The 54,900-nt window shown below is 37.8% G+C and overlaps 2 protein-coding genes across 4 annotated transcripts; both read left to right on the top strand.

The window, feature by feature from the left end:
- Window positions 1–26,532: 26,532 nt before the first annotated feature.
- Window positions 26,533–35,721, top strand: LOC113328810 (TPR and ankyrin repeat-containing protein 1-like). Of its 3 annotated transcripts, none has more exons than XM_026575815.1 (12): window positions 26,533–26,749; window positions 27,771–28,328; window positions 28,661–29,854; window positions 29,933–30,260; window positions 30,543–30,801; window positions 30,925–31,141; window positions 31,226–31,578; window positions 31,768–32,304; window positions 32,401–33,610; window positions 33,728–34,078; window positions 34,460–34,697; window positions 35,191–35,721. In XM_026575815.1, exons 3-12 carry the CDS (start codon window positions 29,549–29,551, stop codon window positions 35,694–35,696), a joined length of 4,305 nt encoding a protein of 1,434 aa, XP_026431600.1. In that variant the 5' UTR covers window positions 26,533–26,749; window positions 27,771–28,328; window positions 28,661–29,548; the 3' UTR covers window positions 35,697–35,721. The 3 variants fall into 3 exon arrangements, with proteins under 3 accessions (XP_026431600.1, XP_026431602.1, XP_026431601.1); XM_026575817.1 differs by having other exon boundaries at window positions 28,642–29,854; XM_026575816.1 differs by lacking the exon at window positions 26,533–26,749 and adding an exon at window positions 27,281–27,509.
- Window positions 35,722–36,402: 681 nt separating this feature from the next.
- LOC113328812 lies at window positions 36,403–38,961 on the top strand. The gene is made up of 3 exons (XM_026575818.1): window positions 36,403–37,816; window positions 37,904–38,019; window positions 38,255–38,961. The coding sequence occupies exons 1-3, from the start codon at window positions 36,440–36,442 to the stop codon at window positions 38,454–38,456; spliced, it is 1,695 nt and encodes a 564-aa protein (XP_026431603.1). The 5' UTR covers window positions 36,403–36,439; the 3' UTR covers window positions 38,457–38,961.
- The last annotated feature ends 15,939 nt before the right edge of the window (window positions 38,962–54,900 follow it).

The following is a 54,900-nucleotide window of genomic DNA, read 5'->3' as shown; positions in this document are numbered from 1 at the left end:
CAATAACTTTTGCTTATTTGATTTTTTCTTTATTTTAATTATTGCACCCAACAATCTTAAGACATTATAGTTTGTAATAATCGAAAATGGTTGGTTTGTGAATCATGGATGTTAATTGTGGAGTGAAAAACAAAAACAATTTTTTGGTCATCTGTAGATTTTCGAGATTATCTCTTAACCTAGAAGGAATTTCGATGAACCCTTTTGACACAACGTAGTAGATATCCTGATAGTTACCCACGTAAAATTTCAGAATTTTTGGAGTTGTAAAAGTATTTTTTTGATATTTTACAAAACAGACAAATGTTCCTGAAAAATTCTGACGGGCAAACTTTTGTTGTTAACTAAAGTATTTTTATGGGGTAATCATGAGTTTTTTGATATGGTGGTTCAAACGAAGTTTGTAAGTCTAGATATTATCTTCAAAACTCATATTTTATCTTCCGTTTTGGAACTAAGGTTTGTGAGATGTGGTGTATTAGGTGATTGGGAAATTACCGTGTCCGTGGTCAGAGTATAAACGAAGATTGTGACATGAAATTGAAAAGGAACATGGATACCAGGCGCATGTGGATGAACACAAGTCTTCCAAAGCTGACAAAGGAGGGAATATCAAACACAACTCTAACCGTAGTATTCATAAGAAAGGTATGTTTCGTAAAACTGAATCCGGCGTTACTTTAATTAAGGGTGATTGTTATGTTTGTAAAATTCCGGGCCATACGGTAGTAAAGTGTAGACAACATAAAACCTTAATAAGTAGAAAGTTAATGCTAATTTAGTTGAAACAAATTATAACGAGTTCATTGACATGATGTCGGAAGTTATTTTAACAACCAATGTGAGAGACCAGAAGGTGGACTCTGGAGCCACCAAGAATGTTTGTTGAAACAGAGACCTGTTCACCTCCTATCAGAGGATAGGGGATGTCGAGAAACTCTTTTTGAGTAACTCATCTGCAATAGAGGTTGCATAAAAGGAAAAGGTCGAGCAGAAGCTCATATCTGTAATATTCTCACATTGAATGAAGTTTTCATGTTCCAAGCATATAAACTAAAAGAAGGTGTATATTTCCTTGATTCTTATTCACATGTGACGATATTTACTTACGTTGAGATGCTAATTGTTATTGATGTCATAAACAAATTAGAGATACATAAGATGGATGTTAAGATAACTTTTCTAAAATCGTGAATTAGATAAAGAAATTTACATAGACCAACCTGAGGACTTTGTAGTGAAAGGTTATGATGACAAAGTTTGTAAGTTGAACAAAATTTTGCATGGTTTATAAAATAAGCACGTAAACAGTGACATGGAAAATTTGATCATGTGATAATGTACAGTGGATTTAAGTTAATGAATATGACAAGTATATTTACAAGTAACTTGTTAAGGATGCCTGTGTGATTGTATGCTTGTATGTTGATGATATGCTTATACTTGATACAAACTTAGATGTGATTAATTCCACTAAAAAAAAACATGCGCTGAATGAGAACGTTGACTTGAAAGACTTAGGCCATGTTGATGTAATCTTAGGGATGAGGATTAGAAGATAATCTAGCATTTATAGTCTTAGTCGTTCTCATTATGTTGAATTTTGTGCTTAAGAGATACAATCAGTGTGATTGTAAGCCTGCTTGTACTCCGTACGATTATTCTTGTAGACTCAAGAAAATTAAGGATAGTGGAGTATGTTAACTTGAATACTCAAGAGTTATAGGATGTCTGATGAATTTAATGAACTGTAAGTGTCCAGACATTGCCTGTAGTGTGAGTAAGTTAAGTAGATATACTTGTTGTCCAGATCAAGAGCATTGGGATGCACTTAGTAGAGTATTACGGTACCTAAAATACTCTATTACTTTTTGTTTGGTTTATGAAAGGTATCTTGCTGTCCTTGAGAGACTTTGTGATGCAAACTGCATAGTTAACTCAGAGGAGTCTTAAGTATACGAGTGGATATGTTTTCACTCTAGCAGGAAGGTTTGTTTTGGAAGATTTCCAAACATACATATATTTCTCAATTCATTATGGAATCTGAGAGTATTGCGATAGATAAAGCACGAGAGGGGGCTGAGTGCCTAAGATGCTTTTTAGAAGACATTCTTCTATGGCATAGGCCTGTGCCAGCTATATCTATATACTGTGTTAGCCAAGCTATAATAGCTAAAGCTAAAAATAACTAATCTCAATTGGCGTTATTTCCATTGATTGGATAAAGTCCAAGGAGAATATCGCGCAACCTTTGACGAAAGGTTCATCCAAAGAGATTGTTAGAAACACATCGAAGAGGATGGGGATTAAGCTCATAAATTAAACTTGCCATGAAGGATACTCAACCTTGCTGACTGGAGATCCCAATATCAAGGTTTCGAATGAGACAACTAATTTGTGGTGGGTAAAGGTAAAAACTATCAGAGAATTTTATTCTCTGTCCCTTCCCTATGGTGTAGACGTGATAGTGTGACTGCATGTGAATGATGACTTTTTAAGAAGTCTTAATGAGTTCTATAGTTTCAATTTAAGATTGAAGTGGGGTGTAGCAGTAACACTCTTTATGGAAACTCACCTATCTGAATGAGGAAGTGGGCCGCTTCCTATGAGAATATGAGCTTTGATTCTCTAGAGCATTCTGAGAAACAGGATATGTCCAGGGCCAAATTGGACAAAACGGCACGAGCTTGGCAGCAATCTTGGAGATATCACCCGTGGTTGTTATCGCGAATTACATCAAATGCTAGCAGTTCAAGACATAGTTCACTGTCTCTAGCAAGTAATTCCGGTAATATCTCACTAAGCAAAGGTTCAAGACCTCATGGACACCTCTGCCTAAAATGGTATTTCCTGCGCTTTTTATGTGATTTTCGTTTTAATGGTTTTGGTATTACTGGAACTTAGGACCTAAAGGTCACTAAGGATTCACTAGTTCATGCTTTTTCACTTTGGTGAAAGATACCTATAGTCTCACCATGTGAGAACTACAGATGAAAGCTCTCAATATTATTATGATTTATGCAATCCATAGTATGACTCTGGGGTCAACACACTTTTGTGTGAGGGAGAGGACGTCGAAATGACTAGTATGATTTCAACACTTGCACGATCAGTCTGTTTGGATCGTGAGGGTGGGATGATGATTTACCAAGATCTATCTGTGTTTTCATGTTTTATTGAGTTTTCATTCATGTGGGGATTGTTGGAAAACGATTAATAAAAAATAATTTTTTAAAATTGTAATAAAAAATTATAATTTGTTTTCTTTTGTGAATGAAACTTTTTAGTCTCACATTGTGGAGTTTCCAATTTTTAGTAGTTTTAAGAAACTATATAAACTTATTAGTTCCACATTGTGGAGTTTCCACTTCTTAAATTGTTTTACTCCATTATATAAAGAAATTCACTATTTTTGTAAAATCTATGGGAAAGGGGTTGCTCTATATTTTAGAGGGACCCCTAAGGGAAAATATTTTATAGCGTTTCTTAAGACTTCGCGATTTTCCTTAACGGTTTTTTCGGAGTTGCCAAGCTCAAGTTGAGCATCTACTACATATGCTAGTAGTAGGTGTAGTAGGGTGTTTTATCATGGAGATATCCGTCCTGTGAGGGGTATAGCATCACTCTTGAGTGTAGCCGGGCGCTAATGTCTTAAGGGCAACGTGTTGAACACGTGACTCACTCTGTTTTTCCAAAGTTTTGCCTTGTTGCTGTTGTGGAGATATGAGAAGCTCGTTCGTTTCGTCAATCGATCAATTCCATTATAAAGAATTTTTTTGCTTATTTTAATTATTGCACCCAACATCTCTATCCCATTTCGTTTAGGGATCTTAGAGCAACTGCAGTGGACGAGCAAACCTATAATTATGGTCCAGGGACGAGACGCAACGGGACGGAGTAAAGACTAAAATCTGGACCAAAACCAAATTCCAGACCATATTTGGTCTGGGACCAAGACCAAAACTATATATAGTGGAGCGGAGGTATAATCACCGTTTGGCATCGGGCATGTATATAATCTACGCCTGTTGTGAAACGTACGTAAAGTCACCGCCCCATAAAGAGGCGCGTATATAAGTTACGCCCGGTTCAGGCGTTGATAAAATGTTCGCCCGTTGGGACGTTGCTAAAGTTTACGCCCCACGTCAGGCGTTCATAAAATTAACGCCCCATTCAGACGAAGATTATACAAACGCCCCAGCCCGGCGTTGATATTCTTAACGCCCCACGCCAGGCGTATATATAGTTAACGCCCCATGCCAGGGGTTTATATAGTTAACGCCTCAGACAGGCGTTGATATACTTAACGCCCCACGCCAGGCGTTTATATAGTTAACGCCCCAGACAGGCGTTGATATACTTAACGCCCCACGCCAGGCGTTTATATAGTTAACGCCCCAGACAGGCGTTGATATAATTAACGCCCCACGCCAGGCGTTTATATAGTTAACGCCCCATCCCGGCGTTGATATAGTTAACGCCCCACTCCAGGCGTTTATATAGTTAACGCCCCAAGCTTGAGTTTTAAAAAAAAAAAAATACTTAGACAAAATTGATTTTGAAATTTTTTTATACCGTTGGTAATTCGAACGTTGAAGAAAATGGAACGTTGGAAAGTGTGGAAGACATTTCGGAACGTTGAAAATTTCTGAAGAAACACCTATATATACACATGAGATCCTGTGACATTTTCCCACGACTAAATACTTCAAACTATCCACACCAATAAGAAGAAATATTGTTTCTGCTTTCAAATCAGTTGGAAAATTTTCACGGATTCGCTTACAATGGCACCAAGAGTAGCACGGGGTCCAAATTTTACGACAATCGAAGATGTAACAATGTGTAAAATTCATTTATCTATATCTCAAGATTCTGGTGTTGGAACTGATCAATCAGAGGCGACGTTGTGGACTCGTATCAAGGATGATATTGAACTTCATTTACCTAATAATCCAGAGCGGTCTTGGAGTTCTTGGCAAAAACGATATCAGGGAATAAGTAAAGATGTGGCGTTATTTTCGGCAAAAGAGGCAGAAGTTGAAGGTGAATATCATACTGGATGGGGTCCTGAAAAGAAGGTAAGCATTCTTGATTTTTCGAACAATTATTTCTAATATTTAATAAGCGCCCATGTACTTAAGTGTTTTTAAAAACATTAACAGCTTGAAGAAGTTAACAAGAGGTTCAAGGAATGCAACGATGGGAAAAAATTTAAGCACGAAGAGTGCTACCCAGTTGTGTTAGAAAATATAAAATATAATCGACGATCGACTTTTGTATACGATACGACGCATGATTTGGACACTTATGAGAATAACGAGGAAGATGATGAAGGACCGCAAACAACAACTCAAGGAGAGACCGGTAACGACACAGATGGGGGAGACATAGAGAACACATATCTTCGTAAGATGGGGGAAAAAAGCAGCAAAAAGATTGAAGAAAACAGGGAGAGAGAAATCCAATCACCAAGAGGAATTGATGGGAATAATTATTAAAGAACAACAAAATTTCAATACTCATTACCAAGCACAATCAAGATTCAAGATGGAACAAAGAGCAGCAGAGTTTGCAGCAAAACAAGCTGAACATGCGGCAAAAATAGCCAAGCAAGCTGAAGACGAAGAATTTCGCATCATTATGTTGGATCTTGAAAAAATGGAACCTGTACAACAAGAGTACTTCCGACTTCGCAGGGCGGACATAGTTCGGAATAAAAGAAACCAATCTTAACACAAAGGCGGAATAGTTCAAACCTTAATTATTTCTCCTATTTAGTGATTAGTAGTATTATTAGTATTATTATGTTTTAAATTTCTTATTATCTGAACAATTAGCATTATTATTATGTAATTTTTGGATTTTAAATTTACTTCCGTTGATTTGAATTAAATTTCTACTTTTTTGAAACATACGACCTTAATTAAAACTTGAGGATGTTTACATACAAAGAGATAATAGAAAGGAAATGACAAACGACAATTTTTAATTCCCATATTCTGCCCATATATATTCGATCAAGTCATCACGCAAGCGAATATGTGCATCTTTGTTACGCATTGCACGTCGGCGTTGCTGAGCTCTAATTTGGGAAAACTCGTCACTATTGCCTCTTAATATATTAACCGGTGCTGCGTTGCTACATTGTTCATAAACATGTGGCCAGTCACCGGGTAGACGCTCATCCTCGACTATCATATTATGTAAGATAATACAAGTTTTCATGATATAGGCAAGCACATCTGGATTCCACATTCTTGCAGGTTGTTTGATGATTCCAAATTGTTGTTGAAGTACACCAAATCCCCGTTCAACATCTTTTCTTGCACCCTCTTGCATCGATGAAAATATTTCTTTTTTCCTACCAACCGGATGTTTAATGGCCATAATAATAGTAGGAATCTCTGGGTATATTCCATCACCTAGATAATACGGCATATCATATGAATGTCCGTTCACCTCATAGCTCACCGGCGGTGCTTTTCCTGTTACAAGACTTCGAAAAACATATGAACGGTTCATAACATTAATATCGTTTTTAGAACCGGGCATACCAAAAAAAGCATGCCAAAACCATAGGTCATACGACACCACTGCCTCCAACACGATACTTTCGCTCCCTTTATACGCGGCGTAAGCCCCAGATTCTGCCGACGGACATTTATCCCATTTCCAATGCATGCAATCTAGACTACCCAGCATCCCAGGAAATCCCCGGTCTTTGTTTTGCTTGAGCAACAGTTCAATATCACCAGTTATGGGTGCCAAATAATGTATATATTTATCCCTTTTTGTTGGCATTTAACTCATCTTTTGCGCATTAATTCTACATTTTATCCCATATTCTGTATTTTCATTGTTTTCAAGAATAAATATTTTTCTTACTTAATTTTGCATTTTTAGGTAATAAATAAAGTTTGGATGAATTGCGGAGCGGAATAGAGCAGAAAAGTAGTGAAAAGACGGGAAGAATTACGCAAGGAAGCCGCAAAGAATGGAGCGCACGTCCAAAAAGTTAGGAATGGGCTCAAGAAGGAAGAATTGTTCTTAAAGAAGATATGGGCTTGGCAAAACCCTCACCCAAGTCCATTTCCTATATCCATACCCGTTTCTCATGTAGCCGTCAGATTGGATCCATATCATCATCCAACGGTCGCTCCATCATCGCACATCAAACTCCGAAGCTCCCGCTTTACATCGCAACACCCATCTCCATCTTGGGTCGTCCGTTTTGCTACATCCCTTCATCCGACGGTCGCTCCACGCTTACCTCCGTATCGCCGTTGGATCCACCTACCATCTTCCCATCCATCGGTCCAGCTTCGCGAAACATAAAAATCCTCTACACCTGCTCAACACCCTAGTACCTAATATCTATACCCGCAAAACAAACAGCCCCTTTCTCAAACCCCATCGACTCCATCTTCTTCCCCCCCCCCCTCTCTGCAACAGAACCACCATACCATGCCGTACCAACCACCACTACCTACTCCTCTACCACCACCACACCTCCACCATCATCACCCCTACCTTCCTACAGCTATTACCCATCTTTATAGCCCCCTAATTCGTCAATTTCTCCCTTGCCGAAACCCTAGGTGAGTGGTTGACGAATCAGTGAAGCTAGAAAAGCAATTAGGGCATGTGAAGAACAAGAGAAGCATCAGGAGAAGGATTGGAGGCATGGGTCGACATCTACCAGTGTCAACAGTGATTAGGTAAATTTTTATAATTTTTATAAGAACCCTAATTTTTCTGATTTGGGAACTTTTTGGGGGAAATCAATTGTACGTCTAATTGAAGCATGGTTGGTTGATTGGGTTTCTATCAGTGTGTTAGGTGAGTGAATTTTGGATTTTTGGGTACACCCTAACTTCACTGATTTTTGGGGATTATTCTTATATGTATAAATAGGGGATGTGTGGGAGGATGAGGGGATGATCTCTGGACTAGCCAGTAGAGAATTAAACCAAAATATTATGCAATTCCAATTTCAGTCTTCTTATGCAGTTAACAGTTGATTGTTGTTGTGTGTATGTTATGTTTGAATTATTTGCATGATGAATGTTGATGCTGTTAACATGTTTTTCATGAGCTAAGTTACTGCAGCTAAGGCTCAGATGAAGCCTTAGTGCATTGTTGGATGATGAATTGCTAGGTTAGAGCCTTAATGCTTGTTTTTCTTGAGCAATGGGAGAGATTAGTGCTTATCTGTGTGCTTGTGATTGATTGTACTGTCAAAAGACAGTCAATGCTAGGAGCACATTAGTTGAGCAAGCTGATTTTTTTCCATTCCAATTGTATGCTTAGGGTCTTAATTTCAACCTAGAACTACATTGTTTGGCTAGGACACCAAGGTGGATTCTAAGCCATTAGCTTAGCCACAATTCCTTTCTTCAGTCACTTACAATTCCAGCTCTGCTTTTATTCACTGCTTAGTTACTTTCCTTTACTGTTTTGCTTAGTTCTTGCATTTTGAAGCTGTGTGCACTGAAGTCAGTGCACAATCTCACCCCTGCCCTTGGCTTACAGCCTTGGTTCCTTGCTGTTGTTATTTTATATCATCTGCCATCTAATCCTTGCTGTGCTGCCATCTTGTGTTAACTGTTTTAGTTCTTTGTATCTGCCTTCATCCATCACTGCTCACTGCCATAGTGCTTTGCACCCATTGATAGCTTAGGAAAACTTCTTTTAAGCACTCCTACTCCCTGTGGACTGATCCCTTTCTTATCCCTATATTATAAACTTGGCCTTGTATACTTGCAAGAGTTTTTGTGTGTTTTCCATTCCACACCAAGTTTTTGGCGCCGCTGCCGGGGAGTGGTGCTGTGTGTTGAATTTCTTTTCCTTTGTTGTCTTTCATCTACCACTGCATACTCTGCTGAAAATTGCATCTTACCTTGCTGTGCTTGAAGCTGTCTCCTGATATCATTGCACTCTTGTTCACTTGCTGCTGCTGTTGCTGCTGCTGTTGCTGCTGCTGCTGCTGTTGCTGAGCGTGAGCTGCTAAGGACGATCCTAAAGCCCAACTGGGCTGTGCAACTAAAGGGAACAAAAGCCTAACTGGGCTTCCCTCCTTAACCAAGTAAGCCTAAACCATGAGTAACCCACTTGGGCCCCATTAAATATTCAATTTGGGTATGTAATAATTAATTTATTTTTAATTTGGGCTTGTAATAATTATTTTTATTTTTATTTTTATTTTTCTTTTATTTTCTTTTATTTTTCTTTTATGGGCTTGTAATTATTATTATTGTTTTTATTTTCTTTTATGAGTTGTGCTAATTTATGCTAGGTTTAGTTCAAAAACTTTTCCAAAGCCCAATTTTAAACCAAAAACAAAATCCCTTATTAAAACCAAAACCCATTCAAAACCAAATCTTCGTAACCCTTGTGGGCCAAAACTGTTTCCGATTGCTCTGACTAAAATGTAGAGTTAAGGTACCTACTAGGACATGATTGTGACCTACAGAGACCAAACAAACAGACTTGTTAGAATTAACCCAGACGAACCTATCGAAATTCTAAGTTCTGAGGGAGACAGTCCAGATCAACCAGAAACAATGGGAGAACCCCGTACCCTCAAGGATTATATGTACCCAACTAGAGCCAGTCAACCTTCTTGTATTGTGCTACCCGAGGCTAATGGCCATTATGAGCTGAAATCAAGCACAATACAGATGCTTCCTATTTTTAGAGGTGTTGAGAATGAAAACCCGTACCACCACGTGAGAGAATTCGAGGAAATTTGTGGAACTCTGCGTTTCACTCAAATGTCCGACGAAACCCTAAAGTTAAGGCTTTTTCCTTTCTCCCTGAAAGATAAAGCAAAGGCCTGGCTTTATGCTTTACAGCCTCAATCCATCATGACATGGGATGACCCCATAAAGGAGTTTTTCAAAAAGTTTTTCCCGAACCACAAGACTGCGACAATTCGTCAAAGTCTGAATAGCTTTGTGCAATTAGAAGGTGAGACCTTAGCTAGATACTTGGAGAGATTCAATGAATTATTGCTCCAATGTCCCCATCATGGTTTTGAAAAATGGAGACTTGTGCAAATTTTGTATGAAGGTCTAGATGTGTCCACCCGAACAACGGTTGAGTCGATGTGTAATGGTCTATTCGTAGACAAAACTGCTGATGCGTCTTGGGACTTCTTGATTGAAGTAGCTGAAAAGACGCAACAGTGGGAATCCATCCGTGAAACCAGAAAGACTACATCCGAAGCAAAGGCTTTTAGGATTGAAGCGGATTTCGAGGGAAGAGCAAACATGGCATCAATAGTTAGGAGATTAGAAGAGTTAGAACTACATAAAAATTCAAAACCTTCCACCACTACTCTCCGAGAACATGTCGCTTCGTCTGTATGTGCCGCTTGTAACGATCCCAACCATCAATTCCAAAATTGTCCCGATTTGCTTGCAGTCCAGGAATCTAGGCTTGAACAGGCACATGCCATGTTTCAAAAACCAGAGCATAACCCTTATTCACAGACCTATAATCCAGGATGGAGAAACCACCCTAACTTTTCATGGTCAAAAGGACCCACTCAGGGAGGACCATCTCAACCCAATCAGAGCTATCAAAACAATCAGGGATATCAGAACAATCAAGGTTATCAACACCCGAGAAACCCTCAACAACAATCAAACTCTCAACAACAATCATATCCTCAACACAATACCGACAAGAGATTATCCACCCTAGAGGAAATGTTCCAGAGTTTGATGCAAAGTCAGAAAAATCTAGATCAAAAGATGGATCAAATGTGTGAGAGAGAAAAGGGTAAACTTCCGAGCCAACCCCAACAAAATCCAAAGAGGATATTTCAAACAGGCACAACATCCTGCACTGAAACCTCACCCGATCAAGTCCATGCCATTACCACCCTCCGAAGTGGTAAAGTCATCGAGAACAACGTGGGCGAACCTAATGAATCTGATACAAATTCCACGCTGTCTCCACAACCCCAGAAAACCAAAGAACCTGAGCAAGTTGGAAAATCTGACAATTCTACTGCTGTGAATGTCCCTTTGCCAACTCATTCTCCTGTTGCCCCATTTCCTCAAAGATTGATCTCTCAACAGAAAAGTACCCATTATAATGAGATGTTAGATCTGTTCAAGAGAGTCAACATCAACATTCCTTTTCTTGAAGCAATCAAGCAAATCCCTGCTTATGCCAAATTCCTCAAAGACTTGTGTACTCAAAAGCGCAAGCTCAATGTGCAAAAACGTGCTTTCTTAGCTGAGCAGGTGAGTTCCATCATTCTGAACAAAACTCCACCCAAGTTTAGGGATCCAGGATGTCCAACAATTTCTTGCACTATAGGAGAACACACGGTCAATAAAGCGTTATTAGACCTAGGTGCAAGTGTTAACCTACTGCCATATTCTGTTTATGAGCAGTTAGGTCTTGGGGAGTTGAAGCCAACATCTATCACTCTACAACTGGCAGACCGATCTGTTAAGATTCCTCGTGGAGTGGTCGAAGACATTTTGATCAAGGTTGACAAATTCTATTTTCCCGTAGACTTCATTGTCTTACACACTCAACCTGTACAAAACCCAGACTGTCACATTCCTGTCATCTTAGGACGTCCTTTCTTGGCTACGTCCAACGCGATCATTAATTGTCGTAATGGAGTGTTGAAACTGTCTTTTGGTAACATGACGGTAGAATTGAATGTGTTCGATATTAGTCAACAACCTGTGAATCTTGATGATGATGATGTGCATGAAGTTAATATGATTGAAGGATTAATGCAAGATTCATTGACTAACATTCTATCCGTCGACCCCTTTCAAGCATGTATGGAGAACTTTAACCCAGATTCCTATGATGATGCATACTGTAGTGACGTCCTATCTCTGCTCGAATTTGTACCTCAAATGGACATCACTGAAAGGAAATATGAAGTGGAACCACCCTTACTCTCTGATTCCAAGCTCATTCCATCCATTGTTGAGCCACCCAAGCTTGAATTTAAAACATTGCCTAGTACGTTGAAGTACGCATTCCTAGGTTCTTCTGATACTTTACCCGTCATTATTTCATCATGTTTAGACACGGAACAGGAAAGTAAGCTTTTAGAAGTACTTAAGGAACACAAAGAGGCCTTAGGATGGACCATCTCAGATCTCAAAGGAATTAGTCCCACCATTTGCATGCACCACATTAACCTTGAAGAGAATGCCAAACCATCTAGGGAAATGCAAAGGAGACTTAATCCTAACATGAGAGATGTAGTCAAAGGAGAGATCCTGAAACTACTTGATGCGGGTATCATATACCCAACCGATAGCAAATGGGTTAGTCCCATTCAAGTTGTGCCTAAGAAGTCAGGCATTACTGTAGTTCAGAACGACAAGAATGAATTAGTCCCTACTCGTACAACCACAGGATGGCGAGTATGCATCGACTACAGGAAGTTGAACACAGTAACAAGGAAGGATCACTTCCCGCTCCCTTTCATTGACCAAATGCTAGAACGTGTGTCTGGACACAGTCACTACTGTTTTCTAGATGGCTTTTCCGGTTATAACCAAATTCACATTGCTCCAGAAGATCAGGAAAAAACTACATTCACGTGTCCATTTGGGACGTTTGCTTATAGACGTATGCCCTTCGGGTTGTGTAATGCACCTGCTACTTTTCAGCGTTGCATGATGAGCATTTTTTCTGACATGATAGATAGTTTTCTCGAGATCTTTATGGATGATTTCTCTGTTTTTGGTTCCTCGTTTGACGAATGTTTGAAGCATCTTGCCCTCGTGATATCCAGATGTAAAGAAAAGAACCTTGTTCTAAATTGGGAAAAATGCCATTTTATGGTGAATTCAGGAATAGTTCTAGGACACATCATCTCAGAAAAAGGAATTGAAGTGGATAAAGCTAAAGTTGACCTCATTCAACATCTACCACAACCTCGCTCTGTGAAGGAGATCAGATCATTTCTAGGTCATGCTGGTTTTTACCGGCGATTCATCAAAGATTTCAGCAAAATCTCCAGACCTCTGTGCAGTCTTCTCTCCAAAGATGTTGCCTTCAATTTCGATGCTGCTTGTGTGAAGGCATGGGAGGAATTAAAAACCCTTCTCACCACCGCTCCTATAGTCCGACCACCCGATTGGAAGCTTCCGTTCGAACTTATGTGTGATGCCTCTGATTATGCTGTTGGTGCTGTTTTAGGACAGCGAGTTGATAGACTACCATATGTGATATACTATGCTAGCAAAACCCTTAATGATGCCCAACTCAATTATTCAACTACCGAGAAGGAATTGCTTGCCGTCGTTTTCGCATTAGACAAGTTTAGATCTTATCTGATAGGGTCTAAGATCATCATATACACAGACCATGCGGCTTTGAAGTATCTTCTTTCCAAGAAGGATGCTAAAGCTCGCCTTATTCGATGGATACTCTTATTACAGGAATTCGATCTCGAAATCCGTGATAAGAAAGGTTGTGAGAATGTGGTTGCTGATCATTTGTCTAGATTAACTTTAGAGTCTATTGATGAATTTGAGCTGATTAGAGAATCATTCCCAGATGAACAGCTGATGTCTATCTCAGACCTTCCTTGGTTTGCTGATATTGTTAACTACCTCGCTACAGGTAGGATGCCCTCACGTTGGTCGAGACAAGACCGCTCTAAATTCCTGGCTGAAGTTAAACATTTCCTTTGGGATGACCCATATTTGTTTAAGTACTGCCCAGACCAAATCATTAGGAGATGTGTCCCCAACACTGAACAGAAAGATGTGATATCTTTCTGTCATGACCAAGCATGTGGAGGCCATTTCAGTGCCAAGAAAACCGCTGCAAAGATCTTGCAGTGTGGATTCTATTGGCCATCATTGTTCAAGGATTGCCATGATTATTGTGTTGCTTGTGAACGCTGTCAAAAGCTAGGAAGCATTTCGAGGAGAAACATGATGCCATTGAACCCCATTTTGATTGTGGAGATTTTTGATGTTTGGGGGATAGACTTCATGGGTCCATTTCCCATGTCTGACAGCAAGTTGTACATCCTAGTCGCAGTTGATTACGTTTCTAAGTGGGTAGAAGCCATAGCAACCAGAACAAATGACCACAAGGTGGTACTTTCATTTCTAAAGGAAAACATATTTGCACGTTTTGGTACCCCTAGAGCTATCATCAGTGACGGCGGTTCACATTTTCGTAACAAGTACTTTGAGTCTTTAGTACGCAAGTATGGCATAACTCACAAGGTTGCTACTCCGTACCACCCTCAGACAGTGGACAAGTGGAAGTTTCTAATAGGGAAATTAAGCACATTCTGGAGAAGACGGTTAACCCGTCTAGGAAAGATTGGTCATTAAGATTGAATGATGCTTTGTGGGCCTATAGAACAGCTTATAAGACACCAATTGGCATGTCCCCCTATCGTCTAGTGTATGGAAAGCCGTGCCATCTACCTGTGGAATTAGAACATCGTGCCTACTGGGCAATCAAAGAGCTGAACTTTTCTCTGGACGAAGCTGGCTGGAATTCAAAGGAAACTTCAACTCAACGAGTTGGAAGAATTGAGAAATGAGGCTTATGATAGTGCCAAGTTATTAAGCAGAAGATGAAGATGTTTCATGACAAGCGTATTCTACGCAAATCCTTCACTCCTGGTCAGAAAGTCTTGCTGTATGACTCCCGATTACATCTTTTTCCAGGAAAACTGCGTTCCAGATGGAAGGGTCCGTACCTAGTACGCACAGTTTTTCCTCATGGAGCTGTAGAGCTGGAGGATGTTCCAACAAGAACGTTTTCAAAGTCAACGGGCAGAGATTAAAGCCATTCCTTGAGCCATTTCCACCCGACATTGAAACAACCAACCTGGAGGACCCAGTCTATGTGGACTAAACTGGTCCACTCTTTCCCTAAATAACCAAAAAGTTTTCCAAATCTTTCCCTAAAAACCAAAATTTTTCTTTTCCCATCAAAACCAAATGTCCCAACAAAACCAAATTTTTCCCAAAAAGTCCAATCCCATTAAAAACCAAATTTTCTTGTAGATAATGTGTTAGTTAAATTTCCTTTTGTATTATTTTGTGCTCATCCATTGTGACTCCTAATATGATGGATTTTTGCCTTGAATAACGGAGCTTTCGCCGTACAATCGGGTATTCTCTCTCCTTTTACTCTACTCAGCATGTTCCTCTTCATATATTGTTTTTAATTCTTTCCATATTTTGAAACATTGAGGACAATGTTTAGTTTAGGTTTGGGGGTATAGAGTAGATACCATGAAATGCTATAATTGAAAACAAACTCTTCTTTTTGAAAAAAAAAAAAATTGAAAAATCAAAAAAAAAATTAAAAAATTAAAAAATCATAAAAATGGAGCTCATTTACCTTGAAATGTTGACTCTTGTGCAAATATGTAATTATTAGGAGTCTTAGTCTAGATATTTAGGCACCCTGATTCTAGCACAATTCACATAGTGATAAGAAATTTGCACGCGCACGATCTACCAATACATGTATGGCCTCGATCTTCAAGGTGTTTGATAGGAAGTTACGATTGCCAATCACTTTAGAATACTGAACGAAACTTGACTAGCTTGTTCTTTGGTTGGTTGGGATAGAAGGTGGAGGTTACATTAAGAAAGACAACCATCGAATTTAACTGGGTGCATCAAAAAGGGCTACCTCTTGCAAAGTGTCATGTAATCTTTTGTTTCCTTTTGTATATGTATCAAAAGTGTTTCTTATCAAAAAAAAAAAAAAAAAAAAAAAAAAAATATCAGAAAATACAAAAAAATCAAGTTTATCAATTCCATCTCTTGTTCCAAAAATAAAAGAGAGTAGTCAATGTAAATAAGAGTCATGTAAATAGTCATTTTGTTGTTTCATTGTAATAAGCAAGGAGGGTGTATGCCATTGATGTACAACGCGAGTAATTGTGAAATACCTCCAACTCATTCACAATTCTCGTAAAGTCCGGACAGCTAGCTAGATTTCGACCTGGTTCTTAGCCTGAGAAACTATCTCTTGGTGATTAGTATAACTTCAGATCTTTCTTTACACATGTGTAGATACACTTTACACTCTTATCACATGTCTTTTTTTGTTATCAGTGCTAGGATTGTGCCTTGATAGCTAGATTGACATCTCCATTTTGCTGTGAGCTTAAACTGTTGCACATGTCACATTTGATGGAATCTGAGCTTATATTTTGACCTAGAACTTTGTAGGTACGTTCTAAGCAAACCTTCACGAGACTTCAACTCGTCCACTAGGGACACTTAGTGGTTTAAAAGGCTTAGTGCATACGCTAAATGCATTCGAGAGACCAGCGACAGTGGTATAGGTAGGATTTCCTTAGTTTTGTTTTACTTGAGGACAAGTAAAATTCAGGTTTGGGGGTATTTGATGAGTGCCAAATATGTATATTTATCCCTTTTTGTTGGCATTTAACTCATCTTTTGCGCATTAATTCTACATTTTATCCCATATTCTGTATTTTCATTGTTTTCAAGAATAAATATTTTTCTTACTTAATTTTGCATTTTTAGGTAATAAATAAAGTTGGATGAATTGCGGAGCGGAAAGAGCAGAAAAGTAGTGAAAAGACGGGAAGAATTACGCAAGGAAGCCGCAAAGAATGGTGCGCAAGTCCAAAAAGCTAGGAATGGGCTCAAGAAGGAAGAATTGTTCTTAAAGAAGATATGGGCTTGGCATACCCAATGCCCAAAACCCTCACCCAAGTCCATTTCCTATATCCATACCCGTTTCTCATGTAGCCGTCAGATTGGATCCATATCATCATCCAACGGTCGCTCCATCATCGCACATCAAACTCCGAAGCTCCCGCTTTACATCGCAACACCCATCTCCATCTTGGGTCGTCCGTTTTGCTACATCCCTTCATCCGACGGTCGCTCCACGCTTACCTCCGTATCGCCGTTGGATCCACCTACCATCTTCCCATCCATCGGTCCAGCTTCGCGAAACATAAAAATCCTCTACACCTGCTCAACACCCTAGTACCTAATATCTATACCCGCAAAACAAACAGCCCCTTTCTCAAACCCCATCGACTCCATCTTCTCTCCCCCCCCCCTCTCTGCAACAGAACCACCATACCATGCCGTACCAACCACCACTACCTACTCCTCTACCACCACCACACCTCCACCATCATCACCCCTACCTTCCTACAGCTATTACCCATCTTTATAGCCCCCTAATTCGTCAATTTCTCCCTTGCCGAAACCCTAGGTGAGTGGTTGACGAATCAGTGAAGCTAGAAAAGCAATTAGGGCATGGGAAGAACAAGAGAAGCATCAGGAGAAGGATTGGAGGCATGGGTCGACATCTACCAGTGTCAACAGTGATTAGGTAAATTTTTATAATTTTTATAAGAACCCTAATTTTTCTGATTTGGGAACTTTTTGGGGGAAATCAATTGTACGTCTAATTGAAGCATGGGTTGGTTGATTGGGTTGCTATCAGTGTGTTAGGTGAGTGAATTTTGGATTTTTGGGTACACCCTAACTTCACTGATTTTTGGGGATTATTCTTATATGTATAAATAGGGGATGTGTGGGAGGATGAGGGGATGATCTCTGGACTAGCCAGTAGAGAATTAAACCAAAATATTATGCAATTCCAATTTCAGTCTTCTTATGCAGTTAACAGTTGATTGTTGTGTGTATGTTATGTTTGAATTATTTTGCATGATGAATGTTGATGCTGTTAACATGTTTTTCATGAGCTAAGTTACTGCAGCTAAGGCTCAGATGAAGCCTTAGTGCATTGTTGGATGATGAATTGCTAGGTTAGAGCCTTAATGCTTGTTTTTCTTGAGCAATGGGAGAGATTAGTGCTTATCTGTGTGCTTGTGATTGATTGTACTGTCAAAAGACAGTCAATGCTAGGAGCACATTAGTTGAGCAAGCTGATTTTCTTTCCATTCCAATTGTATGCTTAGGGTCTTAATTTCAACCTAGAACTACATTGTTTGGCTAGGACACCAAGGTGGATTCTAAGCCATTAGCTTAGCCACAATTCCTTTCTTCAGTCACTTACAATTCCAGCTCTGCTTTTATTCACTTCTTAGTTACTTTCCTTTACTGTTTTGCTTAGTTCTTGCATTTTGAAGCTGTGTGCACTGAAGTCAGTGCACAATCTCACCCCTGCCCTTGGCTTACAGCCTTGGTTCCTTGCTGTTGTTATTTTATATCATCTGCCATCTAATCCTTGCTGTGCTGCCATCTTGTGTTAACTGTTTTAGTTCTTTGTATCTGCCTTCATCCATCACTGCTCACTGCCATAGTGCTTTGCACCCATTGATAGCTTAGGAAAACTTCTTTTAAGCACTCCTACTCCCTGTGGACTGATCCCTTTCTTATCCCTATATTATAAAATTGGCCTTGTATACTTGCAAGAGTTTTTGTGTGTTTTCCATTCCACACCAACCAGCCGTTGGTTCAAGCAAATATTCTTTCCCATACACATTCACAATCGTCTTACAGAACCTACGAGTAGCTTCCAGCACAGTTGTTTCTCCTATGCGTAAGTACTCGTTTATTGCATCTGCCGCACATCCGTAAGCTAACATTCGTACTGCTGCTGTTACTTTTTGATGAGGGTTTAATCCTAAAACTCCACAAGCATCGGGTTTTTGAACAAAATATCTGTTTGCATTGGTAACACCTTCCACTATCCGGTTAAACAATTGTCGACGCATTCTAAATCTTCTGCGAAAAACATTGGGTGGTTGGTTTGGGTACGGAGAGAAATAGTCGTTCCATAGAAGTTCAGCCCCTGACTCACGATCTCTTGGTATTCTGATACGAGTTTGAGGCCATTTTGAATTTGTAACAAGGACTCCCAAACTAACGGCCATGTTATTTTGCATAATTGCTATTGCATCATCATCCGAGGAATAAAAACTACTATTAGAAGAAGAAGATGAAGAAGAAACAGAAGAGCAATAATGAGCGGTTTTCTCATAGTGTTCCATTACTATATGAAGCAGAAGAGATGTATTGTTATTCATATATTGAGTGAAACCAGTCTTTAATTTATAACCCATTTTCAAGAGCATTAAAAAAACCAAAAATAGATATTTTTTTGGGTTCACGCAAATATGTTTTCCAAAAAAGATAAAGTGTTTGTCAGTGACCTGATATGACAATACTATATATGATTAGACTATACTATATATGATATGACTATACTATATAAGATAAGAAAAGATAACTCCAAAGACAGGTCATCTAAATAGTCATAACAAATTAACCCTTCATATTATCATTATCCGAAGTGGACGATCTTGGTGCCACAAAGGGCATGTGCGTTCTCGGATTGGAATTGACTGAGGACATTGTTGAAGCTGATCCTTGATTCATACCACTCCAAACTTGTGATGGCAGGGTTTGGGAAAAGGAACCGTATCCAAGCTGAGGTTGGACAGTGTGCGGCATACGGAAAAGAGATAGTTGTTGCTGCAAATCAACGTTCGCATTATTTAGCCTTTGTATTTCTGCTTCTTTCGACATAATAACGTCCATCCTCTCCTTCGTTTGTTTTAATGTAAATTCGCAAAATTGTTGATTAAAATCAGCATTTTCTTGAAATAATGTGTAAGCTTCATGCTGTCAAGAAAAAATAAAATATATAAGTACAAATATACCAACAAAAATCGAACGTACAATAAAAAGTCGAAAGTACACTTACGTGGGATAATAGATGTGGAGGAGGGATATGTACATGTTCAACAGGTTGTTCAATTGGGACCGTATACAAGTCACCGACATACCCATATGTTTGGGCTTCCCAAATAGGATGAGTCACATAATCTTTGGAGTTGGTTATCATTGTACCGTATTGTAAATATATATCATAATCTTTAACAACTTGCACTATCTCTGTTGCATCGACCAAACCTTCTTTTTTTAGGCGTTCGGCTTGAATATTGCCAATATCCCCTATAACTGTGTGTAGTCTTATAGGAACAGCGAAAGTACAATGGTTTTGCCGCCAACACCTTTCACCAAGATACATGTTGTGCTGTACAGTTAGAAAGGGAATAAGAATTTAGTAAGTATGTTATATAGGAAAAAAGTATGTTATATAGAAAAAAAGTATGTTATATAATAAAATTTACAAATTAACTCACAATGCCCATGTAAGAAAATATATATCTCGAGTCTGATAGCCGCGTAGCCGTGCATCCCATATCAGATGCAAGAACTTCTCTGTATGATTCCCATGGGCGCCATGTCACTTGTTCAGCAGTAAGCTTACTTAGTAAATCCCCACAACGGAAAATATCATTTGTATTCTTCGGTACATTCCATTTAGAAGATACGGGCCATTTTTGTTCTGTACTCGCCTCTGGGATTTCTGGTCGACATATGCCCAGGTATTCATACCCCCAAAACTACTCCATCAAAATAATTAGCCAATTTAATAACTTAGCAACAAAATAAACAATGAGAGGAAAAATAACTAGATTGAAAGAATAACTCTAATACTTGGAATGGACCACATAGTGCCTTCTGTCTCCTCCCAGATAAACGGAGTGCCTCATACAATTTCGAAAACGCAGCACCACCCCAGTCATACGTGGATACTACATCAAGATTTTCAAAAGCAGCTAACCATCCAACATCAATATAAGTCTTTGCATTAGAAAAGAAAAAATGTCCCAAAACATACATGAAAAAGGCAATTGCTACTCTATGAGCAAGGGTGCTATCATTTTCAGCCGCAACCAACTTGTCTTCGAAGAAATATGACCTTAAATATTTAATTGTAATTGAATTTGAAACCCACGACGGTGCTTTTGGACAGAGCGTGACATCTTGGATATCCGGAAAGATATGCTCACGAACATGTTCAAATTGGTACTTCCCCAAATCATAAGGAACATCAGGCCCATCACCGATACTCAGTCCAGTCAACATGAGCCAATCTAGGGGGGTGAATCCCATCTCACCAAATGGGAAGTGAAAAGTGTTTGTTGTATCCCAAAACCGCTCAGCAATATAATCAACCATTGAATGGTTGGTTTCGCTACATTGTATGTCCAGTAAATTTTGCCATCCCGCTTTTTCAATAATATATTTAGCTCTAGGACAGTGTTGTGAAATAGTTTGATAGTGATGAATTACCGATGCCAAAGATCCACGATGTTGATACTTCAATTTGTGCTCCCCTGTAAATGTGATGTCCGTAGTAGCGTGCGGTTTATCATCTTGCATTATAGGAAACCTCCCTAACCGGGGAATATCAACCTCCTTAATTGTACCAGTAGCGATTAAGTTATAATCCTCTTCGGCTACATATTTTTGTTTCTTGTTCGTCTTCATGCGACCATTGAAACGCGCTGTGAATTTGTTCAACATCTGTGCACACACAATATAGATGCAGTTACATTATTAAAAGACCAACCCTCATTAACGAATATTTTTATTAGTCCATCACCATTTATATTCCAAATACTATAAATCCTTAACACAAACCATATCAATTCCAAATTCTATAATTCCAGAAACACAAATTAAATCGTCACCGATGCATTTCCAAAATCATTACAAGATTCCACAACCCAATTTAATCACTTCAAGATTCCATAAAAATCACTAAAAAATCAATTCCATACTCACGCAATTAGCTCTTCTACATATGTAACTCCCAAAATTTACATAACTACAATTTACATAACTAAAATTAATCACCTCAAAATTCAATAAAAAACAATACAAATTCAATTATTGGTAACCATATTCACATACAACATGCAGAAAACTAATAATTAATCCAATAATTTACATAACTACAATAATTTACAGTAATTTAAAATTAATCCAATAATTTTAAAATTAATCCAATAATTTACATAACTACAATTATTGATAACCATATTCATGCCAAAACCTATTACCAACAGACAACATGAAGAAAAACAATAAAAGGAAGCTCTCAATTGAAATAGGTTGATTGAAACAGATGAAGGGTGAGAACTATTTCCCACATAATCGACATAACCACGGATTTTTACAATACCCAAAAATTATAAATCAAATTTTTACAATACCACTGTGGAAGCTCTAATAAATTTTAGTGAATAGATTATAAATCAAATAAAAATTTACAATACCCACAAATCAAATTTTTACAATACCCACAAATAAATTTTTACAATACCACTGTGGAAGCTCTAATAAATCTAACTATTTTAAAAAAAAATTTAACCAAATTTACATAAGCATCAAATATGGTTTTTTTCACATACATATTAATCTCTAAAAAAACATAAAACACACATACCCAATTAAATTTAACCAATTTCATATTCATATTTGTTCGTTAAAACCAAATTTTAGATAAACTAATTTTAACAAATAAAACCCTAAATAAATTATACAAAAATATGGATAAAACAAAAGAGATTAAGAAAAAAAAACATACCTCTTTTGTAACCCGGGTTCATCAAGTATCTCGTTTTTTTCTTTTCTTTTACTGCTCTGCTCGTTACTGTGATGTGTTGGTTTTAGAAGCTCGTTACTGTGATGGGCGGTAGAAACAAAGAGGAGGTAGAAAAGAAAAGAAGAAGACAGAGAAGATTAGGGTAAAGGGAAAGTGAACACGTGGGCTATACGTGGTGGTTAGAGATTGTCCGGGCTTTAATGCCACACGTGCTAGATACGTGTGTTAATAGAAGTCCAACACTATACGTACGCCTGCCATGAGGCGTTGATTCCTTCATTCGCCTGAGTGAAACCAAGCGTTGATTATACGTACGCCTGAGAGAAGAGTGAGGCGTTGATTATACGTACGCCCCACGTCAGGCGTTGATTATACGTTCGCCTCAAACAGGCGTTGATTATACTTACGCCTCTAAACAGGCGTTGATTATACGTTCGCCTGAAACAGGCGTTGATTATACGTCCGCCTGAAACAGGCGTTGATTATACAAACGCTTCATTCAGGCGTTGATTATACGTTCGCCACACCAGGCGTTGATTATACAAACACCCCTTCTCCGAGCGTGAAATATATGTACGCCCCACAACAAGCGTATTCTTTACCAACGCCCCACAACCAGCGTTAACTATATCTCCGCCCGGCCCAAACGAAGATTATACCAACGCTCCACATGCAAGCGTGGATTATACATCCGCCCGACTAAATATACTCCACTGCCTTAACGTGACACTACAGACTAAACTCAAATTTGATCGTTTGTTTTGGTCTTTGATCTTTGGTTTTGATCGTACCACTGTGGACGCTCTTAGAAGAGCGAGGGTTTCCACTAGATGTAAAAGTATAATGATAATTCGCGATCCCCTGGCCAGTTATCTACATTTTTTTTTTGTGCTGTATGGTGCACATTAAAACTCTCTGGATTTGTGACATCGACAGAACTGGAGTATTGTATGCCCACACAAAACGTGCATTTTAAAATGAAATTAATGACATTGTCCTACAGGATCCGGTGGTTCCAACTTTGGCTGAAGAAAATAGCAGAACACAGAAAGGAAAATGGCCAGCGAACCAACTACAGGTAACATAGACATCCAAAAAAAATTACTCATTACACAGCTTAAGGAGATTTTTAGGGCGTGAATTACCTGAATTCAATTGGTTTTGCAGGGAGGATCTCAGGGGGGAAGTACAACTGGAGTGAGTGTGATTCGGATATGGAACTGGAAGAAGAGAGGAGCCACGTGGAATTTTATGAAATGTATGTACATTACAATGGACTGCCACTACTGTGCTATTATAGAGCAAGTGCAAACCATTCAGGGATCATTTTTACATAACAGTCTCTTTGTTTGTTCAATGCAGAGAAACCGAAGATGAAACCACTTACTGGAATAACGTGGAAGGGTACAACTTCTCCAACTTGGTGAACAAAAATGTGCAAAATGTAGGCCCCCTCACTCCTCCGTCAGGCATTCATTAAAGAAAATGGACGTCAGGTGTCTTCACTGTAGGGCGCTACACTGGATGCAATCATCTGTATTGTATTCAACTATTCAACAAGCAAAGATGAAAAATATGGTCGAAACATACATGATTTATAAGGGATGATACCATTTAGCCGATCTAACGGCCAGGATCGTTTAAGATCTTGAGATGGTATCAGCCCTTAGTAATGTTGGTATCAGCCCTTATAAATCACGGAAACATACCTTTGGATACAACAAAAATAAATGCATCGCCAATCAAAAGACCAGTATTTTTTGAAGTAATCACTGACATGGTTTTTCTTCATGTGTCAATTAAAAAAATAAATGAAAGGCTCATCCACAACTTATAAGAAGATGCCCTCATCTAATTCGCACTGAGAGTACTACAAATCGGGTGCGGCTATGATGTGGTCACGTCGTAAAAAGCAGGAATAAACTTGAAAATCAGTTTTATTGCGTAATCTTTTATTTTTTTTGTAACATCCTGCTTTTACTAAAAAAAATAGAACAGTTAAGGGGATTTGGAGGGGCATATTTTTTACCAACAAAAATGTATCCGAGGCTGACTTTCAGAAATTTCAGCTGTGAATGACTGTGTGCGATGCTATAATTTTCAAATAATCCAAGGCCTATGCCATTTTAGAAGATTCTAGAAGCCACATAGATGAATAATTCACATTGATAAAACGGTGTCTAAAACATCACCGTTACATGAGAAACGGGAACCACTATGGCTGATTGAGCAACACTAGGAAAAAGTGACCAAGTTACAGGTGCAAATCGTCGATAGATTTGGGTGATTTAATAACAAAAAGATTGAAAGTCAAGATGCCAAAATCAACATGACACAATGATTGTTTCAATATACCCATTTCCTGATTTCAATTATAAAAGAAACCAATAGTTTCGTTGATTAACTCACATTTAAAAATATAAGAAACCAAACTCATAGCACAAACTATCATTTAACATATACCAAAGCCAAAACCAATATTGACTTAATATAATCAGCTGGAAGTGTCACCCAAATCAATATTGTTCACATCAAAAACTTTTTTAGTAACACCATCAACTGCATTCTCTATTGGAACTTGACCGTTTTCTACCCCTATTTGATTATCTCCATAACAACAACAATAACAAAAAAAAAAACTAACCCCATTATACGAAAATGGATTCGATCAATTGTAGATAAAAATTTGATTTACTGCTTGAAGTTTTATAGAATCAAATTAAAATGAAAACAATTTCAGACTAAAATGAAAAAAATTTAATACCAACAAACTCCACAGTTATCAGCCACACTACCAATGACTACGCTTTCTAGAAATTGAACACATAAATTTTCATAAAAAAAACACACAACTGTGTGATTTGGGCGATACAAACCAGAGGATAACATAATGAAGAAGTCAGACGGGATGCGACAGCAAAGCACCCCAGAATATAACGGTGCGAAATAGCCGGCACGGGTGATTTCCTAGTAGATATATATACAATTATGTATTAATACAACAAAATCAAGAGTTTCAATCCTAAAAATTAGAAAATAATGCTACATATGTATAAATTTCAAAATAAAATGAGAAACCGCTTGTTTATACACGCCAAAGGTCAAGCAATCAATCACTATTAAACACATGGCACAATCAAAAAGCCTTTTTAGAACAACACATGCGCAACCAAAAGTATGAGTGATGCCATTTCCAATTACAAAACTCTAATAAAGACTTAAATGATTGATCTAAATGTTTGTCTTTCTTCGTTTAGTTAATAATAGTAAAAATAAAGGAAGAAGTTTAAATGAAAATGGAAAAAAATGCTTTAAACTCAAGTCATCGTTGCGTCCAAACAAGACGCGCGTCGCTCGTTGGACGCGAACACGACTCAAAAAACAGAGTGTCCGTGGAACCCAGCTTCCAACTATTTAATGTAATACTCTTTATCCAATATTTAAAAAAAAATAATAATAATATTAAGAGTAGTGATAGGTTGACCACAAGTTCACACCGCGGAATGTACTGAGAGGGAGTGAAGGGCATACATGTATCGGGATGGTGAATAAGCAAAATTTTAAAAAGTGGATCCCACCTTTCCCTCACACGGTGTAAACTGCGATATTTCCGCACAGTGTGTTTATCATTTTCGTAATATTAATATTTTTTATTTCAACAAGAATAACAAAAATATTTTTATTTTCTAAAAATTGCCTCGAGAATGCACATATTGATGAGACTATGTCCGATGGTTTGGGATGCACCTTTATGGAAGTTGTCACAGGGGTGAGCTTTTTCTTATTTTTTTCAATTTTGAAGCATTCGTCTGTAGCTGTAGCCGGTAGGTGACTCGGTTGCCCTATGATCATCAAAGATGAAAATGCAAGAGGACCCACTTTTCCTCAGCTACGTGTCGTTCCCCAAAGCCACCACTTTCTCTCTTTTGCCCTTGTATCACACGTGTCACGCCTAAAACACTAAGAAGGTACGCGCCCAAAAAGTTCTCACTCCGATAGTCTCAGCCTTTTCTTGTTTTCTTCTCCCAAGAAATTTCATTTCACTGTTCATCAACATAATATTCTAGGGTTTTATTTTTCCTCTTTCCCCTTCCGCTCTTTCTCTGTATCTCTCATAGAAATCCGAAGAAGTAGCAGTTGACGAAGAAGAAGAAGAGTTACAGGCTGAAATTTGATAATAGTGGCATCAACTTCTGGTACTTCCTCTTCTTCCGTAAAAGATTTGATGGATCATGTTTTTTCTTGGAGTATTGAAGATATACTCAATGATGATCTCTACAAACACAAGGTATAATCTCTCTCTCTCTTTCAATTTCTCAATCACTTACTCAATTTGTCATTTTATAGCTTTTGAGTTAATTTGCCCTAGATTTTTGTAATTTCTGGTTCAGATTCTTGAATAGATGGGGTAGATGATATCGATTATGCTTGGTTTTATGCTTTAGTAGAGCAATTTTTCCCCAATTTTGTGATCACCATAGTCATTATTCATGGGCTGGTGTAAGTGGTGGTTTACTGAAATTTGTCGTTGAGTTTTGTAATTTCTAGTTCACGTGGAGGTGTCAATTATGCTTGATATATGCTTAAGTAGAGCATTTTATCCCCAATTTAGTGATGGCCACAGTGATAATTCATGATGCAGATCAGGATAGGATGGTGTTATGGATAATCGCTAAGGCCATTTTCCAAAGCTGTTATTCGGGTACTGTGTGGACCACCACCATGGTGGTGGTGGTGGTGATGGGTATTCTGGTGATGTTGGTGGTCCACACAGGCTCAAGTATTATGGAAGTTTTCACAGCATGAACTATAAACCTTGGTAGCAGTTATTTGCAGCTGCACGGGACACAATATGCTTTATTAGAACATTTTAGGTTCTATTAGTAATCAGTATGAGAGTTTTAGAGTTGGCCCTGTGTAGACCATCACTACGAACACCCATTACTGCTGCAGTTGTGGTGGTGGTTGCAGGTCCAAATGTGATGGAAGTTTTATGTATGGACTGTAAACCTAGACAGTTATTTGAATCTGCACGGGATTAAATACTTGTGAGTATCACAAAGATATAACCATTGATAAATCACTAAGTGTTTAATGTTTGTCGAATTATCCACTTTATTGGCCTTCAATTACTTCCAATTTTATGATCTGTTTTATATTTATGTCTTTTTGTGATTTTCTGTCTTGGCTTGTAACTTCTCAAGCTGGTTTAGCTAATGTGTGGTATTCAGATGTGGATTTTGGATTATGATTAGTTGGATGTTGTATGTTGTTTTAATCTGGAAATTGTGTATGAATTTTTTTTTTAGGTTGAAGTAATACCAAAGCGTTTTGAATCCGTACAACATTATCTTGGTTCTTATACTATGCCGTTGCTGGAAGAAACTCGCAAGAACATTTGTTCACAAATGGAGTTTGTCAGGTGTACCTCACGCTGAGTAATCTCAGTAGAGGAGTCTAAGCTGGATGGCGGACCATTCTTGTATTGTATCAAGTTTGACTCCTGGAAAAACCGGTATGGTGTATATGGCAAAGAACCGTATAGTCCGAAACCTTCAGATCTGTTTCTTTTGGGTGATGCTGTACCTGAAGTTGCTTCGGACTTGCAGCGGTTTGGAAGTAGTTGGTCTTTGGCTTCAGTTGTAGAAGATGTGATAGAGTGCGATTATGTGGGGCACGAAGACAGACTTATTTGCTTTCAGGTTAAGACCTCAAAGCCGATAAAGATAGAGATGAAAGAGGGCAGGAGGAAATCACTGTTTGTGGTGTTTCTGGTGAACTTGGCAACAAACACTAGAACATGGAAGGCGTTACATATGTTTCGAAACTTGAATATTATCAAGGAAGTTCTGTGTGCCAATTCCACGGTAAGATGTATTCACCACTTAAGTGTAAAAGTTTGTGTGACTTACGTTCTCAAGTCTTTGGAAACCTTGTTGCAATGTGAAACAAATGCTGCAATTGCGCCGATTTGGCTTCACTTTTTAACCTCAGCATTCTTTTCCAATTTCAGAGTTGGTTTTTATGCTGGTTTTGGTCTCTCTTTCTTTTATGCTACACAGGAATATATATGGGAAAATAGATAATAAGATATCTCTTCCCTTTTTGAAAAGTAAATTCTTAGCATAGTAATAATTATACTAATTATGATGTTTGTTGTGTGGGAAACGATTTTTACAGTGGCTTTATGGTAATGCAGGTAAAGGAAAATTGTGGTTCCTGTTCTGCACAAGTTGACAGGATTTGGGCCAGAAAAGTTGATTCACAATTATTACTATCTCTTAATGAATCTCAAAGAGCTGCGGTTTTGGGTACTATATCTGCAGTGCAATGTAACCACAGGTCTTCTGTAAAACTTGTTTGGGGTCCACCTGGGACAGGAAAGACCAAAATGATTAGTATATTACTGTATAGCTTGCTAAGTATGGATTACAGAACGCTTGCTTGTGCCCCAAAAAACATTGCAGTTGCTGAACTTGCGTTGCGTACCTTAAACCTTCACAGAGATGCTTGCGAATCAGACATGGGAAAGAAAGTGTCAGTTCGCTCATTTGGGGACTTTCTCTTGTTTGGGACTATGAATAGATTGGAGTTATCTGATGATCTTGGAAAGATATATGTGGATTATCGTGTGGACAGTCTTGTAGAGTGTTTTGCTCCATTAACTGGTTGGAAGAAACATTTCGATTCCATGGTGGATTTTCTTGATGATTGTGTATATCAGTATGGTTCGTGTTTTGAGAGTGAAATAATTACAGAGGTTCACGTAACAGAGAAAACTGGAACTAATTCTGAAATCCGCATGTCACTTCTCATGTTTGCAAACAACAGATTCAGAGCCTTAGTGGTGCCATTAAAAAGAAGCATCAGAATATTATGCACCCATCTCCCTAAAAGACTTATTTTGCCGGACATTTTCGGAAAGATGGTAATTCTTTGTGGTTTGCTTGAATCTCTTGGAACTTTGCTTTCTGAATGTCAGGTGACTGACAAGGAATTAGAAGAACTCTTTGCATGACAAGAAAATTATTCCAAGGTGGCACAAGGGAGTAGAGCATTTAATTACATATTAGACACATTACACAAGATGAGGATTGATGTTATGAAGGTTCTAAGATCTGTCGGTCATTCTCTTGGTGATCGCCTTCCAAGTTCCACTAACAGAATTTTCTTAACAGAGTTCTGTTTGAAAAATTCATCCCTCATTTTTTCCACTGTGTTAAGCTCATATAATCTGCATGAGGTAGACCTGGAACCACTGGATTTGTTGGTGATCGACGAAGCTGCTCAGTTGAAAGAGTGTGAATCAGTGATTCCCATGCAGCTTGAAGCTATAAGACACGCTGTCCTAATTGGCGATGAGTGCCATCCACAAGCCAGGGTCAAAAGCAGGGTAAGTGTATAACATCAATTTCTTCGCTTTAACATAAGGTTTTCATTCTTAATATTTTCCAATGCATTTTAATATTAGGTGGCTGATGAAGCTGGGTTTGGAAGAAGTCTATTTGAAAGGTTGGGTTTGTTTGAGCATGTGGAGGACCTTCTCAACATGCAGTACAGAATGCATCCTGAAATAAGCTCTTTCCCAAATCGTAAATTCTATAAAGATCAGATGATAGATGCTCCAAGTGTTCTTCATGAAAATTTTCAAAAACATTATCTACCAGGACCTATGTTTGGTCTCTACTCATTCATAAACATTTCAAATGGAATGGAGGAGCCAGATGAAGCTGGGCATGGTATAAAAAATATGGTTGAGGTGGCAGTTGTAATGGCAATAGTGCGAAACCTTTATAAAGGTGTGTTCAAAGTTAGTAAGTTGATTGCAATAGCTTATTTGTTATTGAGTAGAAGATTCAAAGTAGGTTTACATTTTTATTACTCTTCCATTCTCATGCTCAGCATTATTCTAAGCATTAGTGAGGATACAACTGTTGTTGTATATAAATACCATAGTTTATAGATGTGATAGACATAATGACACATTTCATTAAGCCTGTCTTAATTTTTCTTTTTTGAATTGTTGAATCATGATATGTCCATTTATTCTACTTATAAAGGATGTTTTTAAATGTTCACAGCATGGGAAGGCTCTAAGCATAGCTTAACCGTTGGTATCATATCTCCGTACACTGCCCAAATTGCTGCAATAGAGAATAAAGTTGGTCAAAAATATGAGAAGCTAAAGAACTTTATAGTGAAGGTGATGTCTGCAGATGGATTCTATGGGGGCGAGGAAGATGTCATAATAATATCTACTGTCGGGTCTAATCATAGTGGGGGGTCAGATGAGTTCCTATCTAATCCACAACGTGCTAATGTTGCTCTGACACGGGCTAGGTACAAGTAGTGTGTGTGTGTTTTTCACTTTTTTGGGAAAAAAATAATACTGTAGGAGATTTGTACATATGCTGATTACACATCGTTTAGTCTTTGTTAATTTGTCGTGTGTTAACGTTTCAGGCACTGCCTTTGGATTTTGGGGAATGACAAAAAGTTGTGTAAAAATGGATCTTTCTGGGAAGATTTAATTCGTGATGCGAAACAGCGGGGATGTTTTTTTAATGCTGATGAAGATGAAGAGTTAGTCAAAGCAATGATCAAGGCGAAGAAAGAGCTTGATCAGTTAGATAACTTACTTCATGAAGATAGTATGCTTTTCAAAAGTGCATTATGGAAGGTAAACTGTTCCAACAATGAATCAAATATCTACCATTTTCTTAGTTTCCACTCATTGATCATTTCTGTTACCTCAAATTTATAGGTCCTGTTCAGCAATAACTTTAGAAAGTCATTTGGGAAGTTGAAGTCATCACAAACACAAAAGTCTGTGGTTAATCTATTGGTTAAACTTTCCAATGGTTGGCGTCCAAAGAAGCTTGAGGTTGAAATTCTATGTGGTAACTCGGTCCAGCTTGTGAAACAGTATAAGGTTGGAAGGATTTATATTATTTCTAGCGTTGATGTTGCAAAATATTCATGCTACACCCAAGTTTTAAGGATATGGGATATTTTGTCTCTTGAGGAAATACCTAAACTAGTGAAGAGTCTGGACAGCATATTCTCCATATACACTGATGATTACCTCAACCGCTGTAAGCTGGAACATATGAAGGGGTATGTATTTTAATCTCATAAAACACCAGTTATTTCCATTGAAAGGTCTCTTGATTTCTGTATTCAACTTCAGATGGTGAGTATTGATCAATTCTTATTCTCAATGTTGCTTTACATAGTGAAAGTTAACAATATTTTACGGTAGATTTTAGTAATACATGAACATACTCTCATAATTTATTTTTGCAGGGATTTGGTAGTGCCAATTACTTGGAGAATAGATGATGAGATCGTTAGATATAAGAAAACTAACAATGCTGAGTCAGTAGATAGTACAAGTGACGGGGTATCGGGTGGGAGATGTTACATTGAAAGCTCAAAAGTGAGAGATAGTCTATTGCTGATGAAGTTCTACTCCTTATCAGCTGGCTTAGTGAACCATTTGCTCTCCGGAAGTGATGGAAAAGAGCTGGATCTTCCTTTTGAAGTAACAGATAAGGAATTAGACATCATTCTTTACCCTAGAAGTACCTTCATTCTGGGCAGGTCTGGAACAGGGAAAACCACTGTTTTGACAATGAGATTGTTTCAAAAGGAGCAGCAACACTACTTTTCTTCTAAAGGATTTGTGGCCGCCATGGGAGATATTTCTTTGAGTGCTCCAACTGGGAATATTTGCAGAGTTGTTGGGAATGAGACAAATTGTACTGTCTTAAGGCAATTATTCGTAACAGTCAGTCCAAAACTATGCTCTGCTGTTAAAAACCAAATTTCTAACTTGAAAAGGTATCAGTTTACTTTTCTAGATTCAGCTTTGTAATTTCTCTATTACTTTTGAGTACTTCATGTATTCTAATTAATTTTCTTGTACTTTTAATACAGCTTCAGCAGCAGTAGCAGGGCTTCAACAGAACACAATTCCGTTCAGTTGCCTGATGTCGATGACGCAGTTCAATATCAAGATATACCAAATTCTCTGAGGGACATTCCACCTGAGAGTTATCCACTTGTCATAACATTTCAGAAATTCTTAATGATGCTTGATGGAAGTATGGGAAACTCGTATTTTGATAGATTCAGTGTTATAAGGGAACTTTCACAATCTAAAAATGCAACCTCAAGGTCATTTGCTTTGCGTGCTTTTATAAGAACAAAAGAGGTCAATTATGAAAGATTCAACTCATCTTACTGGCCTCATTTTAATTGCCAGTTGACCAAGAAGCTGGATTCATCTATGGTTTTTATCGAGATTATTTCACACATAAAAGGTGGGCTTTTTGCTGGAAAGCTACCTGATGATAAACTTAGTCGGGAGGATTACATATTACTATCTGACGGACGGGTGTCATCCTTAAACAGGGAAAGAAGGGAGATGATTTATGATATTTTCCTTGAATACGAGAAGAAGAAAATACTACATGACGAGTTCGATTCGGCTGATTTTGTGATTGACCTTCACCGTCGACTGAAAACTGGGTGTTATGAGGGTCAGGAAATGGATTTCGTGTATATTGATGAAGTACAGGATCTCACCATGAGACAGATTGGTCTATTTAAATATATTTGTAGGAATTTTGTGGAAGGATTTGTTTTTTCTGGTGATACTGCGCAAACTATTGCTGGTGGGGTCGATTTCAGATTTCAAGATGCAAGATCTTTGTTCTACAACGAGTTTATTTTGGATTCAGGAAGTGATGTCGTGGGAAATGCAAAAGACATGGATCCATCTCATATCTCAGACATCTATCATTTGAACCAGAACTTCCGTACTCATGCAGGTGTTCTCAATTTGTCGCAGAGTGTAGTTGAACTTCTGCACAAATTCTTCCCACATCACATTGACAACTTAAGTCCCGAAACAAGCCTTATTTATGGGGAAGCACCAATTTGGCTTGAATCTGCGAATGACGATAGTGCAATAATAACTATTTTCGGGAAAAGCGGTGAAAATGCTGGTAGGAGTATGAGTGGATTTGGCGCAGAACAAGTCATTTTGGTGCGTGATGGTTCTGTTAGGAAGGAAATTGCTGAACATATTGGAAAACAAGCTCTTGTTCTTACTATAGCAGAATGCAAGGGCTTAGAATTTCAGGTATATATACGATAGTGGCTTATGGTATTCCTTTTGTATTTCCTGGTAAAGCTCCATTTGTTTTTTATATAATACAGTGTGTGATTCAGCCTGATATTGCATTTGTTGTTTATGTAGGATGTTTTGCTTTACAACTTTTTTGGAACATCACCTTTAAAGAGTCAATGGAGAGTTGTTTATGGGTATATGAAGGAACAAAGTCTTCTCAACTCCAACGCTGTGAAGTTTCCAAAATTTAACAAGGCGAAACACCAAATTCTCTGCTCTGAACTGAAGCAATTGTATGTTGCTATCACTCGTACTAGGCAGAGTCTGTGGATCTGTGAAAATAGAGATGATTTTTCGAAGCCTATGTTTGATTACTGGAAGAAGTTATGTCTCGTTCAAGTTAGAGAACTTGATGAATCACTTGTACATGCAATGCAGGTTACTAGCAGCAAAGAGGAATGGAGTTCACGCGGTATCAAGGTTGAAGTTTGAACTTGAACTTTAATCTCTTATCCATGCAGGAAAGTGTATTTAGCTAGATTTTCAAAATTTACCCTCCCTAACATTTTTCCTATAAAGAATATGTTAACAAATAGTTTAAGGTCTTTGTTTTATTCAGTTACATGAGCGACCTGGCATGGACTACACCATCAAATGTACATTTATTGGGTATTTAGATTAAAAGTAATCAGATATAGATTCGTTTATGGATTGGAACGACACGAGTATATCCTATTTTTTCATATAGATTATTGTATAGTGAATGACCATGTTTTCCGCACCTTCTTTGCATCCACACTACTAACTTATTTACCTATTGTACCCTGGAGATTCTAAATTACGTGCTTATTTTCCTTGCAGTTACTGGAGGAAGGTAATTTTGAGATGGCAACAATGTGCTTTGAAAGAGCTGGTGATTCATTCTCGGAGAAGCTCGCTAAAGCTTCTGGTCTTAGAGCTGCTGGTATTCACATGCTTGGTTCTAATACTGAACTAGCTCGCGTTGCTCTTTTGGAGGCAGCTGAGATTTATGAATCCATTGGCAAGGCTGATTTTGCTGCCAAATGTTTCATGGAGCTAAAGGATTACAAAAGAGCAGGTATGGACTATTTTCCCGTTGTATATTAATTTAATAATTTACTTTTGGTTTCTTATTTTCTTCTAGCGATCATATATCTTAAAAAATGCGTTGTTTGAACACCTATGTTGTTGGATCAGTTGATTTTTAAATTGTGTAATAGATGTTGCATTCCCTGAATTATCAAACCAGTCTCGGTTGAACCTCAAGAGAGCTGATTTGTCACACTTCGACTTATTAGCAGTTTGTAGGATAGAAGTGGTATTAGAAATCTTTTAATATGCTATCTCCTTTGTAATATTTGTAGAAATTAACTATAGCGCATGAAAGATCAACCTTTTTTTTCTTAAAAGTTCTATCACTATATTGCAGTAAAATATAATCTAGCCTTTTCACATGCTCCCTGAGTTTTGATTACTCGTCAACGATTGATTATGTATGGATCTGAATTCATCCTTCTAGTCAGTCATGTTATGTTCAGCTTGCTTATATTTTTTAACTTCTTTTTATGTAGGTCTGATTTATTTGGAAAACTGTGGAGAATCTAGGCTAGAAGATGCTGGTGACTGTTTCAGTCTTGCGGGATGTTGGTCTACTGCAGCTGATGTGTATTCTAGGTGTAACTGCTTTTCCAAGTGTTTGCTAGTTTGCTCGAATGGTAGTCTCTTTGAAACCGGTCTTCAGTTCATAGAATGTTGGAAAGAAAGTGCAAGGCCAAACACTGATACAGCCAAAAGTCAGGATCTGACAGATATGGAACAAAGTTTTCTCGAGAGATGTGCCCTTCACTATCATCAACAGAATAATACTAAAAACATGATGAAGTTTATCGAAGCCTTTAGCTCGTTGGACACGAAAAGAACATTTTTAAGGTCTCATGATTATCTTGATGAGCTCATCCTTCTCGAAGCTGGGTCTGAAAATTTTATTGCAGCTGCCACTGTTGCGAGATTAAAAGGGGATCGTCTTCTTGAGGCAGATATGTTAGAGAAGGCAGGGAACATTGTAGACGTGTCATAGGTCATCCTGTTTTATGTTCTTGGCAATTCTGTTTGGGCAAATGGAAACAAAGGTTGGCCCTTGAAAAAATTTCCCAACAAAGAAAAACTTTTGGCAAAAGTTAAGTTGATAGCAAAAAGCAAAGATAATCTAGTTATGAATTCATTAGCACAGAGACAAGCATATTATCAGACACAAATAGTATATTGTCAGTGATGAAAGACTGTTTTGTTGCTTCACAAAGATTTAAGAGTCTGCGGGGTGAAATTATTTCATTGAGGAAAATCATTGATTACCATCTTGCTATAGCACCTTCTGAGTATGTTTGGAATGATCTGCTCGTAAATACAATGGAGCATGTAGACAATTCAATATCCGAGAACAGGGTCTCCGTTCAGACATTGACTTCTGGAATTTATGGAAAGAAAAGATAGTTAACTTATTGAAATATCTCAATTCTCTTGGAACTCCAGATAAACAAGACTACAAAAGCTATAAGAAGTTTTGTTTGGGTTACTTTGGTGTGCATAAGCAGGAACATGATCAAAGTTCTATATACATTTTGCTGAACAGTGATGCCTCTTGGAGAAAAGAAATTGAGGATAGACTTCTTCGAAAAACCAGAGACTTACTTGGCATGAATGATCACCAATTTGCGTCTTCTGCTCGTAGATATTGGTTGTCTACATTGCTTAGTCTTTGTATGCAAGTATTGGAGAAGCTGGAAAGCCTCTATAAATTTTCTGATATAGTCAAAGTTGGTAATGAGTTTTTTCATGCACAATTATGGTCCTTTTCGACAAGCATTAACCGCTCTTAACAGTTACCAGGTTGCAAAATCGATAATAGAGTCCAAGATACTGGACAAAAAGCTTCCTGGGGAACTGCTCAAGTTTTTGGGACGTTCCAAGCAGCGTTTTTTCGTGAAGTTTTGTATGAGGGACCCGAAACATACGTGTTACAAACATGTGATGGATCTAAGAATAACTGAGCTTTCCAAGGATTTAATCAAGGAAGTGATGATAGATATAATGAGCAAAAAAGGCAGGTTACTGTATATAGAAATGTGGAGTGTGGTCTTACAGATTTTTATGTTTGGTAACTTCAGCGAAGAACTTTATCAAGTTATCATACAACGTTCGGATTTGTCTCCAGCCTATAATGCTTTCATTAAGCAGTTGAAAAGGAGCAAGATATCAGGAGAGGTCTCTGTTTGTTTGGTTAGTAATTTTGAAAAATCATTACAAGAAGCATTTAACCACGACTGGAAAAACGACCATGATATCATGTCAGCTTCCTGGTTCTTTTATTTTCTTGAACGTCTTCTTTTTTTTGTTTCATCCTGGCCTGGTTCCTTTTTGACAGTAAAGTCTTCTGTTTATGAAACAATTCCCTGGGGGAATCTAAGATGCAATGCCAGCTCATTATCAGTAGCCGACTCAAAAGTTTTCTCGAGGAGGTTTTTCGATTTTATAGCATCCAAGATCAAAGAAATACTTACTAGTAGGCTAGAATGGCTTTGGGAACGTGATTCTGACAGAGTGGCTTACTACCCTTATCTGGTCTGCAAGTTGGTTCTCTTGGTTGCTTTAATTTGTTTGAATTGTGGATGTCACTTTGATTTGCTGTACAGTCTGCTTGCCAGATACGATATAATAACTGTTCTGCCGCCTGTGTTTGCTATGATCCTCGAGAAAAGGGGCTCGATGCCTTATGATAAGTTGCTTGCTGATATCCTCGATGCAGTTGGGGATCCTTTGGTCTTTTTGAAGTCAGGAGATATTCAGAGAGAGTTTTTGAGCCACAGTGTCTTTGAGATAGATGTGGATTCGATTCACTCCAGAGAAGACATATTCGGAGTACTATACCCAGAAATCTCAGATTCTAACATAGACTATGAAATGGAGGAGATTGGAAATCCAGAGGAGGAAAATGTCTGTTTCTCCAATTTTGACCATGTGGGTTATAGTGAATGTCCAACCGAGTCTGATGATGATATGGAAAGGGCGGAATTGGAGATAACCAAAAAATTCGATCTTGTGAAATCCTCACAGTTGTTTACGAACACAGCTCGTGTCTACATGTTTTCGAAATGGATTTTTGAGGACATCCCCTATCATGATTGCAACCCACAGAAGAAGGTTTGTTTCATGGTTCTAATTCTTTTTCTCTTTAATTTCCTTTTCCAGTAACAAAACTTGTAACATTTTTGTGTGTGTGTTTTTCAGTTGGAAATCTGCATTTGCTATCTACATAGTGAGTATCCATTTTCTAAAGACCTCTTTTCTAAATATAAAGACTGGATGTGGGAACTAAAGCAGCTCTCTTTCGCATTAAGTGGCAGGTTAGTTATTTTAAGTAAATCTCCTGGTTTTGGTAAAGTAAATATAACATGCAACTTTGACTCTCTCTGTTCAATTCAGACTCTCTCTGCATTGCAGACATTTTTCGGACCCCTAAATTTAGAACACTCTACTGTCTGGTTCATAGAAGCATGTGCTATTGCTATCATACTTTTCTTAGGACAGTTTGCTGTTTCCGTGTAGTTAACTTCATTCACTTTGACTAATTTGTTTCAGCAACGAGGATCATGATATTCAGTACTCAAAAATTGGTGACTGCTTGAGGAAGTTGACTGCAAAGACTCCAATATTGAAATTATTATTCATGGACTTTCTTTTTGCGATTATTATTAAAAATACTCCTTACAGCAAGAAAATCAAGAGGGAAGAACTACAAAAGAAGCAGGCTGGAAAGAATGAAGGCAAGCAGAAAAAGTAGTGGTATTTTGTTTGGCAGGAGTTGCAGCATCCTCGTGATAGCATCATTTCATTGGGTATCTTTTTCTGGTAGATTGAAATATATCTTTCGGATGCATTTAGGAATCATTGATATACCAGAGCCTCTAGAATCTGGTTTGACTGTCAAAACAATGACAGTGCGCACCGCAGTCACAGCTCCCCTTATTAAATCTGCAACTTTTCTGGTTAGTTTCAAAGGTATTTTGTATGAAATGTTTAGGACCTCAATCTGGGTTCCTTCAGAGTTGTATGTTATCCCCAAGAACTCGTTTCTGTTCGTACTTGTGGTCCTCCTGTGGATGCCCTTCTGTAAGTGTCACTTCTAGGGTGTGTTCTTTTCTCTAACTCCACTAGTGTGTGCCAGTGAGTACACATTTTACTACTGCTCTATGTATGCTTGGGGTTAGGAGGCAAGTGTTTAGATAAATAGTTTCTCAGATTTTAGCCTCAGTTTGGACTTCGGCTAAACGGTTATGTTTCGACCATTGCCATCTGCTGGAGCCACATCATTTGTTCTTTTTTTTTTTTATCTAGACGAACTCACTTTGTTACGTCCTTACTACCCTTTCTCATGTGGTCATTTAGAGATTTCTTGGAGCCTTTCGAGTAAAACAAAGTTCAGTTTAATTCCTCATTGTCAAAAATTTCAAAGAAGTATACATACCAATTTTGTAATTGTAGAACATCTTTCAATAATGCCAAGGGTCGACTAACCCCGGCTCTAACCCATCCTAAAATTAGCAAAACCAGAGGAAAGCCCTTAATGTTTTCATGTATTTTACAATTAGTCCACCTAATGTTTGCAAGTCCATCAAAATGTCACATTTTTAAATATATTCTTTTAGTTCCCTCTTTTAGTTCCCTCATTTTGATGGACGTGTTCAATTTGAGTATGCTTTCATATTCGACGATTGAGGCCTAATCCCTATGGGCTAGATTGGATTGTTAGATTGACCAAAAAGTGTTGCAAATCAAGAAAAAAGTGTGGGAAAAAAGTTAACACTCTATCTGGCTACTTCTTTTTCTTAGCATTTGCTCGCAGTTCAACTATCAGCGAGATTGAAACGCTGAATGGTTCGGCGCTCAAAAAGTGTATTTAACGCTGAATGGTTCGGCGCTGGGAGATAAATTTTATGATCTAACGGCTGAGATTTAAAAAGCCGAACCAAACGGCGCTTAGAGCCGAACCAAGCGGCGCTCTATAGTGGTCCCAGATGAGATGGATGACCAATCTAGCTGCTAGATATCTAGCCCATAGGACTTAGGAGGTTGTCCATGGCGACGTGGATGGCCAATCTAACAGCTAGATGTCTAGCCCATAGGACTAAGCCTAAGGGTGATGACATGACGAAGCTCCAAAGTGCATAATATATCCCGACTGTTATTGTACAATTCCCGACTTTCTGCTTAGGCTAAAAAATAATTGCAATGTATTATGTTTTGACTTTGTTTGGTAAAACTTATAGTTATAGATAATCATAAATACATAAATTTGATGCGCTCCAGGAGGTCCCAGGTTCGAGTCCCCGATGGTGTAATATTGCAGAATTTGACATGGAAGGTAGAGTTAACTTGCACTCCTTGCGACATAATCGGCGCCCTTATCCGCTTCGGTTCCCTTGGCTGGTTCCGCATAAGGCTCGTTGGTAGGCTAGCACGACAACCTGCTAAAGTAGTGTGGTAGTGCGTTGTTGGAGCTTATCTTGTTAGGCTTCCAACTAGTTTTATGTAATAATCGTTATCCAATAATAATAATAAAAATAAATACATAAATAATTCTGATATTTATTTTTATACTCCCTTAGTGACAAAAACTTAGTCCGTTTTGACTTTGCCAAAATATTAAATAGGCTATAATTTTTTAATTGACTACGCTTAGTTATTTATTTATTTTAGTTTAATAGAAAACTAAGAAAATATTGAATTTTTGGAACCATTTTTCTTTAAGCGTAACATATGTTTTCTTTCAAAAAATACCAAAAAATTAAGGCTACATCTGAGAGTTTATTTGAAAAATATGATTATAAACGTAAGCTACGAAAACGGAATAGAGGACATTGTTTTTGAAACCGAGGGAATAATTGATTATCTTATAAAAATGCTCTTAAAGAGAAGAGGAAAAAGACACTTTAGGATTTTTTTAGTCCAGCATTAGTTTTTTTGTAAGTAGTACTCCCTCCGTACTAAATTAAGAGTCAACTTTGACTTTGTCAAGATACTAAGGAAATCTTATAAAATGTCATGACTAGCCCTTGACTAGCCTATTTAATATTAGGTTATTACCAAAATTAAAATTATTAGTGTTAAAAAATCTAATTTGGATAGTATTATTGTTTTAGGAAATATTGTAAAGGAATATTTTGTCATAAATTTTTATTTGAAAGGTTTTGTAACTACCCATCAATGTTTTTATTTAAAAAAGGAATGACAATTAATATAAAAAAATATTGAATGAATTTTTACTTTATAGATGGCGATAATATTTATGATTTTTAATTAAGGTTATATTAAAAATGGTATATTTAATAGTTTAAGGGAAAAATATGTCTATAAACAAAGAGGACAGATAAAGGTGTTCGACAGAAAGCCTGAACGACAGTTCAGGTCTTGAAGTAGTCAGTTAGGGTTTATGTTCTTCCTTAAAACAAGAATTAGGTTCTGGGTGGAAATGATTTGGTGATTTAACAATTCAGAGAACGTGAATTGCTGGGTAAGTCTCTAATTATTTCTAATTCTGGTATTTTTAATTGAGCTAATTAAAGTATTCAATTTATTTGATTGAGAATAGAACCAGAATTGAGATCAATGTAGAATGGAGTTGTAATTGTGGTTTACTGTTGTGGTTGTGGTGATTCTGAAGTTGCACATATGAATAATTGAGGAAGGAGGTGGTAGTGAGGATATTGTTGTTGTGGTTTTGTGAAGTGCAGGGAAGAACTCATAGTGGTTCTGGGATTGACTGTGTTGAGCTAAGGTACAGAATTACATGAGTTTAAGGTATTTGTGTGTTTGAGTTGAGAGAATGAGAAAAAGTGGAGATGTGTATTGCTGTACAGAATTACATGAGTTTAAGTTTATAGATGCTAATGAGAACGAAATCAAATGGTCTAATTCTGATGTTCAATCTTTCATCTCTATTGATCCTATCCATGGACCTGTGGTATGTTACCCCTCTCCTAGTAAATTTTGGAAACTAAAACGAGTTATGAGAAAATAAAACTACTGGAACCTTATTCTTTTGCTGTCATCTTGTAGCGGATCTTTTCGATTTCGGTTGACATTGGCTAATGATTATTAGTGCTATTCCATCCCGTTGTTGCTCTCCATACATTTGTGTGAGTCATATCTAGCATCCTTTCCGTATGTTTTGTGACCTCGTATGTGTTCATTCTAGAGAAATAGATGCCCTAGGTTTGGCCTGCTTGGCACTGCCGTCTCTTGTATAGATTTATCTGGCTGCATGGAAATGTCCTGCATAATCCCTTAAGAATATGCAAAACAGTGATTATTACTCTGGAGAAGCGTCAAACTTTACTTTTAAGCAGTCAGGTGGTGGTTTAGCAACTTCCTTAGTCTCCTTAGTTTCTACCCATAATATATGAAGTTCCGATGTTGAATTATGGGGGATCTGGGGTTAGTGTTACCATCGTTTAAAACTAGCTATACTAGTTTATATTCAAAGGGGTGTTCTTGCTAGCACTAGATTTTGTTTTACCCTTGGTTGGTGTAGGAAGAGTATGGCTTAGCACTACATCTTTGCCGTTCTCTTTATTATGCAATCTGTGTCGTTGATGAAGATTTGAAGGACTAAAACGTCTTTTTAGCTAAGAAGATATGGACAGCTGGAAGATAATTGTAGCTAACTTTCCATCCATCACTTTTGGTCAAAACTTGCCTAATCTAGCAATAAATAAAAAAAGTGACCTAGAAATGAAAAGCACCAAAAAAACGGGCCTATTTTTGTGAAAAGCCCTATAAAAAACTATTGAATGAATTTTTTCCTTATAGATGGCGATGATATTTATGATTTTTAATTAAGGTTATATTAAAAATGATATATTTGGTAGTTTAAGGAAAAAGTATGTCTATAAATAGAGCGGACAGATAAAAAAGGATAGACCAAAGTAAAAATTAGGACAGATAAAGATGGACAGAGGAAATAGTATTTTTTACTGCAGCAGTTACAACATCCTCGTGATAGCATCATTTCAGGGTATTTTTTTCTGGTAGATTGAAATATATCTCTCGCATGCATTTGGGAATCATTTATATACCAGGTAAACAGTGTCTTTTGGTTCCCCTTTGGAAGCTAGTTTGGCTGTCGATACACAGACACGGCGTACCGCAGTGACAGTACCTCAATTTTCAAAGGTGTTTTGTGTTTACATGAAATGTTTAGAACCTCAATCTGGCTTCCTTCTGAGTTGTATATATTTGTTATTGTTGAGGAAGTTTTTTAGTCCAGCAACTCGGTCAATACCACTGCCAGTATATGACTGAGACAGAAGATCGTTTCTATCTGCTGGTATTTGATGCGGACCAACTTATAGAATAAACAGGTCCTTGTTTAAAGGCTTACTTGGCAGCATTTAGCTACGGGCCGGTCTCGTCCGTGCCTTAAATTCTGGACTAGTAATCTTGAAGAAAGCATTCAGCCTTGTAAAGCTCGTGCAGTCATTGGTAGTCCCATAAACGTAGTCTGAACTTTTGTTTCCTAGTGATCTCTTTTTCCTTTTTTATTCTTACTTGCGGATGCCCTTCTGTAAGTGTTACTTCTAGGTTTGTGCTTGAGCAGCCATTAAACTATTATTTCTCATTTTTGAAATCCAGCTTAATCTTTGTTATTCTTTTTCGTTGGTTACAATGTTGCTAGATGTTTTTTTTATTTCTTTCTTTTGAAGCATACTCTGTTGGCAGATGTGGTTGTAGTGAATACTGGGTACTGGAGTGGAGGGTGCACGCCAAAAAAAAACAAATAATGCTCGCCCTGAAAACTCTATGTTGTAACCTTAACTCAGCGTTCTTAACTTGACAGCTGGTTTGATTTTTTCAACTAGGATATTGGTTCAATGACAACCAAAATGGAGAACATTTATAACATTCCCAGAAAAGAAAAGAAATTTCTCGACCATAACATTTTCCAATTGTACTCAAACTTTATCCCACCATTTTTCTACCATGTAGTAGCACCCATCTTAATGTAGAACGATAAAGAATAAAATACCAAAATTGCTGGAGATGCGGATAGACGATGATGGAGAAGATATAAAAGAATTGTATTAAGAGCTTAATGAATAAAAGAGAGTTGTATTGGTCAGCACATTGGGCATTCTTACTTGTGTTGAAGATTCCTTTTAGAACTGATAATTGACTTTTAAAATGATTGGGTAAGTAGTACATCACCAACTATTCCGTTTCAGGAACCTATATGAAAAATGTTGGTAGGATGGTCAAGGACTAGATCACCAAATATAGTTGGTTTGAGAAACCAATTACTGGTGTCCTAAGTATAGCAATTTAAGAGGTTTGTCTCTTAGAGTTAAGTTAGAAAACTCTATATTTGTAGGAAAGTAAATCTTATTAAGGAATGTGTCTAGTCTTATTGATATGTATAAATATCCATAGAGAGAACTAGAGAAAACACACCAGAACTAAAAGAGTTATCTTCTTCTCTTCTAAGGGTTTGTATATTCCAACCTATATGGTGATATATAAAATTGCTTATTCCTTCCCGATGATTCAACCTAGTTAAATACTTGTTTTTCTTGTGTGTGTGTGATTGTTTTCTTGGCGATATTGAGATACCTTCGTAGCTGTGCAAACCTAACGTTTCCGCAGGCTTTGGCGCAACAATTGGTATCAGAGCAAGGAGACGCTCTTGGATACGGGTACTCAGATTGCAGTTGAAGTGAAGGAATTTTTCTGAAGATTGCTTTAGGTAATACCAATCTCAAAGGTTATGTTTTTTTATCTATATTTGAGTGGTTGTGAACAATGGTTGACGGGAAAGAATCAGTTTATCCGAAAGATGCTTTAGGAGAACATTCAGAGTCCACAAGTAAAGATAAAAAAAAATAAAAGAAGAAATACTTCATTCACATAAATCTCAACTCAAGGTAGAAAAGTTTACAGGAATCAATAACTTTGGTTTACCGAGAACGGACGGAATGGATGCTCTTGTTCATCTTGACCTTGAAGAAGCTCTAGAAAATCATCCAGTTGAGATGTCTGATAAGCAGTGGAACAAGATGAATAGACTATGTCTTGGTTCGATACGAGGGTGTTTAGAAACTGCAGTAAGAGTTAATTATCAACACGAGACTTCAACTAAGGATCTCTGGAAAAAGCTAGAGAAAAAATACCTTGTGAAGAACGTGGCCAATATGATACATCTTAAAAGGAATTTTTATCGTTGTAACATGAAGAAAGGTGCAACCCTAACCGATCACCTAGATTCATATGATAAACTTCTTGCTGAGTTGGTTAACTATGAAGAAAATATCAACGACGAGGAACAAGCTTTGTGTCTGATAAACTCTCTTCCTGAAAGGTATGAATCTGTGATTAAAGCTTTAATGCATGAGAATGATAAGATGACACACGCTGAGGTCACTACAACATTGCGTAGTGAAGTGTTCAGGAAGATGGATCGTGAATACCTTGCAAGTGAAGATAATAATGATGTGATTCTTGCAAGAGGTCGTTCAACAGACATGAGAAAGAAGACTGGTGGTTATGGTAAAGGTATAGGGCGTTCTAAGAGTAGAATGGAGTGCAAAAGGATGAGTGTGCTTGGTTCCATGACTTCGATCATTGGGCTAAGGATTGTACCAAGCGTAAGGAGAGAGAATGAGATAACAGTAATACCGAGGTGAACATTCCAAAAGGTAATGAATAATCAAGTGATGCTTCTGATTTCTCGCTGATTGTGACACCATCAGCTTGTGCTATTACATATAGTACATGGGTGATAGATATGGGAGCAACGTATCATATATGTCCATATCGAGATTGGTTCTCAAGCTTGGAAGAGCTTGATGGATAAGTATGTATGGGAAACAATCATACCTGCAGGGTGATTGGGATTGGTAGTATTCGTATCAAGATGCATGATGGTATGATTGTTTCCGGAACCTTCCCTAAAACACCGACAATTCTCAACAATCTCCACCTTGTCGACATTTTAACAAATATCCATCTCGGTAAAGATTTCACTAATCTGAGCCAATCTTCAAACGACGACAATCACCTCAGCATCCAAAAGGATCTCAACGATGATGAAACTGGATCAAGTGATAACTTAACCCCTAAAAGATCGAAGTCAACAAATCTCGTCCAAAATTCTTCCTAAGTGTCTTCTTAGAAAAACCAAAAACTTCTTCATCTCAAAAATTCCAAGCTCAATTGCTTCTTCAAGCAATAAAACTGAACTTTCTCTTTGCCATGAGCATATCCCCGAAACGAGTAAAGAGATACGAAGAAACCAAACATGTCAAGTTTCACAAAATCACCAACTCCGTGAACAAATAAACCAGAGGATCCAAAAGCTGACATACCAAACTTCCAAACTAAACCAGCAACATCAAACCAAACGAGCTGTGAAAAATTAATGTCCTCCACCAAATCTCCAGGCAAGAATGCAGTTTCGACCTCCTCGACTAAGTCAAACTTCCACAACAAAATAACAGGACTCGGGTATACATATGATTAACGACGGAGGAAAAACTTCATAACAATCACACTCTATATTGTGCATATTATTTAACTAACCTTACCCCAAAACATGTACCGGTACGTAACTGTTCCAAACAAGATCTGGAAATCATCCTACAAAAAATGTAAAGACCAAACATACCAAAACGTCTTCTTAACCTTAGGAAACTCCACCAGCTCCCAAGCCACTATCCAAAACTGTGTTGTGCTCACCCATTGTCTTCTTACTCTTAAGAAACTGTAATAAGTTCTGAAGTAGCTATCCAAGACAAGTGCTAACCTCTCACGTTAAGCTGAGAAGCAAAGGATGATAAAACTAAATTGTTGATGCATAGACTTCTCAAGAGAAATCTCTGGTCTCATCTTCTATCTCCTCTGTAATTATTGAAACCACAATCTCAATATTGTAGTAGATGAGCAAAGGAGCACACTGCTCCACCGAAACCAAAACCTCTCAAATCATCATCACTTCTATAACATAAATCTCTCCACAGAGAGTTCAAAATTGGTCAAGAATTATAAACACAACTTCTGAAATACCAAATAAAGAACACCTTCTTTCAACTCTAACACCAAATCTATTTCCTCTTACAAGAAATAAACTTGGAAACCAAAACTTGATCGCTTTCCAGAAGTACTTCGGAAAATAACAGTAAATGATAAAAATTTCACGCGATAGCACCGAAAATTCATCCCCAAACTTTTCCAAGAAACTTGAACAACATGCACTTTTCTTTCTCCAAGTAGTGTGCGAGAAAATCACTTTCTACACCAAATAGTATAATTATACCTAAACTTATAAAGTTCCCAAATGATACCTTGTTCCTCTCAAACGGTCTTCACTCCAAATTGGAACATATCAAAACTAAAAAACTAACATGTTTCTCAAAATGGTCTTGCCCTTCAAACTATCTCGATGATTCTAGAATGTACACTACCAAAAATCCTCCGCCGAAAAGTCACCGAAAATAAGGTCACAATCTGCTTAGCTTCTCTCCCAGTAACAGTAACAAATATTCCCTGAACATCCAAATGGATGTCACTAAAAGTATCATGTATGTGAAACATAATGATACCCAAACCTGCAGCCACGCCGCTCTCCAAAGGTACACTTCCTTCGAAGCTACAACGTTCACAGAAACACAACTAAATAACCATATCTTCAATCATATTCCTAAGATGCATATTCCATAACTTGTGTTAACAAAATTTTTTCTCATTAAATAATAAGAAACCATAGCTCTACCATAAGTGAACTCCCTATATACGAAGTCCAAAACATACGACATCTCATCAAACAATCATCACACTTCAACTTACTAGTAACCAACACACAACAAGTACTCCAAACGAAATTAAACTCTTCGAAACTGAAACACGTTGATCCTTTATAACGGTCAACAATTCCCAAAGCAAAATCTTCAAAAAGACCTCACCAAATCTTCACTGCCTTGTGAAATTGAAGCCACAAAAATATTTGAGTCTAACTTCTTCCTAACATCCTTCGAATTTTTAGGTCAAAATATTAACAACAACATGATCTAACTGATGACGACCGATATCAAACTTGTATCTTTCGTACCGAAACAATAATAAGAATTTGACACACTGAAAATTGTCCTCTTTTCTTTTAACAAACGTACAAGCCAAGATTTGTATCTGATGAGTGCCAAATATTGTATATATTTATCCCTTTTTGTTGGCATTTAACTCATCTTTTGCGCATTAATTCTACATTTTATCCCATATTCTGTATTTTCATTGTTTTCAAGAATAAATATTTTTATTAATTAATTTTGCATTTTTAGGTAATAAATAAAGTCTGGATGAATTGCGGAGCAAAAAGAGCAGAAAAGTAGTGAAAAGCCGGGAGGAATTACGCAAGGAAGCCGCGAAGAATGTTGCGCACAAGACCAAAAAGCTAGGAGTGGGCTCAAGAAGGAAGAATTGTTCTTAAAGAAGATATGGGCTTGGCATACCCAAGGCCCAAAACCCTTACCCAAACCCATTTCCACTATCCAAGCCCGTATCGGATTTCAGCCGTCAGATCGAAGCATTTCAGCATCCTACGGTCGCTTCATCATCGCACATCAATCTCCGAAGCTCCCGCTTTACATCGCAACGCCCATCTCCATCTTGGGCCGTCCTTTTCGTTGCATTCCTCCATCCGACGGTCGCTACCCACAGCCTCCCATCGCATCGTTGGATCCACCTACCATCGTCACATCCCACGGATCAGCTCGCCAAACATCGAACCAGATGCTTCCGCTTCACACCCTAGCACCAAAACCTATACTACCACCCAAACACTCCCTTCTTCCCAAACATCGATCTCATCTTCTCCACCCGACCATTTCCAGAACCACCACCACCTGCTCTACCCTGCCATCATCTTCCCCGACCAGCCCAGGTCGTCTCGAGTTCCACCACCACCACAAACACCCGACAACACCACCACCATCACCCGACAACAAAACCCATCATCCTATTTCACCCATTTCATTAACCCTACCCACTGTTAGGGTTTTGACATGAGAGAACTAGGTTGATGGGAACTGAATTCGTAGCAGGAAGAGCATCAGAGGGACATCAAGGAGCATGGGTCGAGCAGAATTCACACATGGGTGAGAGAATTTGATTTTCCCCAAATCAATTTAGGGTTTTCAAAATTAGGGTTTTTAGAAATTAGGAATTTGTTGTAAACTATAAATATGGATGTTGTTGCCACTGTTAAAACTTGTTCTTGGACTAGCCAAGTTTCCCCCTGTTTGGGTTAGGTTTGATTTTTAATTTCTGCTGCATTGTTAACCATTTGCATATTTTTCACTGTGCTGTGTATGATGTTGTAGTGTGTAACTGTTTGATGTTTGTTAGTTTAATGCTCTAATTCACCACTATGTAATTGTTTGATGTTGTGTAATTGTCTGTTGTGTTGTTAGTTTAATGCTCCTGTTCATTTGTAATTGTTCCTGTTAATGTGTAATGTCTTGTTAATGTCTTGTTAGTGTCATTCCTAGCTCACTGTTATGCTGTTAGCATGTTCTAATTCACCACTAGGGTGAAGATGAAACCTTAATGCCACTGTGTAGGAGACTACAATTTTTGCCTTTCATCACTTTGCTCTCACATTGTATGTCAGGCATACTCTGTAGTTAGGATACCCCTGTGATTGAAAGTGCAGCAGCCCATGTGAATTGCTTATGGTCCAAACCTCAGACTAGTTATGCTCTAATCAGATAGCTAGTACCTTGGGAGGACAATTTGGTTGCAATTGGAATATCCAACTTAGTCTAGGTGGAATCAATGCCCTAGTTTGCCATCTATCTTCAACTGTTAGTATTGTTTTCTTTCACTTGTTTGGTTTACCTGCATTTTCTGTTTTGCATTTTCACTGCTTACTTGCTTTCCCTGCTGAATTTCTTCTATTGCTGCAACTGTTGCTGCAGCACTTGTGCTCTGCACTGTTTTTTTCATCTTCTTGGCCTGGTGCTGTTTTGCCACTTCTTCTCCTGCAGCCAAGCCAACTCTTCTGTGTTGCTGCCTTTCTGCAGCTGCTGCTGCCAAACTGCTGCAGCTCTTGCTCCTGTTGCTGCTGCTCCAAAGTCCATAGCCGACAGTTCCTGCAGTCCAAGGCTCACTTCAAAAGTTGAGCCCAATCCAATTCAGGCTTAACCAAAGGCCCAGATTCTCAACTGTAAGACCAAAACCAAGGTCTAGTTCACTAAGGCCCAGTTAAGGCAAAAGCCTAGTTCACTACTAAGCCCAACTTGCAAGTGAACTGTTAAGCCCAACTCCTAGTTGAACTGTTGAGCCCAAAGCTCAACCAGTTTCTAGAACCAAAGCCCATTTGCACTTTAAATAAACTGAGCCCAAGCTCAGTTCATTTTATGTTTAACAAACCCACTAAGCCCAATCATTCAAGGGCATTCAAACCCAATAGTACATTAAGCCCAACACTTCCAAAGGGTTCTAAGCCCAAAGCAAATCTAGGAACCCAATTAGCTAAAACACTTCCGAAACACACCCGATCTCTGTGGATCGACCCGTACTTGCACGAGCTACAACTGACGACCGTGCACTTGCGGTATTACTGTAGGCCCGTTTTCATCGCATAATTTATACACCTTTCCGGACCTGCCAAGTTTTTGGCGCCGTTGCCGGGGATTGGTGCTGTGTTTTATCTGTGTTTTTCTTAGCTATTTTGCATTTCATTTCATAGCATTTGCATCTGCATCTGCTTCATTTCATTTGCTATTGGACCTGCTGATTCTGAACCTGTTTTTCCTCTGCTGGGACGCCACTAAGGAAAAGAACCAAAACCCAACTGGGTTTTTGCAACAATATCAGAGCAGCTGGGCTGTGCTAAAAAGGTAAGCCTAAACCCATTCAATTGAGAGAACCCAACCTGTGGGCTTCCAATTTTTTATTGTGGGCTTGTAATAATTAACCCAATTTTTTGGGCTTTTTATTTTTCTATTTTGGGTTTGTAATAATTTATGTGTGGGCTTGTTGTTTAATTTGTGGGCTTGTATTTATTTTGTGTGGGCTTGTTTAAATTTTTCCATTGGACTTGTATTTTGGACTCTGGGTTTAAACCCAGCTGATAACCGATTGTGGGCCGCAGCCTTCCTTCCATTTCATTAGAGGCTTGCACAGTGGGCTTGCTCCCATTCAAAAACCAAATTTTATTTTTTTAATTTTATTTTTCTTTAAAAAAAAAAAAAAAAAAAAAAAAAAAAAAAATTTCTACTTTGCTCCCAATTTTAAAACCAAATTTTTACTTGCTCCCATCTTAAACCAAATTTTTATTTTTACTCCCATTTTAAACCAAATTTTCAAATGTCTCCCACCAAAACCAAATTTTTCCCAAAAATCCAAACCCTTAAAAACCAAATTCTGAGCTTTGTACATTCTTTACTTAGCTTTGAGCCAATCATGTATAGATCTTTTTCTACAGTTGGGGAATACAACAAATCCCTTAGAGAACTTGCGTGTGGACAAACTTCACGTTATGAACCTCCCACAGACCATGATGTCAATAGTCATAGGAATTATTATGGACATTTTCAAAGTCCCGAGCCTCAATACATGAACCCTAATGACTATTCACACATGCATCATTTGCCACAACGTGAAAATGAACATTTTGCTAGTGCCTCACTCACACAATCATCTCTTGTGGATCAATTAGAAGCTCGAATCGCAGCTTTAGAAATGCAATCACATGAGGAATCTGTCACATCTAATTTTCTTAGGCAACCTAAAATCTATGCATGTCCTGCATGTGGTAGTTTAGACCACCCTGTTGAGAATTGTCATATTTTGCATAATTTTAGGCAATCTAGAGAAAATCCAAGGTATGAAATGCCCATAAATTGTGAGAATGGTAGTCATTGGGACCATAATCAATCCTTTGAGGGTTGCGATCAATCTTTTATAAACCCTAATGACCATGCACATGTACCAATCACCACAATTTGAACATGAAGAATTTTGTACTCCCATGAATTTAGACTCCACCACAGAAGCTTTCAGACTTAGTGAGCAAAACTTCGATAGATCTACATCACGAATTCAGGCATATTTAGATCAGATTTTGCTTCACCTACAAAAGGAGGAAATTCATGAGGAAATGTATGTTGTCCCTAATGAAGTGTCTAGTCCCATTCATGTAAATGATGTTGAATATGAACCTAATTTAGAGGAACATGAATCGACTAACGACACCACCACTTTTAATGAGGACCAATATGCATGCTACCATGATGATGATTATGATGATTATGATGATATGTTAGAAGAACATGAAAATATTGTGGAACCTGTTGGTTCAATAACATATGGCTTCTCGCCCTCGACCTTCATGAATGTTGTTTTTTCTAATACTCATTGTAATTCATATGATTTTGATATTGACATGGGATTCGTACAATTATTCTGTGAAGATGAACATGACATAGGAATAGTTGAATCTTCTGTAGACACTAATATGCATGAAAATATATTTGATGTGTCTGATTCTCTACCTAGGTCACATTGTGATATTTCTCCTGATTTGCCGATGCATGAGAATAAATTTGTTGATGATGTTGATGATTCTGAGTGTGAACTTGCCAATGATTGATGATTGTGAGCATGATGTGACATGTGTAGATGATTTAGGAGATTTTGATTTGATTAATAATGATGCCTATTTCTACTAAGTCACAATCTGTTGGCCTTCCACCCAACCTAGATTTGGTTTGTACCAATATTGTAAAACCAATTTTTCTGAAATCCTAACCTAGGTTTGGAACTGTGTGCTTCCCAAGTCCTCTTGGACTATTTTGCTTCCAAATATAATACATTTGAGGAACCACAGTTGGAAATAGCATGTTTGCCCGTCCCTAGCACAGTTCATTTGAGCTAGACCTTGTGCATGATGAACCCCCAAAACTGCGCGATTTTGTTTTCAAAATTATATCTTCTGTAAAATCCAGGTTTGGGGGTAGCTCATTTTGTTTCACAGTTTCACTTGCGTTTCTTTCCTGTTATTATTGTGTGAAGCTGTTGAAATGTCTACACTTGTCTTTTGGGTTGATCCTCAACTCTTTAGATTGTTAGTGTATGGTGAATTTTTTGTATATAATCCAGTAGATAAAATTTTAAAAACCCTTTTGTTCCTTTTGTATATATTTTGCTAATCCAATATGATCTCGGCTGAAATATGTTGGATTTTTGCCTTGAATAACGGAGTTTTAATTCTGCTTTCGCCGAAATCGGGTATTCTCTCTCCTTTTACTCTACTCAGCATGTCCCTTTCCATATGTTGCATTTTAATTCTTTCCATATTTTGAAACATTGAGGACAATGTTTAGTTTAGGTTTGGGGGTATAGAGTAGATACCACGATAATATGCTATAATTGAAAACGAACTCCTTCTTCTTTTTGAAAAAATTGAAAAATTCCAAAAAAAATTAAAAAATCAAAATTCAAAAAAAAAAATTAAAAAAAAAAAAATCATAAAAATGGAGCTCATTTACCTTGAAATGTTGACTCTTGTGCAAATATGTATTTTTATTAGGAGTCTTAGTCTAGATATTTAGGCACCCTGATTCTAGCACAATTCACATAGTGATAAGAAATTTGCACGCGCACGATCTACCAATACATGTATGGCCTCGATCTTCAAGGTGTTGGATAGGAAGTTACGATTGCCAATCACTTTAGAATACTGAACGAAACTTGACTAGCTTGTTCTTTGGTTGGTTGGGATAGAAGGTGGAGGTTACATTAAGAAAGACAACCATCGAATTTAACTGGGTGCATCAAAAAGGGCTACCTCTTGCAAAGTGTCATGTAATTTTTTTTTTTGTTATGTATCAAAAGTGTTCCTCAAAAAAAAAAAAAAAAAAAAAAAAAAAAAAAAAAAAAAAAACGAATATATTCAGAAAAAAAAATATCAGAAAAAAAAAAAAAATCAAGTATTTATCAATTCCATCATCTCTTGTTCCAAAAATAAAAGAATAGTCAATGTAAATAAGAGTCATGTAAAGAGTTACTTTGTTGTTTTTTTTGTAATAAGCAAGGAAGGGTGTATGCCATTGATGTACAACGCGAGTAATTGTGAAATACCTCCAACTCATTCACAATTCTCGTAAAGTCCGGACAGCTAGCTAGATTTCGACCTCAGTTCTTAGCCTGAGAAACTATCTCTTGGTGATTAGTAGTCATAACTTCAGATCTTTCTTTACACATGTGTAGATACACTTTACACTCTTATCACATGTCCTTATTTGTTATCAGTGCTAGGATTGTGCCTTCGATAGCTAGATTGACATCTCCATTTTGCTGTGAGCTTAACTGTTTTGCACATGTCACGTTTGATGGAATCTGAGCTCATATTTTGTCCTTAGGTTTTGTAGGCACACCTCTGGTAAACCTTCACGAGACTTCAACTCGTCCACTAGGGACACTTAGTGGTTTAAAAGGCTTAGTGCATTCGCTAAATGCATTCGAGAGACCAGCGACAGTGGTATAGTTAGGATTTCCTTAGTTTTGTTTTACTTGAGGACAAGTAAAATTCAGGTTTGGGGGTATTTGATGAGTGCCAAATATTGTATATATTTATCCCTTTTTGTTGGCATTTAACTCATCTTTTGCGCATTAATTCTACATTTTATCCCATATTCTGTATTTTCATTGTTTTCAAGAATAAATATTTTTATTAATTAATTTTGCATTTTTAGGTAATAAATAAAGTCTGGATGAATTGCGGAGCAAAAAGAGCAGAAAAGTAGTGAAAAGCCGGGAGGAATTACGCAAGGAAGCCGCGAAGAATGTTGCGCACAAGACCAAAAAGCTAGGAGTGGGCTCAAGAAGGAAGAATTGTTCTTAAAGAAGATATGGGCTTGGCATACCCAAGGCCCAAAACCCTTACCCAAACCCATTTCCACTATCCAAGCCCGTATCGGATTTCAGCCGTCAGATCGAAGCATTTCAGCATCCTACGGTCGCTTCATCATCGCACATCAATCTCCGAAGCTCCCGCTTTACATCGCAACGCCCATCTCCATCTTGGGCCGTCCTTTTCGTTGCATTCCTCCATCCGACGGTCGCTACCCACAGCCTCCCATCGCATCGTTGGATCCACCTACCATCGTCACATCCCACGGATCAGCTCGCCAAACATCGAACCAGATGCTCCCGCTTCACACCCTAGCACCAAACCC

This window comes from Papaver somniferum, unplaced genomic scaffold (genome assembly GCF_003573695.1).
Source record: "Papaver somniferum cultivar HN1 unplaced genomic scaffold, ASM357369v1 unplaced-scaffold_114, whole genome shotgun sequence".
Classification (NCBI taxonomy): domain Eukaryota; kingdom Viridiplantae; phylum Streptophyta; class Magnoliopsida; order Ranunculales; family Papaveraceae; genus Papaver; species Papaver somniferum.
The sequence above is the reverse complement of the archived record's forward strand: the minus strand, read 5'-3'. Positions and strand labels throughout refer to the sequence as shown.

Excerpts from the sequence above, each read along its gene's own strand:
- LOC113328812 (XM_026575818.1), top strand. The coding sequence starts at position 36,440 with ATGAGTTTTTTCATGCACAATTATGGTCCTTTTCGACAAGCATTAACC. Across the intron at positions 37,817-37,903 it reads ATTGCAACCCACAGAAGAAG|TTGGAAATCTGCATTTGCTA; the intron begins GTTTGTTTCATG and ends TGTGTTTTTCAG. Across the intron at positions 38,020-38,254 it reads TCTTTCGCATTAAGTGGCAG|CAACGAGGATCATGATATTC; the intron begins GTTAGTTATTTT and ends AATTTGTTTCAG.
- LOC113328810 (XM_026575815.1), top strand. The coding sequence starts at position 29,549 with ATGAGGATTGATGTTATGAAGGTTCTAAGATCTGTCGGTCATTCTCTT. Across the intron at positions 32,305-32,400 it reads CAAATTTCTAACTTGAAAAG|CTTCAGCAGCAGTAGCAGGG; the intron begins GTATCAGTTTAC and ends CTTTTAATACAG. Across the intron at positions 33,611-33,727 it reads GCAAGGGCTTAGAATTTCAG|GATGTTTTGCTTTACAACTT; the intron begins GTATATATACGA and ends TTGTTTATGTAG.